General features: G+C 40.7%; 1 protein-coding gene across 1 annotated transcript; it reads left to right on the top strand.

Annotated features, from left to right (window-relative positions):
• Window positions 1–14618: 14618 nt before the first annotated feature.
• On the top strand, window positions 14619–56213 carry CASD1 (CAS1 domain containing 1; the record flags this gene model as incomplete). The annotated part of the gene is made up of 18 exons (XM_082015309.1): window positions 14619–14802; window positions 26380–26476; window positions 27186–27306; window positions 28853–28897; window positions 37854–37916; window positions 39304–39348; window positions 42029–42152; window positions 43858–44072; window positions 45081–45506; window positions 45923–46012; window positions 46616–46735; window positions 48877–49033; window positions 50742–50821; window positions 51649–51750; window positions 53079–53219; window positions 53768–53845; window positions 54810–54902; window positions 55947–56213. The coding sequence occupies exons 1-18, from the start codon at window positions 14670–14672 to the stop codon at window positions 56211–56213; spliced, it is 2397 nt and encodes a 798-aa protein (XP_081871435.1). The 5' UTR covers window positions 14619–14669.
• Window positions 56214–59385: the final 3172 nt, after the last annotated feature.

Raw genomic sequence — 59385 nt, 5'->3', positions numbered from 1 at the left:
CGGTTTATCTTGAGAGTGCCCATGGGGCACATGAAGAACAACCAAAGGATCAGGCCCAGCCAGCATGGGCTCATGAAAGGCAGGTCCTGCTTGACCAACCTCATCTCCTTCTATGACCAGGTGACCTGCCCAGTGGATGAGGGAAAGGCTGTGGATGTTGTCTACCTGGACTTTAGTAGAGCCTTTGACAGCATCTCCCACAGCATTCTCCTGGAGAAACTGGCGGCTCATGGCTTAGACAGGTTTACTCTTCACTAGGTAAAGAACTGGCTGGACGGCCAAGCCCAGAGAGTTGTGGTGAATGGCGTTAAATCCGGCTGGCAGCCAGTCACAAGCGGTGTTCCCCAGGGCTCGGTTCTGGGGCCAGTCTTGTTCAATATCTTTATCGATGATCTGGATGAGGGGATCGAGTGCTCCCTCAGTAAGTTTGCAGGTGACACCAAGTTGGGTGGGAGTGTTGACCTGCTGGAGGGCAGGAGGGCTCTGCAGAGGGATCTGGACAGGCTGGATCGATGGGCAGAGGTCAACTGTATGAGGTTTAATAAGACCAAGTGCCGGGTCCTTCACTTCGATCACAACCACCCCATGCAACGCTACAGGCTTGGGGAGGAGTGGCGGGAGAGCTGCCCGGCGGAAAGGGACCTGGGGGTGCTGGCTGACAGCCGACTGAATGAGCCGGCAGGGTGTGACATGGGTGTTGGTCTCTTCTCCCAAGTAACTAGTGATAGGACAAGAGGAAATGGCCTCAAGTTGCACCAGAGGAGGTTTAGATTGGATATTAGGAAAAATTTCTTCACCGAGAGGGTGGTCAAGCATTGGAACAGGCTGCCCAGGGAGGTGGTGGAGTCGCCATCTCTGGAAGTGTTCAAAAAACGTGTGGATGTGGCGCTTTGGGACATGGTTTAGGGGACAGGGTGGCGTTGGGTTAATAGTTGGACTTGATGATCTTGAAAGTCCTTTCCAACCTTAGTGATTCTATGATTCTGTGATTCTGTGATCTAAAGGACAGGGTTTTGTCTTCATGAAATCCTTCCTCCATAATGATTATTATTTTTCTGGGCAATTTTGTCCAAAGGGGTTCACCATTAGCTTTTCGTTAAGGTATTTAGCTTCTCAAGGTGTTAGTCACTGCTCCTGATTGCCAGTAAATTCTCTACACAGTGCCTAGAATATTTGTCAGGAAGAGTCACCCACACAGAGCCTTCCTTAATTTAGGCAAAATGCTTTTCATGTATACAATTCTTTCCAGTTAATAGTCTTTTTTACCTTCTCCTTAATCTTTGTCTTTCAGGGTTTAACAGGGAACAAGACTAACTCTAATTCCTCAGTTCAAAAGAACATCCATGACTATTATTGCTATACCTATCTCTACACCATGTTTGATTTACCACAGCTATCTAAAATTTCAGCTCCTACAGAGGCTGCACATAACGATCTCTGCAATAAGATCTGAAGGACTTCTGCTTATTCTTTTGAAGAGGAGCAAAGAGGACAAACCACATCCATGCACAGCACCTGCCTCACAGTACTCAAAAAGTAGAATTAAAGCGTGTACCATCATCTCTCTCAGTTACTTTCATTTGCAAATAGATACAAAAGAGGTCCTTTGAACTTTTTCAGTTCCATATTTGGTTCTGGGGTACAGACTTCAAATACTTTATTTCATGTAGTTCCTGCATTTTGAAATTATTGTTTTAGCCAGTAGTCTCCAATCTGCTGAATATTTTAAGAATTAAGGTTAAGAATGCCTTCCCTGTGCAAGACAAGCTGGTGGCTTGTGCCTACAGATGAGAATGTCCTTGGCTGGCTCCATTCCCCGTGCCTGCTCTCCCTGCCAGGTGAGAGGAACTAACATTTCAGCTCCCTCCTCCCGCACTGGGATGCCCTCAGCTCCTTTGGGAGTAGGAGTCTCTCCTGGAGATTCAGGAATTACATTGCTACCCCCCACCCCCTGCCAAAAGTTAACTATTAAATACGCATTTTGACAAGCATGTCCCATAGTAAACTATGCTCATGTTTAAGCCGGAATTCCTCTGGCCCTGTATACAATGTTGTTACCATCTCCATGGCCTTTACTATTTTCTGTATATCAGGATCTCATAGATCACTTCTTTCTAATAACACTTGGGTGTCCATTCCAGGTGTGACCACTCTGTTAATAAAATTACAGGCCAAAGACTGACCTTTGGATTAACGGAATTTCTCTCTCACCTTCTTTCCTGGTCCACGTCAAAGTTCTTATCTTCTCCTTATCCTCTGCTCCAGAAGCTTAGTCTATAAACCTGTTCTCTATGTTAATTCTACATAAATACAGCGGAAACTTCATATGCAACAACACAGTATCTGTTTTCTGTGGTCTTTGTCTAAACAACTCCTTTACCTCTTTGCCACAAACATAATAGTGCACTGTTCAAACACAACATGAAGAATAATTGCATTGATTCCTATTGACCCCTTCATCTGTTTCTTAGCATGGTTACTAAACTTAATAGCTATTTCAGTTGAAGTCATAGCCTTTTACTCTCTGAAACTCTGAAATTTATGATAGCATGATCTTCTAAAAAGTAACAATTTTAAACTGGTTATCTGATGTGATCTGGATCTAGTGTGTTGAAAAACAACTGGGATTGCTTTTCCATTTTCAAGTTGCTTTGCACTATTCTTGAGAGCATAGAGCCATCTTCTGAAAATCAGGAGGTGTTTTTAAGGATAGTGCCTTATTTGTAGAGTGGAAGCACTCTGTCAAAGCCAACAGACAAGACCGAAGACCTCTTCTGGTTTTATTAGCTGCTCTTTTGCATCTAGATCAAGGCCAGCATTTTTTCTTGGCTATTGGGTCACCTCTTTCCCAGCTAATTTTCTGCTTCCTGCTCCCAGGATGATAGCATGCTGGAGTTTTGGCCTTCAGCTTTGAAAACAGCATTTTGATTGCCTCTTTCCTGGTATTTAGATCCTTACGCTCCAGCATTATAGAAAGGAAGACAACTCAAAAAGATTAAATTCTTGCACGTACCATGAAAACAGGCAGCTGGGCAGCAGGGAGCGAGCCCTATCCGTTTTCCCTGTGAGAGAAGGGCTGACATAAAATGATAGCAAGAGAGAGCTGCTGAAGGATATAGGCTTCAGTGGTTTCACTGCACATAGATTTGTTCTGTTTTTAGGCTTTAGAGAAAGTCATATTCTGTTAGTTAAGCCTCACAGTACAAGTGTTTTTAAAGCATAAGCAAAAATATCACATCAAAGACTTAGATCCATATGCCTGTCCTTAGAGCAATTACTAAAGTGTGCCATGCAGAGGAGATTTAAAGCTAGAAGCAAACAATAACACCTGTCCTGCAGATTCCAGCTCATCAGGCTTTTACACAAAATTTCTGGAAATGGCACAGCTACTCAGCTATCTGTTAATTCCTAAATGACAAATCTTTGCTAAGCCTGAGGTGCACAATAGCCCATGTTGATATTTTGTATATATATGTTTATATTTCAACATCATAAAATTGCATAGACCTATTAGAGCTCACAGCAACCCAACTGAGTACCATATAGAAAAACAGATATGATAGAGCAATATAAACCCTAAGAAACACTCTGTAATATTCTGCTTAAGTGAAACTATTTCCATGCTATTTCATCTTTAAATAATGATCCATGGAAATAGTTTAGTCTGTTAATTCATTGCTGATACTTCTGCAAATGAGCCTGAGGCTAACAGAGAATTTGTTTTCCAAAGTTTCACAGAATCATAAAATGGTTTGGATTGGAAGGGATCTTAAAGATCAACTAGTTCCAACCGCCCTGCCACAGGCAGAGGAAAGACAAGACCCGTCCCTGGGTGGGCTCGAACCACCAACCTTTCGGTTAACAGCCGAACGCGCTAACCAATTGCGCCACAGAGACTCTGTAGTTACAGTTATCTTTGTAATAAAAAATAATTTTCCTTCTTAAAATAAAATTACCTTCCTAAAAATATTGATTCCAAGCAGCAGAGATACTCTACATTAAAACCTACTACACCCTAGAATCTTTCAATCTGAAAAAACCCTTACAATACAATGTTTTATTGTAGTAGATTATTTCATATGGGACCTAAGTAATTCAGTGTTTAAATGCAAAAACTACTCAACAGCAGCCTGCAATTCCAGTAAGAAATTACAATGGAAAATAAATAAGATTGTTCTTATTGGAGAAATTATATTGGCTGGCAGGTTCTCCCTATTAGTAGTGAGAAAAGAGCCCTCCTCCAAAGGCTTGACCAAAAGATAGGGATATTTTCCTCCTTATCCTCAGTCAAGTATGCCCAGTTCCATCAAATTTCAAACTCATTTAAAGAAACTTGGGAAATTACCATAACTCTAAGCATCCAGAGTTGTATCAAGTTCAGTGAGAAATGACCTTCTGGAGATACGTTTCTAAAAACTGACTTCTTCCATTTCTAATACAGCTTAGTTTTCAATCCTAAAAGAATATTACAGAATCAAGTGTAAAAATAACAGTTGCTTGGCAAAATCAGAGCTGACAAGACATTTAATAATTTCCAAAAAGTGTATTTTTGCACTGGTGTCCATAACAGTCAATTACAATTTTTCATTCACAAATACAGCTTCTCATACTTTGACTTTTCCAATTTAGCTTTTGTCCCATAAACCAGTCAAACCTTCCCATTTTTATATTTGCTTTTAAATTATAAATTGCATAGCTCATTCATAGCTGGTGCCACAATGAAATACGTGCATTTTTACAATCACCCAGTTTCACTGCCTGAAATACTGCTGGATAAGCAATATCAGCTGAGAACATGGGGTATTCTCTGTGCAGTCCCCTTCCAGCAGCACTAAATAACCTAGTCAAGTATTTGCTGATCAATATGGGTATGTTTTATATTTTACTTTCTATTTTGGAGAGGTTCTGAAACACTGGATTGCACAAAAATATTGGCAATCATACATGAGTGAAAACAGGTTGGTTAGGTTTGGCATCTGAAACCCAGTGGAACATTCTTCTAGTTTCTCATAGCCAGCAGGAGATGCCACTTCATTCATCACTATACTTACATTGTCCTTAATTTTTCTTTAGACAAATGTCCTTTGTGACATTGAAGTTTGCCTCTCTCAAGGCCCAAGGATCAAAAGATTTAGTGTCCTATCCCAGTGCTTTCTTATCCACTGGCATATTTTACTGCCCCAGTGTTCCAGGCATTATTGCAGGCAATAATAGCTGCTTCACTTCTCGCTTTCTTATCTAACAGAAAAGCTTCACCTTCTTCCAGCTTTTTACCTACCTTCAACTCTCAAGATGTCACTCCTTCCTTACACTGCTTTTATGCTTGTGAACATTGTTTTACCACGAAATCCAGCTTGCCTCTTCATCCAAACTTCTTCATGATGTTCTTTTGATAATTTTCTAGGTTTTGACTGTTTTCCTGTCAATCATACTGTTTTCTTCGCTGTGTTTTGCCCTAGATTGATTGCTGACCCCATTACAGACTCCAGGCTTTGAAAACCGAACTGACTGCAAGAATTAAGGGAATTAAGAGAACAGCTTTACCTTCAACTTGCATTCATATCTAGTGCAGCCTGATCTCTCTCTTACTCTTACCGATTTTTTTTACCTCAACCTGTGCCATTTCCTCAACTTCTGGAAGATTGCATGCCATCTACGCATCCAAAGGTCCTGTGACATGCAAGCCTTTGTAGCAGTATCAATAGGCACGAGCCATGAACAAAGCTGTAAGAGTAGCTGCTGTGGAAGCACAGAGCAAAAAGATTCCTCCTAGAGCAAAAAGAATGAAGCCTATCCAAGGAGTGCTAGAGGAGAAGTAGCCATGTCAACAGACTTTTAAAGAGCTTTTAATAGGACTTCTAAGAATTATATTTAAGTAACTACATCTTTAGGCCTAAAGTATTTTGAGATGATATCATGGCAAAGAGAAACAAAGAAGCGGGAATTTGGGCACAAAACAAGACCAGATTGGTCCAGTCTGCACAAAGCGTAAAAAACATGCTAAAGACTGTATCTAGTTGGCCTAGAGACAGGATGAAAAGTGAGTTATATTTTCCTGCTAGATTTGTAGTAATGCAGCTTTATATTAGTGATTAGATGGTAACCCCCAGAAGGGATGTGCACTCAGGCATTGCTCCTCTGGGATGAATCCCATGCTTGTTCAGATGTTTGCACTTCAAGATGCACTGAATTTTTAATCATCTCCTACAGTTCATCATTTGAATCTTGGGCAAGACTTATCCTTAACAGTTGGACCAACTACTAGTATTTTTTTAACATTTCTTTAGCTAATATTCTTTAACATATTAAAATATAGAAACAATCAGTACTAAGTTGTTTTCCTTTGCATTAAATTTATAAAAGCTATTCTGCCTATGTATTTCTTTCGTGCAATCTTTTATTACATTGTTTTAGTTCATTTGCTATATTCCCTAATTAATATCTTCTGTAAAGTTCTTCCTAGAATTTCCTTGCCTCTCAGCAGCATAATCAATAAATTGAAATCAACTCTCACTCACACAGGTACCTGGCCTTTTTATCAGAGTACACCTACCGCACATCTGTGACAAAGCTGACAGCTGAGGCAGGGTATGTTATGTAGGATTTTCTGAACTCAAGGCTAAGTATTTTTTAATGGACCAGTATCAGACAGACTACTAATATGTACTGCACCGAATGTTAATGATCATTAGTGTTAACTATTTTTACTAGAGATTGCACTGATAGAAGTGGAAATACTGTTCTCTCTCTCTCTGTTTTAAAGAGAACATAGTAGTTACAGGATGGCATCTGTATTGCTTGCAGCCAGAAGAGAAGTCTTCTAATGCTCCACAAACGTGACACAGCTTGGACAGTGGCTGTGTAGGCTTCCAAAGACTGCCCCATAAATATAAAGAATCCTGAATTTCAAATAGACACATTTGGGAGCATAAGGGGGAACCAGGAAAAGGGAAAATGTGAAAATGAAGCATTGATGAAAAAAGAGTAACTCAGATTGACAAGGAACTAACAGTGACTGCCATTTTCTCTCAACCACGAGTCAAGAAAAGAGAGGGGGAATATAGAAAAAAACAGTGCCTGCACACCAAGAAACTCATCTAAATTGAAAATCTGTAAAAGAAATAATTTGTGATCGAATTTCCAAGATCTTATAGGTTTGGTGGCATATTTGTTTCAGTATTTGGCTGAGACAGCACTCAGGGTACACTGCCTGATTATAACAAGTCCACTGAGAAAAAAACTTCTTACTCTCTGTACTCCCTCTTCATTAATGTAACCAAACATTTGCAATAGATGGCTACCATGCGTGCACACACCACATGGAAACTTGATGCTTACGTAAAGATTGATCGCTATTAGGAGGCTGAAAACCCAGCAATTAAAATGTCTGATGCCATCATTTGGCAAGTACACAAAAGCTGCTGAAGCAAAAGCTGCACTACTGAAAATATTACTCTGCCCAGGAATCTGTTGGAGATGCAGCTTTATTTCTGGAATTACAATATGATCACAGCAATCTGACAATGTTGCACAAATTAAATTGAGATACGATATGGTTTGGGGTATGGCAGATCCTACTGATTAATTATTCAACATTTAACCTGTAAGGTAATGTGGAGAATATTCCAGTTAGTATATAACAAGTAGTATGTTCCTGAGGAACATATGAACATTTTCCTTATGAAACTTACAGATTAAACGGAAGTAATAATTTTTCTTCCAGCTCTGGTGCCTATATTCCTTACTATATATACTTGTGAAAAATTAATTCTACTCCTATAAGCATATAAAAACTCTAAAGGGAAAATATCACATGAGAATGCCCTAGTATTCCTCTGACCGAGAATGTTTAAATGTCAGCTCTCTGTAATAGCTGACTTTATACTCTAGTAGTCACTTTATCTGTTCTTACATGCTTACAGTCCCTGGGGTTGCCTTGTGCCTTTGACAGAGGACAGCAGATCTAACTCCAGAAGTTACATGTGGCTGTAATGCTGAAAACAGGAAAATCAAGATAAGGAGATCTACTGTCAACTAAGCTTATCAGCAAACTCCTTGTGCGCATAGCAGGCTTGACCCACGGCAGAAAGTTCTCCTTCCACCTGCCAAGCAACGTCAGAAAGCAGTAAAGGACGAATCCTCCCACCTAAATTATACCTGTGTAAGTTACATCTGTCCAATGTAAACGTATTATCTAAATTCAACAGAGTCGCCATTCCTCATGGTAAGTCACCCACCTTATTCTAACTTAGGAGTAAATTACCGGTGCCTTACTTCCACCAGTTCTACAGAGGGAGGTCGATGATTAGTTTAAAATAGATTGGTTCACTACAAGTGGCTAGAGTTAGGTGAGATGAACCCTGTCTCCTGATTGCTTTATCATATTGACACATAGAGAAGATAGTGCAGCCGAAAACCACGGTAATATTTTTAGCTTCTGTCATTAGTCACCATACATAAAACTGCAGTCTCTCATGAAAATAATTAATTCAGTTAAGCCAAGGCTACATCTGTAGAAAATAGAAATGTGAAACCCCTCCTATGGCTTTTCACTCTTAATATTTATAGCCGTTATCCTACGTGTGCAGTAGTGTCACATCTCCTCTGCCTCTCAAAGGAACTGCTTCTCTGTTTGCTGGGTCTTCTCTCCGTGGTTGCTCTTGGTGTTCCCTGCGCACTGGTGGCTGCTGGTGCTTCCAGCAGAACAAGCAGAAAGCCAGCATGAAGATTTAGCATTTGCACACCAAAAGCTGCGGTTTGACTGATCGGAAGAGCTAGCAGACTTCTGGTTTACGTCCAGCACACTAAGCTTATCAGCAGACTGGAAAATAAAGTAGGTATTTAGTGGAAATTACAAAGCTGCTTCTAGCTAAGGTTAGAAGGCTACTTGGCAATCGCTAATTAACCTTCTATATCAGGTCTTTTATATATGGTGGTTTTGGTGTGAATTACTTAGGTATATGTCAAATCCAAATAGCCTGTGAAAATCCTGTAAGAAGCAACACCGCACAGATGCAAACTACTTCCTAACTCGTGGCACTTCAGCCAAAAGCTTCTGACTGAAATGAGGGAGATCTCTCGTTGAACACCTAAGCAATGTCTCCAAAGGAGCAAAGAAGCAAAAGCAGATGTCTTGCTCACATCCATGTACATATTTAATATACACAGGTGGATTGTCTTAATGAAGATATTTAACCTGCAACAGTATCACTATGCATTTGTACAGTCCTGCAATAACAGAGATGTAATACACGCTTGGAGTTTTCAGGCATTGCTGAAGGCCAGTGTTAGTGCTTCAGGGCGAATGAGGACTGCCCAGGGACTTCCAGCGGCAGGCAGCAGATCTGAAACAGGCCTCCAAAGGCTGTGGGACAGAGTTACTATTTCTGGATGTTGTAATTTTCTGAGGTATCTATAAACAAAGGTATGGTTGTTTTGATACATTTTTAATTTCTGCTGTTCTTTCACAGGAAGAACCTAATCTAATGGAAAATCAGTGAAATTCTCCAGAGAGACTATCTCGTAGTAGACAGCTGAATTATTTTTTAATTTTGGGAGAAAAATTTAAATTTCGCTGCTCAAGCATTGCAGCCATCCTATCCGAGCTGCTGAGTCAACACTCCAGGAGCTCCAGCTGAATTCCGTGCTTTCTGCATCTATACCACTTACTTAGAGTAGCAGTGTTAACTCGGGTAAGTTTTGAGGAGCTACACTCACTGTCAGAAATACACCTTGCAGACTTGCAGCAAAGCCAGCAAACTTAACAGTGATATTGCAGAATGAGACAGGCATAAGTAAATATGTTTTGGCTACATGAAAAGTCTTACTCGTTCATGAATAAATGTTACAAAAATAAATTAAGACGAGTATCAGTGGTCCTCAATGACTGTAGGAAAGATGCATTTCATAAGACTGTTAAGAATCATTAATGAGTATCAATGCAAGAAGCTATGAAAAACATCCTAGTGAATAATTTCAGTTACAGAAGCTGTTAAAAAATGTTTAAGTTGCTTCCTGAAACACAAAATGCTTGCAGCTGTTACATGAACACATGTGTAATGAGGACAAAGCAAGCTAAATATTAACAGGAATATTTTAACACATAATAAGGTTTGTTCACAGTAAGAAGGCTTTGAAAATTCTTGGCTTTATGAATGCTTCATGACCAAAAAATAATACATGAATGGGAATTTTTCATATATGGAGTAAAAGAATCCATACTATGTCCAGGTTGGGGGGGTGGGGTGTTTGTTTTGGGGTTTTTGTTAGGTTTTTTTAAGAAAAAAATATCCCAGTAGCTATAAATCTGTATACTTGGGAGTTTACCTGGTACCTTTTTTTCCGCTCTCCCTGAGAGAAAAAAACCTGAGCAATTTAAAACAGTTAAGTGTTTTTATTATTTTTAAAAAATGCTCAGAAACTGAATGTATTACAGACTGAATTGAATAGAAAAAATATAGATTACAAGTTGGCAGATAGTAAAGACTTGGTTGGGTGGAAATGGCATATACTTTGAATATATAGTAACAGTGCATGTCAAAAGAATAGTTAGAACTCAGATATTGTATATACAGAATCACAGAATCACAGAATCACTAAGGTTGGAAAGGACCTTCAAGATCATCAAGTCCAACCATTAATCCAGCGCCACGATGTTCCCTAAATCATGTCTTGAAGCGCCACATCCACACGTTTTTTGAACACTTCCAGAGATGGGGACTCCACCACCTCCCTGGGCAGCCTGTTCCAATGCTTGACCACCCTCTCAGTGAAGAAATTTTTCCTAATATCCAATCTAAACCTCCCCTGGCGCAACTGGAGGCCATTTTCTCTCATCCTATCGCTGGTTACTTGGGAGAAGAGACCAACACCCTCGTCGCCACAACCCCCTTTCAGGTAGTTGTAGAGAGCGATAAGGTCTCCCCTCAGCCTCCTCTTCTCCAGACTCAACAACCCCAGTTCCCTCAGCCGCTCCTCATAAGACTTGTGCTCCAGACCCCTCACCAGCTTCATTGCCCTTCTTTGGATACGCTCAAGCACCTCAACGTCCTTCTTGTAGTGAGGGGCCCAAAACTGAACACAGGATTCAAGCTGCGGCCTCACCAGTGCCGAGTACAGGGGCACAATCACTTCCCTACTCCTGCTGGCCACACTATTTCTGATACAGGCAAGAACCCTTTGGCCTTCTTGGCCACCTGGGCACACTGCCGGCTCATGTTCAGCCGGCTGTCAACCAGCACCTCCAGGTCCTTTTCTGCCGGGCAGCTCTCCAGCCACTCCTCCCCAAGCCTGTAGTGTTGCATGGGGTGGTTGTGACCGAAGTGCAGGACCTGGCACTTGGTCTTATTAAACCTCATACAGTTGACCTCTGCCCATCGATCCAGCCTGTCCAGATCCCTCTGCAGAGCCCTCCTACCCTCCAGCAGATCAACACTCCCACCCAATTTGGTGTCATCTGCAAACTTACTGAGGGAGCACTCGATCCCCTCATCCAGATCATTGATAAAGATATTGAACAAGACTGGCCCCAGAACCGAGCCCTGGGGAACGCCACTTGTGACTAGCCGTCAGCCGATTTAACGCCGTTCACCACAACTCTGGGCTCGGCCAGTTCCTCACCCAGCGAAGAGTAAACCCATCCAAGCCACAAGCCGCCAGTTTCTCCAGGAGAATGCTGTGGGAGATGCTGTCAAAGGCTTTACTAAAGTCCAGGTAGACAACGTCCACAGTCTTTCCCTCATCCACTAGGCGGGTCACCTGGTCATAGAAGGAGATGAGGTTGGTCAAGCAGGACCTGCCTTTCATGAGCCCATGCTGGCTGGGCCTGATCCCTTGGTTGTTCTTCATAGGCCCCGTGGGCACTCTCAAGATGAACTGCTCCACGATCTTCCCTGGTACTGAGGTCAGGCTGACAGGCCTGTAGTTCCCAGGATCCTCCTTCCAGCCTTTCTTGTAGATGGGCGTCACATTGGCAAGCCTCCAGTCTTCTGGGACCTCCCCTGTTAACCAGGACTGCTGGTAAATGATGGAGAGTGGCTTGGCAAGGTCCTTTGCCAGCTCTCTCAGTACTCTTGGGTGGATCCCATCAGGCCCCATAGACTTCTAGGTGTCCAGGTGGTTAAACATGTCCTTAACTGCTTCCTCCTGGACATTACAATATGTTTGCATAGTGCTTTAAGTTCTTCTGTTTTTCAGATAAGGTTTGAAAATAAAACTCTGTTTGCAGTGTGTAGACTGCCTGGTTTCATTTCAAAGGTTTCACTTCTTTTTTCTCCAATTATTGTTTTCACATATTATTAAAGGAAAAATCAAATTCCATTATCTGCAGAAGTTCCAGAGTAGTGTAGTTTGGATGACAGGGAAATAGAAGGATGGTGAAATGAAAACCAGACTTCTTTTGTGTTCAAAATCCAGATAATTCATTATTATTATTTACCTGCTCGTTTAAAAAAAAAATTCCATTCATTTTTTCGGCCAATCCTAATGAAAACAGTTCTGCTGGATGTGCACATGGAGGACAGGGAGATGATCTGAGACAGCCAGCATGGCTGCCTGACCAACCTAGTGGCCTCCTCTGATAGAGTGACCACATCAGTGGCCAAGGGAAGAGCTACCGATGTCGCCTATCTGGACTTCTGTAAGGTCTTTGACATGGTCCCCCACAACATCCTTCTCTCTAAATTGGAGAGATATGGATCTGATGGGTGGACTGTTTGATGGATGAGGAATTGGTTGGATGGTAATGGTCAGAGGGTAATGGTCAACGGCTCAATGTCCAGATGGAGATCAGCGATGAGTGGTGTCCCTCAGGGGTCCATATTGGGACCAGTACCCTTAATACCTTAATCAATGACATAGACAATGGGATCAAGTACACCCTCAGCAAGTTTGCAGATGACACCAAGCTGAGTGGTGAGGTTGACATGCCTGAGGGGCGGGATGCCATCCAGAGGGACCTGGATAAGCTTGAGGAATGGATCCGTGTGAACCTCATGAGGTTCAACAAGGGCCAAGTGCAGGGTCCTGCACCTGGGTTGAGGCAACTCCCAGCATCAATACAGGCTGGGGGATGAAGGGTTTCAGAGCAGCCCTGCTAAGAAGGACTTGGGGGACTGGTGGATGAAAAGCTGGACATGAGCTGGCAATGTGCGCTCACAGCCCAGAAGGCCAACTACATCCTGGGATGCATCCAATGAAGCATGGCCAGCAGGTTGAGGGAGGTGATTCTGCCCTTCTGCTCCGCTCTGGTGAGACCCCACCTGGAGTTCTGCATCCAGCTCTGGAGCCCTCAGCACAGGAAAGACATGGACCTGTTGGAGCGGGTCTAGAGGAGGACCACCAAATTGATCTGAGGGATGGAACACCTCTCCTGGGAGGACAGGCTGAGAGAGTTGGGGTTGTTCAGCCTGGAGAAGAGAAGGCTCTGGGGAGACCTTATTGCAGCCTTCCAGTACTTAAAGGGGGCTTACAGGAAAGATGAGGACAGACTTTTTATCAGGGCCTGTTGTGACAGGACAAGGGGTAATGGTTTTAAACTAAAAGGGGACAGATTTAGACTAGATAGGAGGAAGAATTTTTTCCCACTGAGCATGGTGAAGCCCTGTCACAGGTTGCCCAGAGAGGTGGTAGATGCCCCATCCCTGGAAACATTCCAGGTCAGGTTGGACATAACTCTGAGCAACCTGACCTAGTTGAAGATGTCCCTGCTCATTTGCAGAGCAGTTGGACTAGATGACCTTTAAAGGTCCCTTTTTGGAAGGGACCAAATGAGTCAAACGAGTCTATGATTCTCTGATTTTATAATGTGAAGGAGAATAAGCATTTCAAAATCTGCCAAGCAGAGTAATTATTTAGTCGTGAACCCAAGGCTTGACTGCTCACTGTTTATTTCCCATATTTACGTGAACACGTACTACACACTCAGGAATTCCTGAGTTTTATGTTTGTTTATATATGGCCACTTTATTTGACAGAAACATGTTTGCTGTGACCGCTTGCACTGCTCCTTGCCTGGCGGCTTGTGCACGCAGCTTCTCACCACTGCTGCTGGTGAGGCCACTCTGGCGAGCAGGCTTGCTGGCCAGCACCTTTCCCCACCTGAGGCTTAAGTAACTGCCTGTGGAGGAATGGGATTTCCCTTCTGTAATATTTCAGCATTTCACTCGCAACACAGTTTGTTTTTTTCTTTTCCATAAACCCAGGCAAATCTGTGAATGGTTTTCAGCTTCCCTGTACGGTGTTACCTGCATTCAGAGGGAAACAACATCTCCCAGCCCGGGCTGACCTCCATGTCAAATAAAGAGTAACAAGTGTTTTAAAACCGCATTACTTGGGAAAAAAGCCAGGTGTCACGTACGGAGTCAGGTGCAGCACCTCGCCCAGGTACTCCCTCAGGGAGCACAGTCCCAGGACCCCCCGGCGGACTAAGGCCGAGGGGGCCGCGGGGCGGGGAAGCGACCGCTGGGGCGACCAAGGGGAAGCGGCGGCGCTAGGAGGAGGGCGGCGACTCCGCCCCAGCAGGGGGCTGTCGGACTTCTCTCCACCGCGGCGGTGGGGACGGTGGTAGCCAGCGGCGGCGGCGGGGTCTGCTTTCGCCGCCAGCGGGGACCCAGTGCTGCCCCGCTGCGCCCGCCCGCTCCATCGCACACTGTTGTCATGGAGGAGCCAAGATGGCGGCCCTGGCCTACACCCTGGGCAAGCGGGAGATCAACTACTACTTCAGCGTGAGGAGCGCCAAGGCGCTGGCGCTGGGCGCCGTCCTGCTCCTCACCGCCTGCCACGCCGCCTCCCGCCGCTACCGAGGTGAGGGGGCGGCCGCGGGCGCTCCGCGGGGGGCCGCGGCTGGCGGGCAGCGGGAGGCGGAGCCCCGGCGGAGCCCGGGGACCGCGGCCGTGCAGGGAGAGCGCCGGTCCCGCCGCCCGGAGTAGCCGCGGCGGAGCTGCGGGGGGCTATACGCGTACCCCTGCCCCGGCGGGCTGGGGCGGGGAGGGCAGCGTGGCGTGGCAGGTCGCTGGCCTCTGCGGGAGGCGAGCTTGGGGACAGCGGCGGCGGGGACCCGGCAGCGGGACAGGCGCGGCGCCCCCATCGCGGGGCCCTCATCGCGGGGCCCTGCCCGCAGGGCCCGGCCTCGGGGTCGCCGCAGGCTTCACCCGGGCCGGGCGACGCCCGGCGGCTCGGGCGTCTGTGTGGCGGGGGCTGTGGCGGTGCGGTGTTGCTACTGTGAGCGCTGCCCAACTCTTAGGGCCTTGCCTGCCGCGTGTATAGCGGCTGTACGGTGTGTATAGAGGCTGTACGGCAGCAGGTGAAGTTGCAGGGGTAGAGGGTGACTTCCTGTCACTTGTTCCTGTACAGGATGATTAACAACCTTTACCTGCCAGTGCGTGATTAATTTCTTAATAGGTATAAAACTTGGTATATGTTCTTTTACTGTTTGAACCATTGCCTCAAACAACAAAATCCAGACTCGGTGGTGGGTGAAGCAAAATAGAGAGTTGTTTGTTTTCACGGGGTGTTCGTGGCTGTGGACAAGCCAGTAACCAAGATCTGGAGGCTGTAGCTGGACTTGCACGCAGGTGCACGGCAGTTACGGGGGTGCTGGGAGCTTTGCTGATTCCTCTTATTTGGGATTGTGTTGGCCGCGAAGCTGTGAATCTTGGCGTGATCTGTAAATGCTAGTGGAACTGCTAAAGGAAATATTTTCTTGTTTCCGACTTACGTTAAAAAATGTAGTAAGTTTTTGTGGGTAAATCAAAAAGCTGATCCAAAGAGAGATCACTGTGGCTCTGTTTACTGTAGAACAACTGCTGTTGTCGTATTCTAACACTTGCTGCCAGTGTCCGTAGAAGACAAGGTTGAGGCAGTTTGTTGTGAAAGTGGGAAAGGGGGTAGGAAGCCGTTTCAATACAGATACTGCCCTGGATTCACCCTCTGACTGGCATGTCAATAAGTTTGATAAACTGAATAGTACTGAGTTGCAAGACACAAAAGCATTTACTGAATTCTAGAGGAGCTCAAGCATGAAGTTGCCTGTTGTACTGTGTTCCTTAAGGCCCATGTGAGTCGCAAAACTAGATGGAAGGAGGGTGGCAAATGTGATGCTTTTTTAAAGAGAGATTGTGAGACTGGTTTAAGGAAATAGGGACTGCCATATCAAGCAGATTATAAGGAATATGAACTGTGCATAAATATGATATATGATGGGAGAGTTAATGAGGGGTTTGTGTCACAAATCGCAAAACAGTGAGAATCTGCAGGCCTTTATGTAAGTTGGTGTGATCTGTATGGATTTTCACAAGCCTTCAACAAGTCCCTTTGCCTAAGGCTTTTACTTTCTTTAACCTATTACAGGGTAAGAGAGAGGCTTTCCAGTAACTGTTTAAAAGACAGGGCATAGAATGAGAAAGAAAACAGTGACCAGTTGCACAACTAAAACTAACTGGTACCCTAGTTACTGTCAGTAGTGCTGGTCACCCCCTCTTAATAGTGGTATAACAGAGCTTGGGAAATGTGTACAAAAGAGCAACAGAAATGGCAGAAGAATGAAACAGCTTCTGTACAAGAAGTAGTGAAATAGATTAAAATTCTGCAGCCTGGACAGAAAATGAGTAACCTGATAATGGTCTCAAGTATTATAAATTTTTTGGGGAAGGTAAATTCATTGTGATTGTGTCATAACACAAAAAGTATCAACTGAAAAATGGTATTAGCAGGCAGTACATTTAAAACTATCAGAATAAAGCAGTTTGGTTTTTTTTTTTCACATGAGACATTTTGAAACATTGCCAAGATTTTATCCCAAGAATACCCCAAAAAGGATTAGCTTGGCTTGCAGAGGGTGGGTGAGGTGGGGCTGTAAATGTGCACTCCTTAGACCTTCTGGCTCAAAGTTGCTGGGCTATGAAAGCCAGGCCATGCCAGGGAAGGGATTGCTCTGTGTTTGTCGTGCTTTTATATTTTGAGTATCTGTTGTTAGCTGTTCTCAGGAAGAGGAGAGCAGGCAAGACTGGCTCTTCCACATGAACATGTGCTCTGCCACAGTGGAGCAAACAAGAAATTTAACAATGATTAGCCACCCATGTGGGTACTGTCTCTCTTTCATAGATGCCCAGGAATATGGAGGAAATGAGAGAGCTGCATATGAACAAAAAGTCATGAAATCTGTCATGTGGGAGGTGTGAGGTTTTTTTCTCACCCCCCAAAATTGGATCTTTAATATCTGAAGAAACTGATAACCTGAAGTTTGCATTGGTTGAAACAGCAACTGCGTGAATAATGGATAAAATGAGATTGAAATTAGACATGTCTTCCATGGATTTAGACATGTCTGATGATACAAACATGATCCTGATGTATAGGTATCCTGTAGGGTATATAAAGGATGGTAAAGACCATGGCTGGCTTTGAAGGAGGCAAATCGTTTGTTATTTCATGTCCTCTGTTATTTCCAAAGTAAAACTTATACCACAGAAGCACATTGACAGTGTTGAGGCTTCTAGCCTGTCCTACTGCCCTTTTTCCCTTGGACAATTCAGACAGAAGGAAGAAGCCACAAATGATGTATATAACCAGCCAGAGAATGCTACACGTGAAGAAGGTTCTTCAGTGAATCCTTCTTTCTGTGGGACAAGCATGAGTATGCAGAGGCTCCTTGAGAGATAGTAGTTATTTTTAAAACTTTTTTTTTTTCTGAGGAAGGCATTTTGAAAGTGACAAAGGCACATAAAGGCTGCTTCTTTCATACCTTTTCCCTTTTCTTACTATCCCTAGATAGGAGTGAAAGTATATTAGAATCATAGAATCTTTGGGTTGGAAGGGACTTTTAAGGTCAGCTAGTCCAACCCCCCTGCTATGAGCAGGGGTACCTTCAACTAGGTCAAGTTGCTCAGAGCCCCATCCAACCTGACCTGGAATGTTTCCAGGAATGGGGCATCTAGCCCATATTTTATGTTTGCAGTATGTCTGTACTTCTAAGATTTCAAGTAAGTGGCAATTGGATGCTTTATATTTTTGGTAGTTAGAGCCTGGTTTATCTTGCTCATTTTAGAAACCGATGTTGCCCAGATTGCCGTCTGTTTTTCTTCTCCCATTGCAATATTGAAAAGATCACAAGACATCAACTAAATATGCATATTTTTATAAAGCAGTTGTTCTTGCCTTGGCTTCCTTTGGGGGCTTTTGGATGATTGAGACTTTAATTAGAACTCCTTTGTTTTGTCTGATTGTCTTTACATGTAAAGGTTTCATCTAATTTTGGCCTCAGTCATGCAAATACATATTATAGATAGGGTTGGTCTGCTGTACTTCCCAGTAAAAGTTGCCTGTATAAAAGTTACTTGTATGAAAAAATGCTAGACTGGGATTGTGGAAGGCCAAATTCATGTTCAGGGAGACTGTCAAATTTAGGGGTCGCCTATGTTTTTTACAAAACTTAAGTGAATTAAGAGAAGTTAAGGACTGTCTTTAACTTGCATACAGCTTCTGTGAAGAGTTAATTGGACTAAATGTTTCTATACTATCCAGTGAAATTAGTGCTGTATGTTTTTCAGTTATTATCATATTTCAAAGATACAGTCCTAAACCTTGTTGGAAATAAGTTTGTTTTTTTTTTTTTAATTTTGCATTGATCAGCACAGATAGATAGTGTTTAAAACTACGTTTTTATTTTGAAAAATAAAGAACATTTGAACTTCCATTTCTTTGAAATAGTGTGCCTTTTAGAGAAAGTGTGAAACATAGCCTGCTGTGGCACTGAACAAAAACTTTGACATTTCACAATTTCAATAGAAAAACCATGATTTTGAGGAATGATAAATTAGAATAATGGGCATAATAAAACTCAGAGAAATTATACTCTCTGTGTTACTATACCGAAGTGTATCTAAGTGCAGCATTTGATGAAAATGAAAGGTAATGTGTTGGAAGGATACTTTAAGCAAAGCACAAAGGAAGAGCTTAAAAAGAATAGTCTGTGTTTTGTGTATAGAATGGCGCTTAGATTTCTTTTTCTCAGGTCTTATTTTTGTTTTGTTTTTTCTTTTAAGATCTCATTAATTATTAAGAAGAAGGTGTAGTATATTAAAATGAGAGTGGTTCTTTGACTGCTGTGTATTTCACCTCCTAAGTAAGACTTGGGCATTTCCAGAGGTGCCATCTTGTCGGTAACATCCAGTTTACTTTCTTGGCTGCTGTTGCAGTCTTGATTTATTCTCTTCCCTCATCTTCCCCCAAAACTTCTACTGTTATATTTAAAGACAGACATCAGACATCAGTAAGGCTCCTACTGAGTTTCAGGAGCTTTCTAGTATTGCTCAGGGAAATAGTAAGATATTCGGTATCTGGAGTTGGGAAAGAAGGCATAACTCCTTTCCCTAAAATATTATCTCTATGTTTAAAATGTATACAGTGTGTGATGTTTGGAATGTTATTTCAGTAAACATACTGTAGGATGGAGGACTGTTTCATTTGTGCGTAATTATGATGGGAGTGCCATGGACTGCAGAGCTATCAAGCTTGGATCATGAACTCAGAATGTGGAACATGTTCTCTTATGAAGAATTAGTAAATTAAGATTCTTCAGTCTTGAAAACTTGATTTGTGAGAGTTTGATAGTGGTCTACAAATGGTGATAGACATGAGTGTGTCCTGTGCAAGAACTAGAAATTGCCAAGTAAATCTAGTAGAAACCATTTTTAAAATAAAGGCAGGTGATTCTTCAAGCAGCGGCTGTGCATATGGAAAACTCTTGTGGAAGGATGCTGTGGATGCTAAAACATTGAAGATTGCATGAGTTTGTTGGAAAGAAATATGTGGAAGGTTCTACAAAATAAGTAGAAACCATGTCCCTGGACTGAACATAGTTGGAAGAATATTAGAGAAGAATATAATGTTTACCTGCCCTCTTACTCATCCCTGGGCATCAGCTTATGGTCCCTGTTGAAGGCAGAATACCAGGCTAGACTGACCATTGGTCTGACCAAGAATAACTGTCCGTATTTGCTTATGCATCTTCCTCAGCAGGTTAGTGGATTTCAGTGGGAGTGTAATTAGTGGTGGATTTTTTTTTACATAGTTCACTGTTATGTCACTTTGATAAATCTCTTAATTTTCATCATCTGCAAAGTGGAGGGTTTTGTAGCAGTAGCTGTAATACCTGTAAGTCACCCATTCTTGTAATCTAATCACAAGGAACATGAGTTTGATTTTTTTTTTTTTTTTTTTTTACTATTTCTGACAGTTTCATTTTTATGCAACTTACTAGAAATGTTGCTTGAAAGCAAAGTATAGAAACAGGATTTTATTTGAAATGTTTTAAGAAAAACTGAAACTATTGTAATTTGGAATTTTTTATTTCTACTAGAAAGATGTCTGTCCAGCAAATCTCAGCTATGCCAACATATTTAAAAAACAGGTAAAGATTCAGCTTTTCATGTCATCTGCTGTGTTCTGAGCTACTTTTGCAGAAGCTTTGGCAGCAGGATCAGCAGCTGCCTTGTACGTAACTGCAGTTGGAAGAGGAGCAGAAAGGCATTGATAAACTGCTTCTGAAGATCTTATCTTTAATCTGTTCAGAAATTGTACTCAATAATGAAACAGGCAGTGACTGGGAAAAAAGATGATGTTGCTGACCTGGAGTGACCTGTACTGGTTGAAAGGTAGGAGAGTCACAGAGGCAACCTTTCTGGAAACCTCTTAAGTTCAGCTTACATCTGTGATCTCAGCATACTTTCATGAGGGCTCCTTTAAATGTTCAGAAGCATGTAGCCATCTGCATTTGGCCGTTTGCCACATCCTGTTGCTGCTGTGCAGTAATTAATCAGTTTGACATGCGTAGTGCATGTGCATTGCGATTAGGAAGGGAGTGTCTATTTGATTTGTGGTATCTCAAGGATTTGCTTGAGAGGTTACTGGTCAATTTTAGAGAATTCCTTAACTACCCTGGGGTGATTAATAGACTCTTATTGATGATAAAAATAGGAGCTTATCACCATATTATATGTTTTATTTAAATTTTAAATGCATTTTTCTTCTATACGTCAAAGTCTGCCTGACCAAGATCTCCCAAGACTGAGATAGGGAGTAGAGAATGGTAGTTATAATAAAGCCAATAATGCTAGGAGTATGTCATGTGTGGGTTTCTCACAGACAACCAACCGAAACCCAGACCTATGACTCTGAGATGTTTATCCAGACCTTTTTCAAGACTGTTATAATTCTTCATGTTATTCTAGATTTTTTAGGAGTCATGATGAAATAGCAGTGGTAAGTCATTGAAGTTCCAGGAGAGAAAGTAAGTCTGGTTGTTAGAGTTGCATTTTGAAGTGGGGGATTGAGGAGCCTTAGATCATAGAATCGTAGAATGGTTTAGGTTGGAAAGTATCTTAAGAATCATCTAGTTCCAACCCCCCTGCCATGGGCAGGGATACCTTCCACTAGACCAGGTTGCTCAAAGCCCCATCCGACCTGGCCTTGAACACTTCCAGGGGTGGAGCATCCAGAACTTCCATGGGCAATCTGTTCCAGTGCCTCACCACACTCACAGTGAAGAATTTCTTCCTTCTGTCTAATATAAATTTACCCTCTTCCAGTTTAAAACCGTTACCCCTTGTCCTATCACTACAAGCCCTTGTAAGAAGTCCCTCTCCGGCTTTCTTATAGGCCCTGTTCAGGTACTGGAAGGCTGCCATAAGGTCTCCCTGGAGCCTTCTCTTCTTCAGGGCTGAACAATCCCAACTCTCTCAGCTTTTCTTCATAGGAGAGGTGCTCCAGCCCCTCTGGATCATTTTGGTGGCCCTCTTCTGGACCCACTCCAATAGGTCCATTTCCTTCTGGGGGCCCCAGAGCTGAACGGAGTACTCCAGGTGGGGTCTCACCAGAGTGGAGTAGAGGGGGAGAATCACCTCCTGCAACCTGCTGGTCATGCTTCTTCGGGTGCAGCCCAGGATATGGTTGGCTTTCTGGGCTGCAAGTGCACATTGCCGGGTTGTATTGAGCTTCTTATCAACCAACACCCCCAAGTCCTTCGTGGCAGGGCTGCTCCCAATCCATTCTCCGCCCAGCCTCTATTTGTGCTTGGGATTGCCTCGACCCAGGTGCAGGATCCTGCACTTGTCATTGTTGAACTTCATGAGGTTTGCATGGACCCACCTCTCAAACCTGTCAAGGTCCCTCTGGATGGCATCCCTTCCTTCCAGCATGTCAGTCGCGCCACACAGCTGGGTGTCATCGTCACACTCACCCATCTTGGTGCCACTGGCAAACTTGCTGAGGGTGCACTCAATCCCACTGTCCATGTTGCCAACAAAGATGTTAAACAGCGCCAGTCCCAATACTGACCCCTGACGAACACCACTCATCACTTCTCTCCACTTGGACATCAAGCCATTGACTGCAACTTTTTGAGTGTGGCCATCCAGCCAATTCCTTATCTACCAAGTGGTCCATCCATCAAATCCATGTCTCTCCTATTTAGAGACAAGGATGTCGTGTGGGACAGTGTCATATGCTTTGCACAAGTCCAGATAGATGACACTAGTTGCTCTCCTCTTACCCAGCGACACTGTAAGTGTGTTGTAGAAGGCCACCAAATATATCAGGCACGGTTTGCCCTTAGTGAAGCCATGTTGGCTGTCACCAGTCACCTCCTTATTTTCCTTATACCTTAGCATAGTTTCCAGGAGGATCTGCTCCATGATCTTGCCAGGCACAGATGTGAGACTGACTGGCCTGTAGTTCCCCAGGTCTTCCTTTTTCCCTTTTTAAAAATGATCATGATCATGATCATGGTAAATAATACTATTTGATTGTGTTACCACTGCTGGGTTTGTTGGATAAATGAGCCAAGGAGTAAAATCTGTAATACGGTCTGTTCTACATTGCCTTTTTCTGATTTTCATGAAAAGAGGTAGGAGGAGTTTCATGGAGGAAGGTAAAGATAGAAGTTGTTTTCAGCTGCCACTTCTTTGTTCCTCAGAGCTAATTTTATATTTGTCAAGGAGCAGCATACATGAGCTGTCCTGTCTGTGCTTCTGTGTCTGAGATGTTCTTCATGCATCCTAACTAGGAGAGAGCTAAAGTTTTGAAGTAAGAGAGAGCTAAGGGTTTGGGGTATCAGCTATACCTTAAACATGCATTTTGTTTTATGTTTTTTGTAACATTTTCTCAGCTTCATAGACAGGAACCCCACCTTTTTTTTTCCAGGGTGGATTGTGAACAAGCAGGCAGCTGTGTATCAGCTCACAAACTAGAGTAGCAGTGTCATTGCCAGTGTTAATCACAGAATCATAGAATCACTAAGGTTGGAAAGGACCTTCAAGATCATCAAGTCCAACCATTAATCCAGCGCCACCAAGTCCCCTAAACCATGCCCTGAAGCGCCACATCCACACGTTTTTTGAACACTTCCAGAGATGGTGACTCCACCACCTCCCTGGGCAGCCTGTTCCAATGCTTGACCACCCTGTCGGTGAAGAAATTTTTCCTAATATCCAATCTAAACCTCCCCTGGTGCAACTGGAGGCCATTTCCTCTCGTCCTATCACTAGTTAGTTGGGAGAAGAGACCAACACCCACATCGCCACAACCCCCTTTCAGGTAGTTGTAGAGAGCAGTAAGGTCTCCCTTCAGCCTCCTTTTCTCCAGACTAAACAACCCCAGTTCCCTCAGCCGCTCCTCATAAGACTTGTGCTCCAGACCCCTCACCAGCTTCATTGCCCTTCTTTGGATACGCTCGAGCACCTCAATGTCCTTCTTGTAGTGAGGGGCCCAAAACTGAACACAGGATTCAAGCTGTGGCCTCACCAGGGCCGAGTACAGGGGCACGATCACTTCCCTACTCCTGCTGGCCACACTATTTCTGATACAGGCAAGAACCCGTTGGCCTTCTTGGCCACCTGGGCACACTGCCGGCTCATGTTCAGCCGGCTGTCAACCAGCACCTCCAGGTCCTTTTCTGCCGGGCAGCTCTCCAGCCACTCCTTCCCAAGCCTGTAGCGTTGCATGGGGTGGTTGTGACCGAAGTGCAGGACCTGGCACTTGGTCTTATTAAACCTCATACAGTTGACCTCTGCCCATCGATCCAGCCTGTCCAGATCCCTCCTACCCTCCAGCAGATCAACACTCCCACCCAACTTGGTGTCATCTGCAAACTTACTGAGGGAGCACTCGATCCCCTCATCCAGACCATCAATAAAGTTACTGAACAAGACCACCCTCAGAACCGAGCCCTGAGGAACACCGCTTGTGACCGGCTGCCAGCCGGATTTAACTCCATTCACCACAACTCTCTGGGCTCGGCTGTCCAGCCAGTTCTTTACCCAGCAAAGAGTAAACCTATCTAAGCCATGAGCTGCCAGTTTCTCCAGGAGAATGCTGTGGGAGATGCTGTCAAAGGCTTTACTGAAGTCCAGGTAGACAACGTCCACAGTCTTTCCCTCATCCACTAGGCAGGTCACCTGGTCATAGAAGGAGATGAGGTTGGTCAAGCAGGACCTGCCTTTCATGAGCCCATGCTGGCTGGGCCTGATCCCTTGGTTGTCCTGCACATGCCCTGTGAGCACCCTCAAGATGAACCGCTCCATGATCTTCCCTGGTACCAGGTCAAGCTGACAGGCCTGTAGTTCCCAGGATCCAGTCACATTGGCAAGTGGGTGACACATTGGGTGTCACATTGACAAGCCTCCAGTCTTCTCGGACCTCCCTAATGTAAGAGTTCTCTGGGAAGATCTGTGATCATGCAGGATTATAAAGATCCTAGTTCCATACTTGTTGGAAATATGGGTGTGTTTCCATCACCCATGTAATTATTAACATTTTCTGAAGTTTATTACCCATAGGTTTAAAAAGCTTATAGAAAAAATAATTCAGTATAGATAATATTGTCATTCTTCCCACTATTGGGAAATTATGGAAATAAGTAATTTTCCCAATTATCCTATGTCCAACTCAAAAAAAACCCAAGAACAACAACAAAGTTGATTCAGTGTATATGAGAATTACTTTCTTAGGACCATAACTTACGATATATTTTCTTATCAGAATGCCTTTCTTTATCCAATATACCCTTTTTTTCCCCCCATTTTTTTTAGTGATTGGTCTGTGGTCATATGGAAGCCTTTGCTTAAGTGCAAGGGAAGTGATACCATGGATGTGTAACTTCTTCCTAAAAGCTTTACTATACTACTGATGTTTGAGGACTGTGAGCTTGGATCTCAGTAGGTATCAGCAGTGCCTTGTAAATTCCCATACTTACAGACCTCAAACCTCACACTACTTGCCCCTCTTTCTATTCACCGTGTCTAATTTGCAGTTCTAGATAAAGCTTCAGATTTTCCCATAATAATTGAAGCAGAAAGTCTGTCTCATTATAATGTCTGGCTTCCAGCAGCCCTGAAAAGAAGAGGTAGATAGAAAATGCCCTGTTCTTTAGGATTAGCGGAAGTTTCGGCAGAGTAAAAGAGCAGTTCTCTTTGGGTTTAATGAAGTCAAGATTTCACAGAAAGAGTTAAGTATGGGCTGTGGTACATTGTGCACAAGCTAGTACAGGTACTTGCTGTTTCATTCACCACCATTTTGCTGTTTGTCAGTGCTTTGAAATGCCAAGTATGACAAAAATGTTGGAGGGCAACTCCTCTTGCAGTGAATGGTGTTCAGTTGTGTTCAGATATAAGGCAGCAGAATCTGACATGGAGTTTGCTGGAAGATAAACCTCACTGGTTTCATAACTGAGGTATTTTATTTATATGAACTTAAAGTGACCTGAAACATCACCACCTGTAAAATACTTAATTAGTGTAAAACTTCTTAACTGGAAAAAGGTAGCTGCAGTTCAGAATGATCAGCAAATTCTTGTGTAAATGTTTCTTGTTTTGCTTATTAACACAGCATGTAGTTTCACCTGTTCTAAAGTGACCACAATTATCTTAAGCAAGGAGATGTAACAGACTTTCTTGCAAATCTCACGTTGAGATTCATGTTCTATACAAGATGCTGTGTATGGTGATTCTGTGTAGAAGATTATTATATTGAACTGCTGTGTAATTCTTTGATTTCATATTAGTGTATTCTGCATAGTAGACAGCACAGTGGATTGGCATCTTTTGGTGGAAATGCCATTCTAGGTCACAACATATTTCTGACAGCAGAAATGGGATCGCTGACATTTTGTGGATAGAGGAGTGATTTACAGAGAAATGTGGTAAAATGAGAAGGCAATTTGCAGAAAATTGTACAAGATGTTTTTACAATAAGTGAAATTTTTTTACCGCTGTTGATTGCATCAATTCTTCTGTTTTAAATATTGTCATATTATTTTTTTTAACAGCAATGGGGCTATGTTTTAACTTTCATATGTCTGAGTTCTAATCTTAATATAACATTTTAAAGGTGGTGACACATGTGAGTATCTTCTGTCCAGTGGAAGATTTCTTGGAGAAAAAGTATGGCAGCCCCACAGTTGTATGATGCATAAGTATAAAAATAGGTAAGGAAACTCATGTCTTCTGTTCATCTGCCTGTAAAGAAGAGTAATTGTTGTTTGACTGCAGCTGTCGTAATTGCAGTGTCATCGTGTTTTTCACTTTATAGGTGATTATCTAGGCTTTCAAAAATGTGTAATATTTATCAGAAGGAGGTCTTTTCCTTGTATATTATCTGTGTGTCTACAGTGTTTACCGTAGTTGTATTTATATGTAAAAATACAAATAAGTGTTGGAGGTAGTAGTATTGTTATGTGTTATGGAGAGCCAAAAGATAGTGCAAGAGACTGTGTAGCTTCATATGTCACTCCCAGATTGTTGAAAGGGAAAATGCTGACCTTACATGTAGAATCGGAAGTAAAAAAATCGCAAATAAAATTACGAATCACTTTTTTTCACCTAGGAGTAAGAAAACTTTGTTTTTTAGAATTACGCTGTATATAACATTTTTGAAACTACTGTGTTTTTAGCGCCTTAGAATAGGAAAGCCTGCTTGCTTATTTGCCTCATCACATTAGCAGGAGAGTTCATTTTCATTTCTATGCAAATTATACTATGCTTTTTATTAATTCAGCATGTTTGAAAAAAGATTTACCATTTCTTAGAGCTGGATATAATACTCAGAATTATCTATATTGCTCTGTAGACTTTCTAAAGACTTTTTCCTCAGATATAAATGTCCTGTAATATGAATGCTGCTGTTTTGTTTTACAGTGAAGCAAAAAATTGCCTCGTAGACAAACATATTGTGTTTATAGGAGATTCTAGAATTCGACAGCTGTTCTATTCATTTGTAAAACTCATAAATCCTCAAGTCAAAGAAGAAGGAAACAAGGTGAGATAGTTTATTTTGATGATGTTTTTGTTTCTTTATTCCTAATTTACCTCATAACTCTCTCTGAACTTAAAAAAAGCAAGAAATTATACCATTTGCTGACCTAGCCATCAGGAGGAACCACAGAAAAGTCTTTTGGAGAAGAATGAGATTAGACCAAGATAATTGTTTGGGTACTAATGAGATGATTTGGAATCTGAGAAGTGAACTACGAAGCTCGAGAGAAAGCTTGCGGCAGTCTGGGAATAAATTAATGAAGCTGACTCGTCCCATAGCAACTTATGCTTCATATTTGGCTTCTTGATGAGAAAATGATTGCTCCTTTGTGTGTTTTTAAGTAGTAGTAATTCATGGCTTGTAGTTTGTCATTTTAAATGTCAGTTAAATTGCTGATCTAATCTGTTCATAAAAATCCTTGGGGCAATGACAGATTTCCAGGTCTAACTTGAGGCTGAAACTAAAAATAGCTTCTGGTCTTACCTTCCTTTTGATTGCTGCTGAAGAGCTGTTTGAATTTTATAAGGTGAAGAATGTAAGCTGCAGCTTGCTGGATGGAGAAGTAAGAAAGGATTTATCTGTGTTATTTGTTGAATAGAATATTAATTTCTTTTGCTATATCATGCTGCTTAGGTGTATCCCTTTATGGATGTATGTACATATGTGAGGGAAAAGACGTTTCACTTTCAAATGTAGATCAGATTTGTCAGTTATTTATTACTTCCGTCATTTAGAGGTGCAAGCTGTCAGCTTTTTCAGCAGGTGGCATGCAGTCATTTTCACTTGTCAAAAAAAGATGTTTGATTGATTGAATAACTCTGGTTTTCCTAGTCTGTTGGTTAGGTCTCAGTTGCTGTCTAAAAGTCCTGGTGAGATGATAGAGTGCTCTAATTGATTTTTAGGTCGAGAGGTATTTTTGTCAAGTATTTGTGAAGTCAAGATCTCAGTTTGTGGAAGAGAAATACACTTGTTCTTTTGGACCAGGATTGAAACTAATATTGTATTTAGTAATATTTTAAAGGAGGATTGTGTATGCAGTATATGACTGCTTCCTTTCTGATTTCTTAGTGTCTCACTCAGCAAATTTAATAATGCATTCCAGCCTTTATTTCTGCTTGAGATTATTTTCTTTTATTCTTTAATTAAGACTGTTTCAGTTGTTTTGTGCAAAGAAGATGGGTGGATGAAAAGGAAAGGTAGGGGAAGGGAAATGTAAGGAAAGAAAGAAAGGTCTTAAGTTTTTCTCATTTTGGGAGTCTAAATTTAGGAAAAAAATTTATACCTTTGTAATAGGGTGAATAGAAAGCAATTCAGACTTTGTTGGATAGATTTCTTTCAGGAAAAATAACCCTTTATGCAAGTAGCTTGTTTTGTCAAGAAAGTAACATGAACATTTTGCATGAGTATACTGACAAGTTTATACAAGAAAAATCCTTTCTACTGAAGATAAACCTTTGGGTGAGAGCAAATTAACGTATGAATGTAAATAATTTTTTTCATGCTGAAAGTTTGTCTTACTTTGGTTTTATTGTTTTGGGTTTTTTGACAGCATGGAAATATCCCTTTTGAAGATAAATCTGCTTCAATTAAAGTGGTAAGTTTTTATCTAGCACTAAATTGCAAGCCATAATAATGCATATTGTTATTTTATACAATGTAATCCAAATTGCAGTCAGAGCTGAATTTTTCCTTTTGTCAGATCTTACAACTTGGCCTTCCCAAAAATAGCTTTTGCCAGGAAGTTTACTCTTCTGCTGCCGTAAGAGTACGTATCTGAGGCTAACTTACCTGGAGTGATAATTGCCATCAAGCACTCTATGCTATCTCAGCAAGTATTACTTCCACTGTTTTTGCATGGAGAAATAATCACAATGTTGATTATAATGTGGATATTTAAAAAAAGAAAACAAACAAAGTACTCAAGGGTAGGTTTTATGAAAGAGACTGTTCTCCTCTGCCCTGGCAATTGGAATGGTGTCCTCAATAGCTTTCTTTGCTTCCCATGACAGCTGTCATCAGTGCTGGGATTCTGCTAGTCATGTATTTGTTTATTCCCTGGAGACAACTCATTCTCTGTTTATGAAAACCAAAGAAACAGTGTATTTACTGAGTTGTCTGCAAGTGAGTTTTCAGTACTTGTTTAATGTACATGGTTAAGGTTTAGGGTACAGAATAACATTTTAAGGTGTGAGCCCATGGCAGTTTATGCCTATGCTGTCCCACTCCGTTGCCTTCACAGTATGTTTCTGTGTTTGTGCTGTAACTAGCCCTGGTACAGCTGTGGGATGGACTGGTTTAGGAATCAATTTAGCCAAAAACTTAACCTTGTGGTGTTCGTTTTTGGTCAGGTCTGATGTGGCTCATTATATGGCTATGTGAATGCTGGAAAAGAGGGGACAGGACAAAGGGGACAAAGCAATGTGATTTATGTTGGCGTAGCCTGACACAAAGCTACGTCTTCAAAACTCCTTAAGCCTTGGTAGGTGTCTAACCACAAAGATTTGAGATGGCAGGTTTGGGCTTTTGGGAGATGTCTGGGTAGTTAAGAATATATTCCTAGTCTGCTGCTTCCTTGTTTTGATGCCGTATTGCAGTTGACATTATTGACATGGTAGCTGAATTTTCAAATTCAGAATGGCTGTGACCCAGTAATCTAAATGTGGAAAATACTTGACCAACAAAAGAGAAAATCACTGGCAACAAGTCGAGAGTTTAATTTTGCCCTAGAAAGATGACTAGAAGTCATCATACTGACCCTTCCGTCCTTCAGCCACTGCACATGGCTGCCTGATCACTCACAGATTGCTGCTAAATAGTGAATTGACAGTACTCCGGTGAACTACCAAAATATTTAGGTCTGTGAGGTGTAAGATAGAGATTTGTGCTCTGCTGGTAGTGTTCCTGCATCATAAAGTTTCCTCACAATATTTTCTGCATATGTAGTCCCTGCCCTTTCACTTTAATGTGTATTTTTAGTCCTTTAGATAGTTCTACATTTGAAGAGTGACTAGATGCTAGGTAATCTGAGCTTTACCTGGGAGACATAATAGCACTAGCCAAAGTATAGTGCTTCTTCATAAAGGTTGGACACTACTCCTGACATCTAAAAAAATGTTCAGTAAGTAATGCATTAAATGTCCATAGCACTATTAGATTTAAGCAGCTAATAATCTATGAAGTGGTATTACAAAATGCTAGGATTTATTTTTGTTCAAAAATTGTGATTTCAAGCTATCAATCACATTATGTAAAGTTCTGAAAGAAAAAAACAACTGTTGGTAAAAACTTTGTGAAATTGAGCAAAAAGCAAGTTGTAATAAATGAGTTACAGATGTGAGCTTGGTTTTAAACCTGATTGCATTGGAAGCTCAAGAACATCCCATTTGGCAGAAGCTAAAAAATTACTTTGTCGGTGTCGGGGTTTAGCCCCAGCCGGCAACTAAGCACCACGCAGCCGCTCGCTCACTCTCCCTCCCACAGCGGGACGGGGGAGAGAATTAGGAAAAACCTCGTGGGTTGAGATAAACACGGTTTAATAGGACAGAAAGAAAGAAGGGAACAATAATGATAATACCAACAAAGGAATGTATAAGAACAAGTGAGGCCCAATACAGAAATTGCTCACCACCCCGTGATCGACAGCCCGTCCCCGAGCAGCGATTTCCGCCCCCCCGGCCAACTCCAGTTTATGTACTGGGCATGACGTCGTATGGTAGGGAATATCTCTTTGGCCAGTCTGGGTCAGCTGTGCCGGCTGTGTCCCCTCCCAGTTCCCCGTGCACCCCCAGCCTGCTCGCTGGCAGGCCAGCACAAGAAGCTGGACTGTCCTTGACGGCTCAGCAACAACCCAAAACATCAGCACATTATCAACAGTTTCTCATCCCAAATCCAAAACACAGTCTCACACTGGCTTCTGTGAGGAAAACCAGCTCTATCCTGGCTGAAACCAGGACAGTATCCACCCCTTATTCCATACCATTTACGTCATGCCCAGGTCCTATACTTTTCAGTACATTCCAATTATTCATTATTACTCTTCCTGTCCTTTAATATATACACACAGATATCACTCTCTTAGTCCATGGGCCATCACTTAAAATGTCTATGGAGTTCAGTCAGTCCATGACTCTGGGCTTCATCCATCATAGCAGTCTCTCAGGGCAGGGGAGATGGTATGTGATGTTGGATTGTCATCTGGCACGGTCCATGTCCATGATCTGCAGGTCGAAGATGTCGATCTCGAGGGATTTGTTGGGCGCAAGCTGCTGAAGCCAGTTCTGGTTTCATCACTGCTGCACGTTGCTTGGTTTCAGTGAAGCTCATTCTTCATCAGTCTGGGTGATTCTTACTATAATACCATTGATATGGTAGATAGCAGCCATAGTAGTAATGTCATACTGAACAATTAACATAATACAATTCAAATCATTGACTGTTTTCACCCAAAATCAAGTCTCCTTGAGGTACACATCGGACTTCCCCATCCTTCCGCATTACCCACCAAGTGCACCCAGGTCCCTGGGCAAAGGCAATCCCACGAATGGGTTTGCCTTTTCCTAATGCAGGAGTAACCCAGACTGTCTTCCCCAGCATGTTTCTCACATGCACCACAGGGACTTTATCCCCTTCTACAGTACGTAGAAGTTTTGATTGGGCAGGGCCGGCTCTATTAGTAGATCCCCTAGTGTTGACTAACCAGGTGGCTTTGGCTAAATGTTTATCCCAATTTTTGAATGTCCCATCACCCATTGCTCTCAGTGTAGTCTTTAACAGTCCGTTGTATCGTTCAATTTTTCCGGAAGCTGGTGCATGATAGGGGATATGATACACCCACTCAATGCCGTGCTCTTTGGCCCAGGTGTCTATGAGGTTGTTTCGGAAATGAGTCCCATTGTCTGACTCAATTCTTTCGGGGGTACCATGTCGCCATAAGACTTGCTTTTCAAGGCCCAGGATAGTGTTCCGGGCGGTGGCATGGGGCACAGGGTATGTTTCCAGCCATCCGGTGGTTGCTTCCACCATGGTAAGCACATAGCGCTTGCCTTGGCGAGTTTGTGGAAGTGTGATATAGTCAATCTGCCAGGCCTCCCCATATTTATATTTCAACCATCGTCCTTCATACCAGAGAGGCTTTAACCGCTTGGCTTGTTTGATCGCAGCACACGTTTCACATTCATGGATAACCTGTGCAATAGCATCCATGGTCAGGTCCACCCCTCGATCCCGAGCCCATCTATATGTTGCATCTCTTCCCTGATGGCCTGAGGTGTCATGGGCCCACCGAGCTATAAATAATTCACCCTTATGTTGCCAGTCCAGATCCACCTGAGCCACTTCAATCTTAGCAGCCTGATCCACCTGATGGTTGTTTTGATGTTCTTCGGTGGCCCGACTCTTGGGTACGTGAGCATCTACGTGACGTACTTTTATGACGAGATTCTCTAGTCGGGCAGCAATATCTTGCCACAATTCAGCAGCCCAGATGGGCTTGCCTCTGCGTTGCCAGTTGCTCTGCTTCCATTGCTGCAGCCACCCCCATAGAGCATTTGCCACCATCCATGAGTCAGTATAAAGATAGAGTACTGGCCATTTTTCTCGTTCAGCAATATCTAAAGCCAGCTGGATGGCTTTCACCTCCGCAAACTGACTTGATTCACCTTGTCCTTCAGCCACTTCTGCAACTCGTCGTATAGGGCTCCATACAGCAGCTTTCCACCTTCGATGTTTGCCTACAATACGACAGGACCCATCAGTAAACAGGGCATATTGCCTTTCGTTCTCTGGCAGTTCATTATATGGTGGAGCCTCTTCAGCACGCGCCACCTCCTCTTCCGGTGATATTCCAAAATCTTTGCCTTCTGGCCAGTCCATGATCACTTCCAAGATTCCCGGGCGATTAAGATTTCCTATTCGAGCCCGCTGTGTAATAAGCGCGACCCACTTACTCCACGTAGCATCAGTCGCATGATGCGTAGAGGGGACCCTCCCTTTGAACATCCAGCCCAGCACCGGCAGTCGGGGTGCCAGGAGGAGCTGTGCTTCAGTACCAAGCACTTCTGAGGCAGCTCGAACTCCTTCATATGCCGCCAATATCTCCTTTTCAGTTGGAGTATAGCGGGACTCAGATCCCCTATATCCTCGACTCCAAAACCCTAGAGGTCGACCTCGAGTCTCTCCTGGTGCCTTCTGCCAGAGACTCCAGGTAGGGCCATTCTCCCCGGCTGCCGTGTAGAGCACATTTTTAACATCTTGTCCTGCCCGTACTGGCCCGAGGGCTACGGCATGAACTATCTCCTGTTTGATTTGTTCGAAGGCTTGTCGTTGCTCAGGGCCCCATTTAAAATCGTTCTTCTTCCGGGTCACTTGATAAAGAGGGCTTACAATCAGACTGTAATTTGGAATATGCATTCTCCAGAAACCCACAACACCCAGAAACGCTTGTGTTTCTTTTTTGCTAGTTGGTGGAGACATAGCTGTTATTTTGTTGATCACATCCGTTGGGATCTGTCGACGTCCATCTTGCCATTTTATTCCTAAAAACTGGATCTCTTGTGCAGGTCCCTTGACTTTACTTTGCTTTATAGCAAAACCAGCTTTCAGAAGGACTTGAATTATTTTCTTCCCTTTCTCGAAAACTTCTTCTGCTGTGTTGCCCCATACGATGATGTCATCAATGTATTGCAGATGCTCTGGAGCTTCACCCTGTTCCAGTGCAGTTTGTATCAGCCCATGGCAAATGGTAGGGCTGTGTTTCCACCCCTGGGGAAGTCGATTCCAGGTGTATTGGACACCTCTCCAAGTGAAAGCAAACTGTGGCCTGCACTCTGCCGCCAAAGGGATCGAGAAAAACGCGTTAGCAATATCAATGGTGGCGTACCACTTGGCTGCCTTTGACTCCAGTTCATATTGAAGTTCTAGCATGTCCGGCACAGCAGCGCTCAGTGGCGGCGTGACTTCATTCAGGCCACGATAGTCTACTGTCAGTCTCCACTCTCCATTAGACTTTCGCACTGGCCATATGGGGCTGTTGAAGGGTGAGTGAGTCTTGCTGATCACTCCTTGGCTCTCCAGCCGACGAATCAGCTCATGGATGGGGATCAGGGAGTCTCTGTTGGTGCGATATTGCCGCCGGTGCACTGTTGTGGTAGCGATCGGCACCTGTTGTTCTTTGACCCTGAGCAACCCCACCACAGAAGGGTCCTCTGAGAGACCAGGCAAGGTGGACAGCTGTTTAATTTCTTCCGTCTCCAAGGCAGCTATACCAAAAGCCCACCGGTACCCTTTTGGGTCCTTGAAATACCCTCTGCTGAGGTAGTCTATGCCCAGGATGCACGGAGCCTCTGGGCCAGTCACAATGGGGTGCTTCTGCCACTCATTCCCAGTTAGGCTCACTTCAGCCTCCAGTACAGTCAGCTGTTGGGATCCCCCTGTCACTCCAGAAATACAGATGGGTTCTGCCCCTATATGGCTTGATGGCATCAGGGTACATTGTGCACCGGTGTCCACTAAAGCCTTATATTCCTGTGGGTCTGACGTGCCAGGCCATCTAATCCACACAGTCCAATAAACTCGGTTGTCCCTCTCCTCCGCCTGGCTGGAGGCAGGGCCCCTCTAATCCTGCTCATAGTACTCGTTACCCACTTCTTGTAAATAGGAATCAGAAGTCCCTTCAAGAGGATCAGAGGTGAGATCAGCTCTTCTATTCTTTCTGGGAAGCTGCCCACTGGAAAGTGGAGCGACGATTTTCCTCGAGGAACCTGAACCCCCTTTTGTAATTGTTTTTCCTTGCAGCTCGCGTACTCGTGCCTCTAGGGTCGAGGTAGGTTTTCCATCCCACCTCCTCATGTCCTCTCCGTAGTCACGCAATTGAAACCACAGGGTGGCTCGGGGTGTGTATCCTCTATATCTTCTCTCTTGAACAGAAGAGCGCTTACTCCTAATGGCTGAGACACTGGTCCGTGTGGGTGGAGGGTAGGGCATATCCTCTTTGAATTGCCGGAACTCTCGGGACAGTTTCTCTATAGCAGAGACGCAGGCCCGCAGGGAGGAAGAGAGACTTTCTTCGTATTGCCGGAGTTGGCCAGCCAATTCATCCACCGTTGGTCTCTCTCCGTCCTTCCAGGCCATTACTGCTAATGAGTTGGCATATGATGATGGTGCACTCCGTACAAACTTCCGCCACATAGGTTGCGTGCAATTGACTTCATCTGGATCTTTGGATGATTGTCCATTGTCCAAGTCACCATAAATCACTTCCAGCACCGCTAGCTCCCTCAGGTACTGGATACCTTTCTCCATGGTGGTCCACTTGCCTGGGTGACATAGAACATCTTCCTTGAAGGGATACCTTTCCTTCACACCCGACAGGAGTCGTCTCCAGAGGCTGAGGACTTGTGCACCTTTTCCAATTGCTTTGTCAATGCCCCCTTCCCTAGAAAGGGATCCCAGCTGCTTGGCTTCCCTACCCTCTAATTCCAGGCTACTGGCCCCATTATCCCAGCATCGGAGCAGCCAGGTGACAATGTGCTCACCTGGACGACGGCTGAAATCCTTTCGCATATCTCGCAATTCACTCAGGGATAGAGATCGGGTAGTTACCGTCTCTTTTATAAGTTCTTCCTCTTCCTCCTCTTCAAGCGATGACTCGCTCTCTTCCCTCTTCCGTGCTTGTGATGGCCCTGCTTCAGAGCACTCTGCCTCCTCACTCTCTTCCTCTGGCTCCTTCTTAGCAGGATCTTCCTCCTCCCTTACTAAACGAGCTGACTTCCGCTTCCAAGATTTCTTCTTTTGTACAGGGGCAACTGATACCGGGATGGGCTGGTCCTCTGGTTCAGCTGCAACAGTCTGAGTAGCTACAGTGCCCGCCGTGGGGGTTGGAGTAGTGGCAGTGCCCGCCGTGGGGGTTGGAGTAGTGACAGTGCCTGCTACAGACGTTGGAGTAGTCACAGTGCCTGCCACATTGCCATCAGACCCAGAGAGCCTCTCTCCCCTTTGCACAGTGTTAAATAGGGTTCGGTAGGCATGGGCCAGGCCCCAGCACATGGCAATGATTTGTGTCTCCTTGGAGCTGCCAGGCTGACAGCATACTTCTTCCAGATATTCTGCTAGTTTATCAGGATTCTGCACTTGTTCGGGAGTGAAGCTCCAAAACACCGGAGGTGCCCACCGCCCCAGGCATTTGCCCATGCTGTTCCACACACCCTGCCATTCATAACTATCCAGCCTTGGGGCAGATCTCCGGGTGATATTCTTAAATTGCTTGCCAACCTTAGACAAAACTGAAACCATGTTCCCCAGAAGTAGCAATAGAGGTATTTTAACCAGCCAAGGGTGTTCAAAATACTGAAAAATTATTGTGATGAAGGAGGAAATGTTATGATAGAGGGTATCAAAGGTACCATTCTGCATTTCCTCCATAAAAAACCTTTCAGAGGCAGAAGTATAATTGCTAATCGTCTCCACAAGACTGTAGCCAAAATACAGTAACGGCTTTAGTACAGAGCTCAGATGATACCACATTAAGCTCAAGGTCAGTGCTCTAAAAACAAAATTCACAGGCGAGACATTACTAATCATTGCAGAGTACAGCAGCCCGCAGAAACCAACACCGATCCTTAACATGTACAGCAAAGACGAGAGCATGATGCAAATCAAACTGATATTGTGACCTGCAACCGTTATTATCTCAAGCCTCGGGCCCCACGTTGGGCGCCAAAAAGGACTGTCGTGGTTTAGCCCCAGCCGGCAACTAAGCACCACGCAGCCGCTCGCTCACTCTCCCTCCCACAGCGGGACGGGGGAGAGAATTAGGAAAAACCTCGTGGGTTGAGATAAACACGGTTTAATAGGACAGAAAGAAAGAAGGGAACAATAATGATAATACCAACAAAGTAATGTATAAGAACAAGTGAGGCCCAATACAGAAATTGCTCACCACCCCGTGATCGACAGCCCGTCCCCGAGCAGCGATTTCCGCCCCCCCGGCCAACTCCAGTTTATGTACTGGGCATGACGTCGTATGGTAGGGAATATCTCTTTGGCCAGTCTGGGTCAGCTGTGCCGGCTGTGTCCCCTCCCAGTTCCCCGTGCACCCCCAGCCTGCTCGCTGGCAGGCCAGCACAAGAAGCTGGACTGTCCTTGACGGCTCAGCAACAACCCAAAACATCAGCACATTATCAACAGTTTCTCATCCCAAATCCAAAACACAGTCTCACACTGGCTTCTGTGAGGAAAACCAGCTCTATCCTGGCTGAAACCAGGACAGTCGGTGAAATCCCAACTCCTGAACTACAAATAAAAATTTCTTCTTTTTTTCATGGGGGCAAAGGGGTTTTCTGGTTGTTTTTTTATCCTTTTTTTTTCTTTCTGTTCCATGCTAGACTGAGATGTTAGGCTTTTCATGCTAACTATAAAGGAAATCACAGTTTGGGCCAAGTGTTCTTCCTTCACAGTTGAATTGATGGCAATTAGTTTGGCTTTTAAAATTTTTTTTCTTATTAGTCTGCTGCTCACCTTTAAGCTCACAGAGTAAATCTGCATTTATTTTACAGGATTTCCTGTGGTATCCAGAAGTTAATGGCTCTATGAGGCAACGTATAAAATCTTGGACCGAGGTTTGTCTTAAAAAACACTGTTTATTTTAGGAAAACATAGCAAGTGACTGAGGACTATTAACTTTCTGTTTTTTTCATGCACACAGCTATAATTACTAGGAGTCCAGCAACTGCAGCATATCACATATATTGAGTTACATACCAGAGATCTGAAATATGACATCAAAATAGTGGAAGGGGGATTTTTACTGGTGTATATGTTTCTGAGCATCTCCTGGTCTCACAAGGATGGCTTCACTTGGGCCAAAAAAAAAAACCCAACCAAACCAGAAAAGCCATATTTCCTAGGAGCAGCCTGACTCAGCCTATTAAGAGCTGAAAGGATTTTACTCTGATTTGACATTTCTCTTCTCTGTGTCTGCAATGGCTCCGCAGACAAAAATGTGATCAAACATTTTTGATCCTTATGGATCCCTTCCAACTTGACATATTCGATGATTCTATGAATTTATGTTTATGTTAATTTGAGTGTTCCGAACTGAAGGACAAAGGCAATTTGGAAAGTCAAGAATGCCTTGATTCCCCTCCTGCCCCAATATTTCCCTCTAATTACATACTAATTATTTTACATGTTTCAGTTATGATATAGGTTGACATGTTATTCAGCATAAAATTATGTATGTAATTCTGATAACGAGTAATATGTTTACGGGTTGGCAACTAAATTTTCCTTTGCTGGCCTTTAAAAAGCCTGGAGTTATTTAGCAATGGCCCCCAGTGATTCTTTTGCTACCCTGTTTGTCATTCTTGCACAACACCTTCCGTCAAGAGAGTTGAAGTTATCATTCATTTTTCTGTGATTACAACAAATTGAAAGCTGCTAAGCCCTTGCTGTGCCAATGCAAAACTCATACTGGCACTTTTTGTTTCCTTGTACCCGTCTGTTTGAGTACACATTCTGTTCCTTGTCCTAGACATAACTTTCAAACCAGGGCAAAAAGGGCAACAACTGTCCCTTGTCCTTGTTCTGTTTTTGCAATGGGTTTATGGTCACTTTGGTCAGTAGAACAGCTCAAACAGAGGTTTGAGAATGCTGAGACACACGGAGAGAAAAGGTACTTCAATAGTGTGAACTACAGTTTACTTGATCTTAGGAGGAGGTGTTTAGATAGCTTTTAAAGAGAACTTTTGCTGCTAAATTGATGATGATTGTAAGTGCTTATTGATGCTTTGCACTTTTGAAGATTCTGTGACATGAGGATTCTGATATATCACAAATTGTTATTCTCTGTAGTATATCTGCAATCTATTCTTTTGTAACCTTTAACTGATGGACAAGTTGAATCACAATTAATTAAGATACAAGTCTTAATTAACCTGTTCAATATAATAATAATTATAGTTTGTGAATATTTTAAAATTAATTTCTTTTTACTTTGTGTCTTAGGGTTCTGTGGCACAACCTCATATAATTGTAGCAGGAGCTGCCACGGTAAGTTATTCATATATAGGGTATTTCAGTAAAGAAGGAAGTTCTGGTAGGATAACTTTTATACTCTGAAGTTGGTTACATGATGAAGTTATTACACCCAATTTCTAATAAAAAATAGACTCTCAATGAATTTTCTGTTATAGCAAGTAGTTCTAAAATATCAGATATATTTTATTATAACTGTGCGATGTACAGTACTTGCTTTTTGACAGCAATACTGGTTGATAAGCATTGATTAGCTTGAACCTAGCTGATAAATAAAGTAGCTTCATTGTTAAAAGCAAATTATTAATTTTAAAAGTTAAATAAAAGTACTTGCATACTAACTGAGATGCATTTTTAATAAACTCTTTTGAGTCACAACGTACTGCTTTTGAGCATGGCCCAATCTGGAACACTTTTTGAGCGCACATATTTCTTTTAGACTTTTTTAGACTAGATTCAGGCAAAAACCTGAATTTCACAAGAATAATTCAACAACCAAAGGGATTGCACTTCCTGAATCTTGTTCCACTGGAAGTTTCCACCACTGCTGTGAACTGCAGCATCGCAGAAAACAGGGCTGACAAGGACCTGAAGAACCCATCAGTTTGCCACAAGGCAGGATTAGTTACACCTGTGTTGTGCTTGACAAGAGTCAACCGATTCTTTAAAGGTTCCAGGGATGGAATTCAACAGCCCCCCCCCAAGTAGTCTGTTCCAGTAGTTAGCTAGTATTGGGAGTCAAGAGTCGAACAATTACTCACCTCAGTAATTCCACATTTAATGTCCTTTACTTACAAATATTTTGGAAAGGAATTAGCTATTATAAATTGATACCAGCTCAAATGTAGAGGGGGGTGGGGAAACGTGTTTCATTTTAAACAAAATCCTTTGAAAGCAGTTTGGTTTAGAGACTGTTCAGGCATTCCACCAATCTGGAAGCTTTGGGCATGCCAATCTAAGGTGAATTCCCCCAGTTTTAGGGGAAGGTCATATGGGTATGCAGACCTCCACACATTTCGTGACAGAAATTCTCTGTTTCCTTACAGGTGAACCCCACAAATTCTCTTCCTCTGTAGGATCAACGTAAATATTTGAGCTTTAGGATTCTTAGTAAGCCTAGAATAGCTCTGCTCAGTCTCAGAATCTAGTATGTTTTACTAGCATGGGTCATTTTATTTCACACAGAAAATGCCATTATATATGGATAGTGTTCTGGCATGCAGAAGGTCAGGTTGCAAAACTACAGGACTCTTAGCTAAATAATTCCTTTCACTCATATATATATATGTCCTTTGTGGACAGCAGGAGATACGAACCAATAACATGTATGTGATGCTCAGCTCTTTATAACACCAATATATTTACACAAAATGTTGATATCTAGAGTTGGCCAAAGATAAACGTCCCCTATTTTAAGGGACTTGCAGAAAAGTAAAGTGCTTCAGAAATCTGATGCATCAGCAACATTACCATGGCTAGCACTAGTGTGGTAACCTGTTACTAGATTAAACTGGTCTGTGCCCTTGGACTTGTCAGCATTTTGAAACTTACCTGTGTCTTTAACTTAGCTCTCTGTTTGGTCATGCTACTTTGGTCTGGACATGTCTGTCTTAAGATGTCAACTGCATAACAGTTTATAAATAGAAGGAAAGTCTTATAAGCTGGAGAAGCTCCAGCTAGTACAAGACTTAGTTGCTTGCTTATTCTGAGAAAAGCAGATGCTCTGGGAATGTCACTGCAGTGCTCTGCTTCTTAGTTCCTGACTTCCTGCTGAATAGAATATGCTTCTTAAAACTTCTGTTTAAATACTGTGTGTATTTCACAAGTAAAGATTTAGCTACTGGGAGAAACTGCTTTTTTCCCAGAGTGTGAGTTCTCAGAGCAGCTGCATGTTATTTGGTTTCATGAAGTATTCGTTTATATTCGATAATATTCTCAGGAAGTGGATTAATTGGTGTACTTGGCTTACATCAAAATTTATATGTAGATATTTAGAAATAACTAGAGAGTTCACTGCCTTCAGGCTAAATTATTTTTTACCTTTTTTACAGATTTTGACAAAATCAGTATAGATACAGTAATACTTTTTAAAAATGCTACATGTATTTTTCCTACAGTGTGGGATATTCTCTTCAGAAGTTAGGAGAAGTTCTTGGGTAGCTATAGCATTCTCCCAACCATTTCAAACAGAAGATTAAATCAGAAATTAAAATGGCTTTTTCTTTTTTTTTTTTTTTATTTGTGGTTTCTGCAAAACAGATTGAAATATGGGAACTTGATATCACGGTCAAGATTTGCTTGCACGCATCTCTTGCTGTGGTCTTTTTTCCTAGAGTAAAATGACCAAATTGGCCATGATTTTTATGTAATGTGACTGTATTTGCTGCTTCATCATTGTTCAAAGTCAAGGGGCTTTTAATTAAAACACCTTGCATCATTTAATTTATGAAAAAATCAAATATACATTAAGTTGAATTTTATATACTCTGCATTTGAATGGTCTGTTTGAATGTGATTATCTGTCTAGACAGCTGCTTAATCCAAAAGAAATTGTTTAGCACTTTAAAAGTGAAGACTAAAGAAATAATCTAGCTTTATAGAAATACTGAAAAATAGCTACTAACGGAGCAATAGAATCAGTTAATTAAGGGTCCTCAGACATACACGTTCTGAATCTATCTTTCTATTCTTCCAGTGGTCTATCAAGATTCACAATGGCAGCAATGAAGCCCTCACACAATATAAAATCAATATCACTTCAATTGCACCTCTTTTGGAAAAATTAGCAAAAAGTAGTGATGTTTACTGGGTCTTACAAGGTAAAGTAATGAACAGTAGGTAACAGTTTGCACTGTCTGTTGAATCATTGTTTTGTAGGATATGGAAAACTTGGTTCATACTGCTTACTTGCAGAGTAAAAAGAGTGTTGGCTGAATTCTAATCTGGCCTTTCTTGCAGTCTTAATTAGGTGATACCTAACTAGCTGTTAGTAGTGATGGAGATTATAAAGCTCTCAGAAAAATCTTTTGCCTTCTGAACTCTTAATTCTTTGTTACATTACTCTCAGACTCAATATGCCAGCTCTTCTCCCTGTGCTGTGCTCTGTATGTGTGTCCTGGGAGTCAAGAACGCAAGCGCATAAAGCTGCATTCCCGTGTTTGTGTTCAATTAAATTTTCAAGATAACATAAAGAATAGGAGAGATTCAACAAGTGCATCCTCTGTGTGTCTAGAGTGAATAGACATACTGTAGAGAATATAAAGAATTTAAGACTCTAGAATGAAACTTGCTTCTGTACACTGACCACTGATGAGTTAAGATTAGGAGCCAGAAATCATGGTTCAAAATGAGTCTGTGATATTTTTATTATGGCACCAAGCTTACATTCTTTCCCTTTCTTCAATAAAACTAAGGTATGTCTCTGACAATGCACAATGGTCATAGGTAGAATCTGCTCCTTGTTTGTCTGCCATAGAATACAGCATTTTAGATTATCATCACCTCAGAAACATAGGCAGATTTTGACCCCTGATAGGAATATACCCAGCTGTAGCCTTACAGTCACATCCAAGTTCCTATCTAAGACGGTTCTAAACATTAACCTGAATCAACAGATTAATCTTCTCGCATTTCTTTCAAAACCATGTTTATCTATAACAGAAGCAATTAGCTGTCAGATGTCCCAATGTTCTGTTGATAAAGATTCAGTCCATTTAAGTAATCTCTGAGCTCTTTAATGGGATAAGTAAGAGGAAAAGCAGTCTGTACACAGAGTTATCTAGACATTGATTGTCCAAAAGTAGGCAGTGAGGTAGCTAAAGTAAATCAACTTATAGCTCGTGGAGTGTGTTTCACTAGAATTATGAACATCAGTAGCTTTTCATAGCAACTTACTGATCTCCAGCTGACCTTTTGATCTAGAACCCCATATAGCTTTGTATTAAGCTCTACATAATTTCTGAAGCCTGCAGGCAGTTAAGCGGTGTTCCATTCTTCTGAAAAACTGAAATTCTGCCATCAGTTAAACTGGAATCAACATGAGCAAGTGGAATATGCTTATGGACTATGACTTAGAGAAATGAGAAGCTGGTTTCTTCTGCAGTAACTAGAGGGTTTGAGAGATTTTTTTTTTCCCCCTTTTTTTTTTACTGCTGCCTATCTTCTGTCCTCTTGGCTTTGGAGTCTTGGGGGATTCCATTACTGAGAGAAGGCATAAGCAGCTCTGCCCTCCAGCATTATACGCTCTTCATGGGTTTGGGGAAATGAAACAGGCATTCATGTCTGGCTAAAGCTTTCTAATCTATAAGTACGTATGCATGACTGAGGAATGGAGATAAGAACATTTCATCATGAACACCTCTCATTACTACTGTAGTTGCTGTAACAGTCACACATTCTTTGTACATTTTTTCTGTACCATTAAGCAATTGTGACTACCTAAATGAAGGTAGCCTGTACAACTTGAGCTGAGTATTTGTCAAGTAGAAGATTAATGTGCCCGTTCTTTGTCCTTTTCAAATTCAGACCCTGTTTATGAAGATATGCTGAGTGAAAGTCGGAAAATGATCACTAATGAGAAAATAGATGCTTATAATGAAGCAGCTGTTCGTATTCTGAACAGCAGCTCACGAAATTCCAAAGCTAAAGTTAAAGTGTTCAGTGTATCAAAATTGATAGCACAAGAAACTATCATGAAGTCTGCAGATGGCCTGCATCTCCCTGAATCAAGCAGAGATACAGTAAGTGTTTTTATCACTGGTCGACATTAAAAGTAATAATAGTAAAACAGGATTTTAAGTGAATGTTCTGAAATGGCAGACAATATGAATGTAGTGAGGACCTGCACATTCTTCAGGAAATTTTGTTCAGAAGATCTCAATAGGTGGGAGGGCAGTCAGTTATATAGGATGTTTTAAAAACACAATAGCAAACACATTAGTGCATAGCTATTTTAAAATAGCTGTTAATCCACTAGATCTTTTAGATCCTGAGTGCAAACTTTGGACCTTCATCTGCATGAATGAGTTAGAGTGATAATGATTTGTAAAGCAGTGCTAAGAAGTGTCTTAAATTTTCCTCTATGTGCCCATATAATTTTGTTTAGTAAGATCTATGAAAATCATAAGGCAACACACAATATACACCTTCCTGGTTGCATGGTGTGCCACTGACTTTATTTCGTATTTTGTCTTTAACCTACCTGTGTGTGTGTATACATACATACATACATATATATATATATATATATATATATGCATGCATCAAGTAGGCCCCTCTGATCTCAGTCTGCCCTTCTTGTGACTTTTAGTTCCAGTCCTTTGCAGGTTTCAGTTGCTTTCGAGTACTGGATGAACTAAATATCATCTCACCACAGGTTGCAGTCTCATTTAGAGACTTTCATTACCATGCCCCTTTAGGACACCAGTTTGTGAGCTGTTTTTCATTTCTAGTCCTTCTGGCTCTTTTTTTAGCTCCTTTTAGAGCCAGTAGAGAGAAGTCTTCTGTTGTAAGGTTTAGGATTAGGTCTTTTTGCTTACCTCAAGAAGCTTAAGGGTTTGGAAGAGATATGTTGACTGTACTGTTGAATCCAACTAAGTATATGGGGATACTGTGAAATTTTATCTCTGTAATGATAAGGGAGAATTGCATATGTTTTATGTCAATGCATGATCTAGAAGAAAATTTCTTATGATGAAAATGTAAACTTTTTTATTAGAGATTGACAAAACTGCCTATTTCTTTGACAGAATGCGATGATTCTTATGAATGTCTACTGCAATAAGATAATGAAGCCCATTGATGGCTCCTGCTGCCAGCCTCAGCCTCCTCTCACTCTGATACAGAAGTTAGCCTTCTGTTTCTTTACTTTTTCCATTATTGGATATTTAATCATCAATTTAATTCATCGGAATAATTTTCGGAAGAACAAATCGTGCGCTGATTTGGAAAGTGGAGAGGAGAAGAAACCTGCCATCAGCACTCCTAATGTTTCTACTTTAGAGATGCTCTTACACTCCTTCTGCAAACTTGGTCTAATCATGACCTATTTTTATCTATGTGACAGAGCAAATCTTTTCATGAAGGAAAATAAATTTTATACACATTCATCTTTCTTTATACCAATCGTCTATATCTTGGTTTTGGGGGTATTTTATACCGAAAACACCAAGGAGGTAATGCTCATGTGGACATCGTACTTATAACATTGTTTACTAGCTTGAGTGTAAATAACTAAATATTGAAAGTTAAATTTTCAAAGTCAGTTAAATTTTCTTCATCTGAAGAAAATGCACTCACAAGCAATATAATGTTTGCGTGGTATTAGATGCAAAAGGTTTTTGAAAGCATGTGGGTATGAGCGCTTTTAGCCATTGTCACTAGGTCAAATTTGAAGTGAGCATAGCTCAGATACAAGAGAATTTAGAGCACATTAAAATCTGGTAGAACTGTGTCCACTAGACAGAAGTCTTTTACAATTGACACCTATTTACACATAAAGTGGTTTATTGTTTTGAACTTTTTCTCCTCATTTTGTAGATGTTCGTTGTACTTTTTGGAATAGCAACACTCTTGTTTTGTTTTGCATTAGACTAAAGTGTTAAATAGAGAACAGACTGATGAATGGAAGGGCTGGATGCAACTTGTTATTTTGATTTATCATATCTCTGGAGCAAGCACTGTAAGTGATTTGGATTTCGTTTTTCTTTTAAGTGAGAATGCAATTTGGGTATGTTACTTCAAAAGAAAGATAGTGCAAATGTGTATTAAAGTTGAATAGAATGAATGCTATCGTTCCTGGGATTGTAAAAATGGTATTAACAGAATTAGTTTTTCTCTCTATTAGTTTTTCTCTCTATTTAAGTGTAATTTCATTGATAAGAGCATTTTATGCATTACGTAGCCAATGAAAAATTATACTTGTTTCCTCCATGTAGAATATTACATTAGTTTATTTTTAATTGCTAGCAACACTTCATTTTTATGTTCAGAACTTGAAACTGCTGAAGGTAAGCTTTCAAAGATTCTTTCTTAAGTCTCTCTTAATCGGTTACAGAATATGGCAAGTGTAGAGCAATAAATAGCAGAAACTCATTTTAACATCAGAGAGGTTAGCGCAACAAAAGAGCTTAATAAGAAACAAGCAAAATGCAGCATGATGTTTCTTTTCTTAGCTAAACCTGGTTTACTGCAATGCAGAAAAAGCATAAATAGGGGTGGAGAAAGGAAAATCAAAAGCACCTATGTGGCCATTTGTAAAAGGTACTTTCTTTTTTCTCAACAGTTTTTGCCTGTGTACATGCACATTCGAGTTCTGGTTGCTGCATATCTGTTCCAAACAGGTTATGGACACTTCTCATATTTTTGGATAAAAGGGGACTTTGGTGTATACAGAGTGTGTCAGGTAAGACTATCTACTTACTGGTTTTGTAAAGAAATTTCTTCATATAACAAAACATCTATAATATGTCTGTACTCCCTAAATAATGTGATATGAGATTACATTAAAAATGGCCGTTGTTTCTATGTAATCTGACCCGATGAATCAGTCGTGTTTATCTCATACAAACATACAGCATATAAATGATACTTGCAATGTAAAAAATGTAAGTATGTAGCCTTTAAAATATCAAGACAAATATTTTCCAATATAGCAATGGAGCTTTCATTGCAGTAGCAGTTTACTATATATAGCAATATATGTGTAATGATCCAGGCAGGCTGCCTGGCAGTAAAGAAGGATATCATTGACAAGAAATGTATTTACTAAATCTTCCTAGATTATTCTGTAGTCGCTGGTGAGTAAGAGGTTTATGTGGATAGCTGTGATGTTTGGAATTGCCCTCTGGAACAGCCTTTCTCCAGTTACTATTGAGAATAGATAGGTGGTGTGAATGTTATCATCTGCTCTCCCCTGCTGGCAAAAAAAAAGATGGTTTTCCCAAATTAGCCATTGGAAATACTTCATTTTGCTTCTCTTACCTTGTTCTTAACAACATCAGTCTGCTCCATGTTGATATTTTCCCATATGTTTGTTTTTTTTAAATTATTAGTATGTTTCTATTAGAGCTTTCTTTATACAAGTAGATAAATGTTTGGTGAATCCAAGAGGCAGTTGTATACAGAATTTCCTTTTTTGTCCTTTTCTGTGAATAAAGGTAACTACTCAGCTAGTTATGCAGCACATTGGTTAGATTGCTCCCAGGATGGCAGGTCTTTATGTAGATGGAACAAATGTTGTCTTGTCTCTGATTTAAATAGAAGTAATTTCCACTTGCTTAAATTGTGGAAGCTTTTAATTTTATATGCATTTTGGATTTTTTCCTCACATGTTGGTGAAATGAAAACCTTTTTGGTTGGTTAGTTGGGGCCATTATTAGTGTCCCAAAGCACTTCTGGCATCTTTCTTTCCTTCAGATTAGTGATCTTTTGGATCTCTTAAAGAAACTTTTCACATTGCTATTTTATTAAGGATCCAGCTGTTTTGCATTGAAGTAGATTACTAATACATGAACAAGAGGCATCACTGTAGTACTTGTTACCTCTTTCAAGACATAGCAAAGTATTGTAAAATAATGTGCATTACTTTTTCTTTCATTCTCAACTGAGTATTTGTTGAGTTGGGTTTTTTTGTTGGGATGGTTAGTTCTGTGTAACAGTATGTTTAACCATTTGATATATAGAATATGGTCAGAAATACCATTGTTTTTCTTTAAAAACATACTAAAATTTCACGAACATACCAGATGTAACCTTTGAAAAACAAACATGCAGGTTTATTTTTTTTCATTTAAAAAATGGTGGGGTTTTTGTTCCAAAAGTTTTTTCTGTTACAGGTTTGAGTTTTCAGATCAAAATGTGAAATAGGGAGAAAACCAATACTTTCCAGTCAGCTATATTGATTCTGTGGGTTGTTTTCTTTTCCAAAGACACTGTATTGCAGCCTACATTTGTTAATAAAGAAAATGAATTTTTGCACCATAACAGTTGGAGAACATATCTGTTTTTGTGGTTTCCCTCCCAGGTTTTGCAGTGGGTGCTATAGCAGTTTAAAAAATAAAAATAAAAATCAGTCTTTAATTGCTGTTAAGCGTTATATTGTCATGTAACTCAGGTCATCGTGCTTATTAAGCATATGACTACAGCCTAACTGCAGCACTGGTAATGACATTACCCTAGCTTTAACTGAGCTAGCCCAGGTGCTATGGGAGTGAAAGCAGAGAGGCACTAACAGCATCCAGCAAGCTGAATACTCAGTCCCCAGCCTGGAGTCAGTTCTATTTTATCCTATTTTCATTGCTATCTCTACCCAGGTAGGCCAGCATAGGCCAGGTCCAGTACTACGTAATCAGCCTGTAGGCTTATATTGCATTATTGGTGTTCCCCAGGACACTTACCTGTGTTTCAGTTGAAAGAGAATCAGCATGCAAGATGTAAAATACACAGATATTTTTATATAGTGCTAAAGAAACATGTCCCCCATCCTTCTTAGCTTTGCCTCCCAGTTTATATATCCTCTGTCTTCTCTCCTCTCACTTCTTCCAGGTTTTATTTCGTCTCAATTTCTTGGTTGTGGTACTGTGCATAGTGATGGACCGACCTTACCAGTTCTACTACTTTGTGCCGTTAGTGACTGTCTGGTTTATGATCATTTATGCCACCTTAGCTATATGGCCTCAGATAGTCCAGAAAAAAGCAAATGGTAAGATTTTTTTTTTTCCCTTCTGCTATAAAACATTTGCATGTTACTACAAATTATAACCATACTGAAAATGGTACTGTTAGTACATCTCATCTGTTTTTAACGTAGTCACAGTATCTTAAATAGCTGTTCACAGGAATATGGTTTGTCACAGATGAATTATAAGTCAGCTGAAAAATGTAATAGCTGATAACTAAAGTTTCTCTCTGGTTACAGTCATATTAGAATACTTTTTAATAGGTTTTGACCATCAGAAATGTGTTTTATCAAGAGTTGTAATATTCTTGAAGGCAAACTAAAAACATAGGTTATGCTAGCTATGCTAGCTGAGATTGTTGCTGTAGTCTACTAATGCGTATGGCATGAACAGTGAGCATTTACTTTCCCATCCTGCATTGTCAATGTGTCATATCTGAGCACTATGTGTCATCTTGAGCACTAATTCTGCCATATCTGCCAAATAAGAACTTGGTGTTTGTTATCTTAGTATCTTAGACTAAGTGAACTATCAGAAGTATGTCTTGCGATACACGTATTTTAAATAAAAATTGAAGTGAAATTCCAGTTTATTTTGTGCATTGCATTTCATTGAAGAGCTGTCATCATGTGGTAAATGCTTATTATTTAATTCACCTAAACTAGAAGTAAAACCTTACATGTCTTAGATCCTCCTTCCCTATCGATGGAGTAATATCCAAATTTTATAGTCTGCTGATATGACAATGAAATGTCTAGCAAATGCATGCTAGCGATAGATGCTGCAAAAATATAATTAGAGAGTAGTTTTACAAGATATCTCAAAGACAAATAGCTCCAATATTTATTTGTTTATTTTTTTCAATAAAGGCACTTCTGTTCCAAATACAGAGAAATTACTGTTGTGTACTTCGGAGCAGTAGTGTACTGTGAAACTAGAAAATCTTTCAATGACAACTTTCACCTGTTTATGTCCCTATTTATGGCTGCCAGTTTATATGGCGAGAGAGGGAGATGATCTCTGTTGTAATGTTGAGGCTTGGGTAGAGCTTAGTATCAATCAACAGCTTTGAGGAGCAGTTTCTCATGCTTGTCTTAACAAGGTACTTGTGCCTAATATCCCGCAGTTGAGCTTTGGAGTACAACTGGTAGCTCAAAGTTTAATAATACATGTTCTACTTATCTCACATGACAAAAGCTGTTGGGCATTTTATTTATTTATTTATTTATTTATTTATTTTTATACTTTTCTATGTATATATATTTTATATATACATTTTATAAATAATTTTACAAATAAAAATACATTTGTTTATATGTATAAATTATATATATTTTATATTTTTATGTATTCATTTACATTCCCGTAGACTAGGGACTGCCCGTGCAGAGTATTTGGGAAAGCAGAGGCTTTATATAGTGTTTCTGTTTGAGCACCTAAATTCTTTTCTTTCTGTATGTATGTCGTCCCTGTTCTAGACCCGAGGGTTAATTTACGAATGATAGGTTGTTAATTGCTGTGAATGTTTATTTTAATCACTTAAAGCAAAATTTAATATGTAAATGTAGATAATGATAAAATATTGCTGGTAATATTTGAACATTTATTTATGACTGTATCTATTACTAAGCATAGCTACACTGAATAATGGGCAATTATTATTTAATGTGTCCTGGGTTTTGCTATTGAAAAATTGATGACTGTATAGTGATTAATTTATGTCTTCCTCAGGGAACTGCTTATGGCACTTTGGTTTACTGCTGAAACTGATTTGCTTACTGACATGTATATATTTTCTGTCCTATTCTCAGGTTTGTAAATTTTGACTATTTTTATCCTTAACAACCTAAGAGAGTATTACCTGTCTCTACTTTTTAATGTGCTCATAACTTGTATATTTTCTCCTGTATCATAAATATAGAAGAAAAAAAAACGGAACTTTTCAGTTTCTTTTCATCTTTGAATTGCATGCTGGAAAAAAAACAGTTCTCTATCTTACTCATTTGTTTGTAATGCTCGATATGTGTTCAGTATACTACAACAATTGTAATAAATACAAAGGTCTGTGCTTTGGTTTTGGGGTGGCATTTTTTTTAATGTGCTTAAAGTTACTGGGTTTTGCTAGCATATGGTGATATGAAGATCTGTGTCTCTTAGTGACCTGGTGTTGGCTTTGATCTCTTATCCAAAGACTGGTTCTCATGCTAAATTAGCAACCTACTGCATGCTGTAAGTATAGCTGACAGAAATAAGGGCACAGTTTGTCACTCCAGGATTTTACAGGAGGGGTTGTGTGGTTTTAGTCACTCGTTGGTTTCAAGCCTTCTGTAGAGTATGCATTCCTTATCCTAACATGTCAGTGGATCCCTCCCTTTAAGCTCACAGCACAAAATGGAAGACATGCCTATACCTTTATGGGAAGCAAAACTGCAACTCCCTCTCATCTGATGAAGTATTTTGGGGGGTTGTTTTTTCCTTTGCGGGGCAGAGTGCCTTCTAAGGAAGCCTGTTATTTTGGTAATGCCACATAGCTAGTGAAATAGGGATGTGATAATACTAAAAGACAGTGTATTGATTTAAATTTATTAAGTATGGTTGACATCAGTGTTAATGTTTTTGCTATGTTTGTTTTTTACAGGGCGCGTTTGAGAAGATATTTTCTTTTTGGCCACTGTCCAAGTGTTTTGAACTGAATGGGAATGTCTATGAATGGTGGTTTAGGTGGAAGTTGGATCGCTATGTATGTAACATTTGCATAAATTTATACTTATCTTCTAAGTGTATTTTTTAATTTAGAGGGGACAGAGAGTTGTTTTCTTTTCCTCCAGAGAAAACGGAAGTTTGTCCCAGTGGGTTGTTTAATAGAAGACCAAGCTGCATCCACCTTACTTCTGCAAATGTCTGTCAAAGCCTTGCTTAAAAGATGGATGTTGATTTATTTGCTGCGGGGTCCTGCTTAATTTGCTTTTAAAAAAAAAGTCATAAGTGACCTAGATTTGTCTTTTTCCAAGAATCTTACTGCAAAAATTTAGCAGCTGTAGCATTTCAGGCTATTGAAATACAAGGCAAATAATTGTGGTGGCTTTCTTTGTAACATTTTCTGAAAGTTGTATCTATTAAAGATGTATTTCTTTTACGGTAACCATTAAACCACTTTTAAAATCGTTGTCTTGGTGCCCAGGGCACACTATTCTTGCACCTATTTTTAAATGGTTTTCCAGTGGGAAAGTGCTTTCTTTCCAGTTACTGACCCTACAATGTGGGGGAATAGAACAGGGAGACACTGGTCTTTTTTTTGCCGCCTTGGCAAGGGAAGTGGAGTTTCTAAGATGGGACCATTTATCTGCTAACGTTATCCTTAACGAGATCACTTGCACACTTCTCCCTGTGGAAGTCTTCAATAACTGAAATTTGGGGAGCACACAGTCGTCACATCCTGGGCTGCTCCCATCAGCAGCGCACATGGCATTGCGACATTTCAGACTTGGAGCTTTGCTGCTTAGGAACAGTGTGTGTTCTGTGATGCCGCTAAAGAGGAAGTCCCAAAATAAATACAGAAGACAAGCACCACATGGGCCTGAAACAGCATGTGTTGCTAGCTAATGAGAACTTGGCATAAGATCATAAAACACTCTTAAAGAATTATGTCTGTGAGAGAAGGAAGCACTTGTAGTGCTTCTTGAACATTTTCACCTGCCAACTTGGGAGGAGGCCAGAGACTCCTGGTTTTTCCCCCAAGAAAGCCCTTTTCAATGCTAGCATAGATTGCAGAGGGGGTAGTAGGTACTTGAAAGCTTCTTGAAATTTCATTGTTGTGTCTAATGCTCTTTGAAGCATTAGGAAGAGTACTTTATTTGTAGTTCTTGCGTGGAGTTAGAAATGCAGTTTGTGACAACCTAGTGTAGAAAACCTATTTTTGTTTGCTTCAGTAAATCTGGGAAAGGACCTTTTGACACCTAAGCTTTGGTATTACAAATAGTTTATCCTGTAGCATTCTGTTAAGAGTTTGTACCTGAAGTACTTGTGAAAGCCATGAAATATTCATTGCATTCTGTTTGTCTTTTACAGGTGGTTTTTCATGGGATGCTGTTTGCTTTTATTTATCTGGCATTGCAGAAACATCAGATGATATCAGAAGGAAAGGGAGATCCTCTTTTCTCCAACCGAGTTTCAAGTGTTTTAATATTTATTTCAGTTGTATCCTTTTTGGTACGTACCTAGTATAACTAGTATAATCAGGTTTGTAAATCTCTAACGAAGAAGTTTTCTGAAGTTCTTGTTTAGAAAGTGTATTGATTTTAGAAAAAAACAAATCTTGATCTGTAGATATTTCAGCTGTATTTTTCTGCACAGCCCTACCTGTCTACTCACTAAAATATTTTTCCTTTCAGTCCAATTGTAGATGAAAGCATCATCACTCTTTCAGTTCATTGCAAAGGTTACAAGAAAATTGGATCATAAAAATAACATGGTAGATAAAGCAACTCTTGTCTCCACTGTTGTTTGCTTGTCTATTTGTGATGAAAAAATTGTCAACAGTATGCTTCTATCTTAGGGTATGAATAAGTATGGTATTCATCAGTTGGAAAGAAGAATTTGAGAGAAACACAAAACTAAGTACAGTGTAGTTTTTTTTATTACTGTCCCGCATCTTAGTGAACCAACTGCTGCTGAAGCACTTCAAAATAGCTTACCTCTTGTTTCATTTTTAAATGTTACATATAATTGCTACACAGACTGATTTTTATATCTTTTAGACCTACTCTATTTGGGCTAGTAGCTGTAAAAACAAGACAGAGTGCAATGAACTACATCCTTCTGTTTCTGTGGTGCAGGTAATTATAATTACAGTCCTTTACAGTGATAGAATCTAGTCTGTTCTTGTCTGGGCTTTTCTTAAAATTGTTTTTAAATATATTTTTGCTTTAGCATGGAATGTCAGATATTGAGCTTCATTCTCATTTCTGAAAGCAAAAAAGGGTTTAACTGTATTGCTCACTGTTCTTCGTTGCCTTTAAGCACTGAAATCGCATATTGTGATTACGCTTTTGATTAACCCTGATGTCCTTAGTGTAGCTTTCATATGCACTGTTTAAGTCTACACCTGACTTTTGACTAATTGCATAGCAGTGGAAAAAAAGAAAGCTGTAGGGAGGCACGAGTGTTTGGGAGGTATTAGTATAGGAAGTAACCTATAGGATCCTGTAGTCACTTTAGGCAGAGAAGAGGTGGGCCACAGGGGCATGTGTGTGGTTTTCTTAAATTTAGATTTTCCTCTTAGTGTGTCCCCTGCACCATTATACCCGAGTTGTCTGATTCTGTTCCCTTTCTGTTTCTTTTTTTAGTAGTTTGTCCTGCCGTCTTGAGGGGCAGAATGTGTGACTTAATTTTTTAATATTAATTTGTCCATCTTGACACTTCCTCTTTAAAAATTGAGGGTTAACTCATATTTGTGGCCAACTTCATTTTAGGCTGGCATGGTGTAACATGATTTTGTGACCATGCCCAGTAAGTGTATAGTAGTATCTATCAACATCAAGGCCATGGTTTTACTGAAGAATTAAATGTGACTTGTTATGCTATAAGAATGTGTGTAAGCGATTTTCAGTTTCAAGACCTACTTTGTTAAGTATAAACTGCACAGATTTTTGTTTGGTTTATATCTTTATTAGATTTTAAAGAAAATCTAATGCATTTTAGACTTTCACTTTAGACAGTGAAAATTACTAAACCTTTTTTTTGTGTGTGTAATCTGCTTGTCATCCACAGTAACTTTTTGAAAACTTTTTTTTTAAAAAGATTTTAGCTTTCATCCTTATCAGGAACATTCCTGGATATGTCCGATCTGTGTATAGCTCATTCTTTGCCTGGTTCGGCAAAATTTCTCTAGAGGTAAGTACAATGATCAGAAGTACAGTGAATTGAAACTTAGAAATGTAAGGTGGTTTTATGACTAAATTGTAGTATAACACATAACTAGTGAAAACATTTATTGGCTTATTTAATACTATGCTGTTGTGATTTGACCTCTTTCACCATTGTAGCTTCCATCTGCACTTAAAAATCATAGCTGAAGTAGCAGTCTCACCGTAGCAGACTTATTTCTTACGCTGTTTTGGGGGGCAGTTTAGTGTTGTAAGAATGGGGATTTAATGCTGGAGTAAGCTGTGGTGTGTATGCAGTTGGAAGATAAAAATTTAAGCCAGTTGAAGAATCAGCATGAATTATACTGACTAATGTAAGTACAGTTATAAATGTGTTTGCCCTAGAAGGCTTTTCTGCATTAATAAACAAATGTAACTTTTCAAAGAAAACCCTTTGTAGTGCAAATGTTATCTTGTTCCATTGAGTGTATATTTTGAAACAGTAGGAATTATCTTGCTTTCCATTTTATTTGCTGTTTAGTAATACTAAATGTTTAATTTTATTGTATTACTAAAATACGTTTTAAAAAGGTTTTCCAGGAAACTCATTGTAATACAATGTATACGTAGTACACGATTTTTAATTTTTTTTAAAGGATCATTTTTTCACTGCTCTGATTCCTGGTGAACTCTGAGGTGCTGATCAACTCCAGGGACCTTTGCATTCATCAGCAGTTGAAGCATTATCTTTTATTTGCAGGCTTGTTAGTTCAGTCCCTCACCAGAGATACAGTAACATATTCCTCATCCGTTCTGCCATAATGTAAACGATGCTCCCCTGTGCCATGTTTGGTTGACGGCTAAGCAAACCCGTTTTACTGTGTAGCGTAACAGACCAATAGTTCTGTCTTCAAGCAGAGACATGGGGAAAACGGCTTCTCAAACTATGTTATTTAATCACAAATGTCTCACTTAAGCAGAAGTACAGATGCAATAGTAAAAATTATATGTTTTTCTATAGGTAAAAATATTTATATATAAGTATTATTAAAGACATTCTTCTTTCTTTTAGCTTTTCATTTGCCAATACCATATTTGGCTGGCAGCGGACACAAAGGGGATCTTGGTGCTCATTCCTGGATATCCAATGTTTAACGTTCTTGTCAGCACTTTTATATTTGTTTGTGTGGCACATGAAATTTCTCAGATCACCAATGATCTAGCACAGATTGTGGTTCCTAAAGATAACTCAACTCTGCTGAAAAGGTTGCTATGCATAGCTGGATTTTTTTCTGGACTACTCCTCTTCTCAGCAATGCAAGATCAGTCAAGGCATTAACTTGAAAAGATTCTTGGAAACTTTCTTCAGGTTTACTTTGTGTCTGCCTGAACAAAAATTCTCAGCTGGAGGTACAAGAAGACATTTCAATTAAGTGTGTGGAAAATGTATATAGTGCAAATGTACATATTTTGTGTGGAAACAGCCTTCTCAAATAATCTGAGAACCAAGAATGCACTGTACAGAATTGCATGTGAAAACGAGTCTTTTCTACTGGTTATATGTTTCTGTTTACATATCTGTTTAAACGTGACACGAAAAAGTGAAGTTAAATGGTTTAGCAATATCACGTGCTTATCATGGAATTAACTTTACCTTGGGTCAGCCGAATGAAGAGCGGGTGATACTAGAGTATCACCTATACAAAACGCATGCTGTAGTTGTTCTCACCAAGGAACAAAAAAGAGCAAACTTGTGATCCTTCGTTAATGGTCACCTTTAGCTGATGTGAAACATGAAGTTACTGGTAAACCAGGGCATTTTTCTGAACAAAATGGTAATTTTTTGTTTAGAAATTAGTATTTTGGGTGGAGATAGTATATGTTGTATGAAACCCTTGATACGTGAAAATAAAAAGTCATTGGCAGTTCAGTGATTTAAGATTATATACAAGTTTACATAACATTTTATGGGTTTTTTTTAGAAATTTAAGATGTTTTCAGTAAATACAGTGAATTCCAAGGTGAATTTTTTTTATAAAGAAAATTTGACTTTTTTTCCCTGAAATTGTTTGGGTTTTCATAAACTTTCAACTAATTCACTTAACTGTGCAGTTCTCTGTACAATCCCAGTGAACAGATGAATAATTTTCAGAGAATCAGTTCAAGATGGAGAATTTTTGGAAGACCTCCAACATTTTCCGGTCAAATGAAATCCCATCGTATCGACTCCCATCAGATCTTAAGGAAATGAGAGAACAGGAAAACGGTGATCTTCAAACCTGAGTTTGCAGGTGACCTTGAACTAGGTCTCATCAGGGAACTGGTGCCATATTCTATCCTGTAATAATATTTTCATTTAAAAGGATGCAAGTCAATCTGTTGATATCGTGAGGAGGAGGGATCGAGTGGTCATCTTGTTCCATGCAGATGGCTGAGTCTCAGAATTACAAATGTGAAATGAGATTGGAGCTGTTTGGAAGAACCCTTTTTTCCCATCCTTTTTAGCAGTGCCCATCTTTCTCATAAACGCTTTCCTTTAGTGTAAAAAGTAAAATTGAAAGAAATAGCCCTTCAGTGTGGCAGTGACAGGCTGTAATTTACGTGCCACTTACTGAAGTTATGGCCATTTATCCGCTGTTTGTGGTTTTGGTTCAAGTGATAGTGTGACCTCTAGTTGCTTTTTCATTATATTCTTCTACTGATTACTTGTTAGCAGTCAAAAACACAAGCACAGTATTACTTTTCAAGCATATGTGCAATTATGTATGATTATAAACAATATGAATCCTAATTTGTACCATATGTACTGTCATGTACATGGTTTTGATCTTACACCAGTTAAAAAATTGAATTCAAACTTGCAGCCACTAATGAGTGCAAAAAAAATTAGTGGCTTCATTTTTTTTTTTTTTTTTGTGGAGAACAGTTTCTTTTAATGAATGACCAGTCAGTCATCATAAAAAAGAAAAAATAAATCATTCACTTCCCCCAAATTCAGCAGGTTTTACTAAGTCTGCCAGCTATTTTGAAGCTATTGGAAAGACACTGAGCTATTTGTGTGCGTTACTGCCGACATTTGGGAAGTTAACCCTCCTTGATCCGTACATTTGAGTGGCTGAAAGAAATGGTATAGGTCAATGCTGTAGCGGGGGATAGGATGCGTAACCTTCATCTATGCCAATATTAGGAGCAATGGGGAACTGTGAATTTGAGGGATAATTTGTGTTTTGTTCTTCACACCTTAAGTATTGTAGATATAATTTTATTTATCTGTTGTACAGACTTGGTTAAAAGATTTATTTTTAACGTTTGAAATAATGCACTTGTTTCCTATGACTGTATGTGGGATAAATATATTTTCTTTTCAGGTTATGTAAAAATATGAAGTAATTTAAACATCAAATAAATGTGCTGTGGATGCTTATTTTTGTAATAAGAGCAGCATCAATTAAGTAAACATTTTTTATTGCTTGACTCTAGCTGGGCTACAGTTCACTAAAATTACGGATTAGTGTTGCAGGTTCTCCAAAGCGATACTCTGGCTGCTAGTGCTACAAATGAAGGGCAGACAGTAAGACATTTTGCATCACCAGTTACTTCAGATGCAATGCAGGGAACGATTCTTCTGCGGTAAATCACACTGTCCTGGGGTCTGATGAGATTACAGCTCCAAGCAGGAGTCGAGTACTTTTTCCCCCTGGGTACCATGCCAGAATCTCTGTAGCAGAGCTCTGCATGAAAGCAGAGGAACTGATTTGGTATTTCTTCAGTCTAGCAACATCAAGAAAGTCATCCTTAAGATTTGGTTGGGTTAAGGAATTTAGCTTTTAATGTAGCTACTTAAGTCTCACACTGAATAGAAGGAGGGGCTCCTTATGGAAAGGGTTCGGAGTGGTAGTTCTTATCCCCAAAGCCCCTTGTGTCACCAGGGAGTTTGTTTCTAACGTGGGCACCTGAACTAAGGTGCTGCAAATCCGCTCCAGCCTTCCCAGCTACAAGGCCTATTGAGGCATCTCCCCCAGGTCAACAGAAACCTGGCACAATCATCAGCTCCGTTTCAATTCTCGGGCACTTGCCATCCAGCATCACCTTCTGTAACGTCAGGAACTCTTCCAAAAAGTTGCTCAGGCATCGTTACGTAAAATAACCAGGCAAGAACATCGCTACTTAATGTTCTCCTATTTATTGGATTTTACATTTCATATATTTACAAAGACATCCACAGTGCTTTCTATTTAATTTGGTTCCAACTGTCACTTAATACAGTATCAGTTCAGACTGTCACCATACGAATTTACTTTAACTATCGGCACTTTTAACTATTACCAATTCTTTAGCCATTAAGTGTCTTTAGCCAGCTTTATAAATCTATGCTTCCATAGTAATTGTTTTTTTAGTAAGTAAAAATAAATATTTTTTTAATTAAAGTTACTTCAATTAATGAAGCTTTCAATCATAAAATAGTTCAGGTGTGCTTAATACCCAAGTCACCTACACCATTAGATTCTTTT

The sequence above is a fragment of the Phaethon aethereus genome, assembly GCF_964289735.1.
Source record: "Phaethon aethereus genome assembly, chromosome: 2".
In the NCBI taxonomy this organism is placed as follows: Eukaryota; Metazoa; Chordata; class Aves; order Phaethontiformes; family Phaethontidae; genus Phaethon; species Phaethon aethereus.
Note: the sequence above shows the minus strand (reverse complement) of the source record. Positions and strands in the feature narration are given on the sequence as shown.